At 38.1% G+C, this 72,089-nt stretch overlaps 2 protein-coding genes across 3 annotated transcripts; both read left to right on the top strand.

Moving 5' to 3' along the window:
• Nucleotides 1-25,769: 25,769 nt before the first annotated feature.
• On the top strand, nt 25,770-43,830 carry adgrl4 (adhesion G protein-coupled receptor L4). Its single transcript, XM_072438761.1, has 16 exons — nt 25,770-26,002; nt 27,078-27,224; nt 33,072-33,221; nt 34,460-34,609; nt 34,845-34,915; nt 35,628-35,801; nt 36,599-36,782; nt 36,867-36,980; nt 38,372-38,571; nt 39,612-39,791; nt 41,349-41,552; nt 42,066-42,286; nt 42,577-42,643; nt 42,722-42,813; nt 42,892-43,060; nt 43,435-43,830. The coding sequence occupies exons 1-16, from the start codon at nt 25,957-25,959 to the stop codon at nt 43,495-43,497; spliced, it is 2,232 nt and encodes a 743-aa protein (XP_072294862.1). The 5' UTR covers nt 25,770-25,956; the 3' UTR covers nt 43,498-43,830.
• Nucleotides 43,831-46,509: 2,679 nt separating this feature from the next.
• vtg3 (vitellogenin 3, phosvitinless) lies at nt 46,510-57,251 on the top strand. 2 transcript variants are annotated; one of them, XM_072438294.1, is made up of 28 exons: nt 46,510-46,593; nt 47,483-47,506; nt 47,606-47,757; nt 48,001-48,252; nt 48,332-48,493; nt 48,576-48,724; nt 48,797-48,950; nt 49,022-49,179; nt 49,263-49,428; nt 49,516-49,635; nt 49,715-49,939; nt 50,641-50,858; nt 51,414-51,511; nt 51,613-51,737; nt 51,812-51,913; nt 51,999-52,118; nt 53,394-53,583; nt 53,667-53,754; nt 53,843-54,028; nt 54,147-54,252; nt 54,433-54,601; nt 54,831-54,940; nt 55,029-55,085; nt 55,752-55,946; nt 56,323-56,462; nt 56,627-56,765; nt 56,870-56,965; nt 57,043-57,251. In XM_072438294.1, exons 1-27 carry the CDS (start codon nt 46,554-46,556, stop codon nt 56,948-56,950), a joined length of 3,726 nt encoding a protein of 1,241 aa, XP_072294395.1. In that variant the 5' UTR covers nt 46,510-46,553; the 3' UTR covers nt 56,951-56,965; nt 57,043-57,251. The 2 variants fall into 2 exon arrangements, with proteins under 2 accessions (XP_072294395.1, XP_072294394.1); XM_072438293.1 differs by having other exon boundaries at nt 48,570-48,724.
• Nucleotides 57,252-72,089: the final 14,838 nt, after the last annotated feature.

The raw sequence follows: 72,089 nt of genomic DNA, 5'->3' as shown, positions 1-72,089 counted from the left end.
GATACAGAGGTAGATACTCACTTGCTCACTTGAAAACACTTGCTGAGTGTATTCTGAAGCAGTGCACATAAAGTATCCACCAGGTACAACAGTGATGGAGGTCTGACTACAGCAGTACTGTAATGGCACAGTAGACATGAGTTTGAGCGGAATCATTTGATCTGAGCATGTCGTTATCTTTTACTGCGTTGACAAAGCAAATGGCTTCTCAACTGTTATGGGGGGCATTCAAAGCTGAGCTTTCTCAGCCCATGTAGATACTTTTACTCAAGACGTTTTCTGAGAGAAAACTGAAAAGCAATGGTAAGTTTTCAAGTTGATGTAATCCCTCATTTGTCCAGGAGTGATCCATTGTAGAAAAGCATCAAAGTCATCATATGCACCCTGTTTTTTAAAATAGTGTCCAGATGTCTAGAACTGAAGATTTTTCTTCAAGAGCCATAGTAGAGGTACTTCTGCTAGTGAATAGAACGGGCATCAGTACAGATTCATCCAGGACAGACATCAGTGATACTCTGACAGTGGAGAATGATAGATTTGTTAGGGAAATGTCTACCTCCCGCAGTACTGTTTTTAGCACCGTGCCGTTGGTGATCCCCGTTGTCAATCATGAGTATTGATTGACAGGTATCACTGAATCCCATCGAGCCTGCTGTGGAGATCATTGTTTATGACTGAACATGCAGCTTACGGGGCTATGGGGGCTCATAATGAATGGATTTACTATTTTTACAACCTATTTACTCAAGCTATTCATGTTTTATTTTATTCATATTGCCACTAAGAAGTTTGGAAAATCAAAACGTTAAAAAAAACAAGAAACGACTTTCAACTTCAACTGGTTGTCCTACCTTGGCCACTTTGATCAGTTCTGACGACTTTGTTAAGCAAATGTGAATAACAGATTGCTTGTTTATTCCCTCAGCATCTTGATTATCACAAAGCAAGACAAATAGACTGCAATGGAGTCATAAAATATTCACTGCAGGTTGAGAGCTAATCATTTCACAGACATTGAACACAGGTGTCCGACCTTTGATGGTGGTTGACTGTGCATTCACAGATAAGAAACAAGTCTGCAACAGAAATACAAGTGCTGTCTAGCAGAATGTTAGGAGATAGTATCAGGGCATTTGGAAAGGATTCAGACTTATACTTTGCAGTGGATGTGGTTGTTGTTGACATTTAGTTGCAACAAACAATACTGTGCCAGTTTTATTGGGGTACAAAATCTTAAAAGACTTTAAATCTTTTACTTTCTCCATCAACATTTCTGCAAAAGTCAGTCATTTGAGACAAGAGCAAATGTTTTATAGAAATGCATAATATACGTTTCAGTAGTGTTTTGGTTTAGCAGCTCAGAAAACTAAAAATAATCAGTATTATATTTAACTAAATTCAGCAATAGGTCGATGACTTATGACCTATACGTTTTATTTACACTCTTGCTTGTTTTTTGTCACAGTTCTCTTCTGCGTAGAAATGTCGAGATTATTCGGTTAATCAATAATGACATGAGAATTTTAGAAAGCAACAATAAGTGATTCCTGCTTAATCTGTGCACCCAAATTGTAAAATATACGGTAAGTAAGTACTTTATTTAATCTGGTGATTTATACAACAATACTTTATCATTCAGAAAGTTTGATATGATAAAACTTACAGAGTCATAATGCGTATGAACGAAAGGGAATTAATCACTTAAAACACAAAGGTTTATTTTGTGACATCCCTAATTCTGTGTTTTTCAGTAAATCTTCTTAAAATATAAGAGACTACAAGGACCCTCTTAACTCTGATATTAAATTGTAAGGAAAAGGGCAACTTATTTTGACTTGAGTTCCCAAAATTGGAGGGATTTTGAATAATGCAAGCCAAAGAGAACATTTCTTATTTCCCATCTCTATAACCCATTTACAAACAGTGCATCTGCATCAGTTGAGAACCAGAGCGGGTGAATCCTCTGCCGGTTACTGCATGAGAACTTGGTGCCATCTACTGTTAATGGAGAGATCAGAATGCCGAGAGGAACAGTGAACGGCACAACACAACAAACATAGCACATCTTTTTGTCTTTAATAATATAAGAACGGGAAACATGCAATCAAACACAATATATTCAAACAAATCACGCTTTTTTGGGTGAAATTTGGAGATTTAATACAACCGAAAACATCACTGACTTTAATTTAGTGAGGAAATGTTTTTCACAGTAGATTTTTTATTTATTTGTCTTGTATTTTCTCTACATAGCTGTTGTTGTTTTGTATTTTTTAAAGTTTGAGTAGATTTAAGAACGTGACCACTGTATTTCTGTAACAGTTTTTGCAGCAGAATCACAATAGCATTTCATTTTTAACTAGTCAATCCTTTGTGTTGTTGTTTTTATTTGGGTATTTGGGTTTGTATTTGGGTTTATTCGAGTATTTTTCACAAATGCGTTAATCTGTTGCCAATATAGTATCTAGAGACTTCAGCCAAAACCTTTGTACATTTCCATTTTAATTTATTTGGCTGAACAAGGTCCCATTACAGACATTGTACACTTGATCAGCCCCTGTATCTTAACCCACCTTCGTCGGTAAATGCGTGTTGCCATTTGAGACAAGTTTGATTGTGGGAGTTAGGTGTTCATTTCCATATCAGTGACACAGATTACCATATATTACCATACATTACAGTTGAATTAAACATGGCGTGTAGTAGAACTTGGAAAGACATCTAAAAAAAGCGGTGCTGCTCTGAAGTCCATTCAAGATCTCTGCTCCGTCACAGTGAGCACGGGGCGGTGGAAGCCTCTTGCCAATGCAGAAGAATCATTGATTTTTCATATTCGCCATCTTTCGTTTTTCTTGTCACAGCAGCTTTTCTCATTAGTGAGGGATTTGGATGTAATGGAGTCGCATCATTTTTTGTCTTTTTTTTATGAAGATTATTTCTGATTAATGATGTTGTTAAGAGGCTTTGTGCCGTGTTTTACAGCAGAGATGCAAAGAGGCTCTTTTTGAATCTGCTAAAACCTAACATTTCAAATCCAAGGCTGGATGATGGGTGACTTCAATTTATCATATAGATGGACCGTATTAGAAATGCTTTACTTTACATATAATCTATAATTACAGTAAACATAATACTCAAACGGCAAAGAGTGTAACAAAATAGACAAACAACAACAAAAACATTAATAGAAACTAAGTATCCATTCCATTGCAAGTACTTTTCAACAAAGCATTTAAGATAAGATAAGATAACCCTTTATTTGTCCCACAATGGGGACATTTCAGTGTTGCAACACAAAGTAGGAACAGAAGTAAATAATAATAATAAAAACAGATAACTTATAAAAAACATGCTTATAGAAAAGCTCTTATAAACTCTTAATAAAAAATATAATAACAATAGCAATAGTAACACTCTTATTTACAGCTGTTATAGAAGAAATATGGATACATATTTAAACACTGTTTCCACCTCTTTGGGACCTCACAATTCACACATTTATTCTATGCACAAAAGTATGATAAGTTGAAATAGTAATGATGGCGACCGGCCTATGGACAATTCATATGCAATAAATGAGAAAACAGGTAAACAGCTTATACCAAATAACAAAAGCATGTACGAGAATCACTAGAAGATAAAGGAGGGGTACCTAACTTTATTTGTAATAATACATTTTGTGTTTCATTTTACAGAAAATTGTGAGAATATTGTAATAGCAGGACAAAATGAGACCACTGTGTGCTGTCTGCATCTAATAAAAAGTATTTCACGTCTGTTCAACCCAGAAATAAGAGCTGAAAGCAGCATTTTGATTGGCTGGGTGGTCCACTCCAGCATCACATCTGACGTCTGAAAGAAGCAGTTTTAAAGCCGTGCACACACCCGGAAATGAATATTAATATTGACGATATTCTAAAGGGTTTGTGAAAGCTAAGGACGAGTTATGGAGATTTTAAAACCTACTTCCAGTTTTGCGGGGTGAAAACTGTGTACCACAGCTTTAAATATAGTCCTGCAGCTTATACAGAGGTTTAAAAGGAAGTCAATGAACATAAGGACACCTTCTTTACCAGTGCGGTTCCATTTTAAAGTGAAAAGGTAAAAAGCACTTCCACACAGAATTACTACATAAGAGGAGACAGCCTCAAAGTGTGGACTTGGTGACACATCTAATGACAGTTCTTGCATTATCAGTTTCTTAGGTCATGAGAGCTTTTGCGCTCTGCTATCTTACCGGAGTCCACAGCTGGGTTCCTATCAGCAAGAACAGAGATCCTGCCTTGGGCCTATAAATGCAGCTATAACCCATTATGTGAGGCTGATAGCGGGTAAGCCACTCCAACCCACTAGTCATCATTAGGTCCTGACCAGCAGGCGTATCATCAGAGCACTCAATGAACCAAGGGCAATGTTGTCGCAAAGGCTTGAGTCTTCTTGACCACCTCTTACGCGTAATATAGCTTTTACATGCTGTATAAACGTCCCTTAAAGTGCACTTAAGGGCATAATACCAGCACTGCAAAGCCCAGACTCTCACTATCACTTGAAGAAAAACTAAACAAAACAAAAACGGACAGCTATTGATGGACAGTTTCTCCTCAGGAATGCAAGCGCGGATCAGGGCTGACATCTTGGATTATACGGTTATTAGGTCAGGCCCGAGCAGATAGAGGGGTCCACTGACATGTAGCACAATAAGCATGACCCATCACACACCGAGCTCTTTTACCAGGCAGGACCCTGAGCCCAATGAAAAGCTACTCCTTCTAAGTACTGTAAGTAAAGTGAGCTGCAAGGCCGTCCATTTATTGTACCACAGCTGTAATTTGAGCTAAATGAAGCACTCACATGCGACCTGCAGCTACCAAATGTAAAGTAATAGCACATATCAGTCACACCACGGGCAAAGTATTTTCTATATGGAGCAAAATGTCATTCCATACAACATAAAAATGTGTTTGAACATCTAGTACTATGCCAAATTAATGGGGTGCCATAATTATCAATACAGTATGGCAAAATACTTTTTTAGTTGTTGTATTTACAATGAATACTGTAATAGTTTTGTCTTATCTGGGTTACATTTCAGAAATAGCTTTGTATTTTGTTCATTTATTGGGCAGGTGGCTGTTAAAGTGTAACCAAAAATAGCTCAAATGATGAATATTTATAAAAGCATTTGCTGCCTGTATTCTTGATATGCCTGGAGTGATTAATCGCCTAATTGTGATTGTTGACAAAAATATATATATATATATATATATATATATATATATATATATATATATATATATATTTTTTTTTTAACAAAACAGTGGCATTGTAAAAAACAAATGTCAAAAAAGAACAAACTGTTTCTGATTTTCATCAATACTACACATTATTCAAAAAATATTATGAAACACCATATGTCAAGCTTTATTTTACCGTATTTTTTATTTATTGGTGACAGCAGTAATTCTGGATTATAATATGGTTAATTTCAGTGTTGTTGGCAAAAGATTGAGCAGAAATTGTGCACATTATTACTCTAAGCTCCAATGGTTTTATGAAATCTTAAGGTTTTCTCCATTTTTATGACACATTTTCTTACAATGTAGAGCCACATTCGGGGCTATAAGACATCCAAAACTGCAGAAAAATAGTCTTTGATTCATTTTGACTTGTAAACACACAGCTCTACTGTACATCACTTCTTTGAGCGGTGACACACGCACAGATGTTCAGGAAACTCATCCGGTGGCACAATATGTACCTGCTACTTTAAATTCCACACACTCCTCTCTACTTACGCTGCCTTGCCTGGAGTGGACACTGTTTCTTTATAACATAAGTAATTCATAACACAGGTCTAATTGAAAATTTTAAAATAATTAATTCATAATAATTGATGGCCCAAAGCACAAGCCCCAGAAATATTAGTCAGCGAAATTTGAACATTTTTAGTGCTGAGCAGCCAGACATTATGAACAGAATCACTCAGTTTGAAATACATGTCTAAGTAGCCAACTGGCATTATAACATTAACATTATATGCATAAGACTTATATATACCTTTGTAGTGCTAAAATATGATGTAATTATATCTATATAGCAGTCGAAATTGTGTACTACTGTATAGAAAAAATATATAATTAATAAATGAGCTGTGACTTTTGCATATAATTTAAAACAACACTGCTAACTTATAACATGATATAAGAGCAAGAGATTTTTGAGTGTCACTTAAAGCCACAACGCATAACGCGTAAGCCTGAAAAAAAGTTTTTATAAAAGCATTTTTGTTTTTGTTTTGTTTATTATACTGAGCAGCTCAGAAACGTGTCCTTAGTGTGAGGCTTGCAGCTCCACAAACCTGACTCGTACAAGCAGGTGGAGGCCAAAACATCCAAATAAAAAATAAAAACACATGCTTTAATTCTATTTTCTGGGTAAACGTTCTGCAGTGGAGCATTACGTAGCATTCAAAGATCTTACATTGTGCTAAAGCCCCTGGAGGTTGTTTGAGGTAACTGTCAGTGCTGTACAGTTCTTGTTTCCTTTTTTACAGCTCAGTCCATACCCTAGCACACTGCAGCGAATGTTTTCTCCAAATGTCCTGAAAATGGTAGTTTGGTAAAACGTCCACGTCTCTCATAGTGGGTAGAATCTATGTTTAGCTCGACGTTCATATGGAAGCATTTATACATCACACAGAGTAGAACCTGGAGAAGGCCTGACAGACTCCGAAATGGAACATAAAAAAATCAGACTCAGGCGTTTTGCCAGTTTTTCTCCTTGTATTGAGTTCTGCTGCGGCGAGGATGGGAACTGGAAAGCCTTGGAGAGATTCGCAACACACTTTTTGTTCATACGTTCAGAGTTTGACATTTTGACTTCTATACAGTTCTTTTTCCCCCTCTAATATAGCTCTAGTCTGGCCAATGGTCAAATATACCGGTACATGAGATTAAAAATCAAATTGCCCTGTAATTTAGATATGTTGTAATCAATGGAAGTTAAATATTTTCATTGAAAAAGGTTCTTATGTTTGTTTCTATTTTTTTTTTAATTATAAATGTGCAACAATAGGTTATAGATAAATTATAATAATACAAATCTGTAATGAAATCAATGCTGAATAAAACAAAAGGGGGAAAAAACAGCAATATTGCTCATGTTCAACAAAATAAAACTATCCATCCACTTTACATTTTATTGTGAAAATGTGACAAACTGAATGCGTATCTTTCAAACAATCTCCAAACTTGCTTCTGGATTGTGCAACTTCTTCAAGTCCATGACCCCAGCCAAAAAGTACTTTTCACAAAACTCCACCATAAAGTTTGATGATGTGGGTGCAGTACATTCATCCACCAGGCACTGCAGCTAAAATTACATACAACCCACAATTCCCCCGGTTGTCCCATCAGAATCCCCCACTGTCGCCGCATGCCATTGAAATGACACCTCTCCCCTTGTAAAGTTTGACACAAGATGGCAGCCTAGCATCTCCTCCGCTCTTAGAGGTCACAACAATGTCCACACGGCTAATCTCTGACTCTCTCGGCGGGATATGAAAGCAAATCTAAGGCAAACCGTGGCTTTAGATAACTCGGCTACCCATCAGTGATCGCGAATGCCAAAACGACGCACCGAAGTCCGTTGTGCTCCATCAACCAAATCTTCTTTTTTTCCCAACTTGGTGCGTCCGGACAAGAGGAGCAAGAATAAACCGTCACCCAGCAACATGCTATATATTAATCTTATTTTATTGTTCGGGGAGTAATGCAGGGGGAGGGCGTGATTGATTTGGAAGACTGCAGAGACTTGTGTTGTCGACTTGGTGTGTTTAGAGATGGCTGGATGTGGCACAGGGGAGGAGCCTCTCTCAACCGGGGCGCCTAAGTGTCATCATGGAGCGAGGAGGAAACGACGGGCGAGTGCACGGAGGAAGTGGACAAGGAAACTCGTAGGTAGAGCATCGGACGGGTGTAAAAAAAGATCAACCATTTGGAATGATTAAATCCTTTTTCTACAGAACCACTTTCCCTTTCTTGTTCTTTTCTCGTGCACAATTTATTTAGTTGATTCCATTATGAATTATTGTGTCACTGTATATATGAGAGGAACAAAAATGCTGGTTTTATGTATACATATATATAAAAAATGATCAAGAAAATCAAAGTAGCTGTAGAAGAGGGAGAAACATAATGGATAATATTTTAATAGTTGTTATGAGATATGCGATTCGGCCCCATTCAACAGATTTAATATTTAGTTTTAAATTGTTCATCGCTATGACAACTAATGTCCTAATTTCTTATAATTCTGAAACACATGGATAGTCCATCAGAAAATATGTATATACAAAGTGTTAACAAAAAGAGCTGTTAAAATTAGAATGATAAAACAACCTTGCAGTGCAGTGTAGAGTGTAAAGTGATATTCCTGTTCTTTTGCGGTTAATTTTACAGTTCATCGCTTTTAATATTTGAATACTTCACGTACTTCGAGCTCAATTTCCACATTCACAGGCACATTTCGGATTAGCATAATATCGCCTGAATATCATCGTCGGCATAATACAAAAAGAAAAAAAAAGTCAATATCGCCCACCGCTAGATTGCAGCAGTTTTTTTGTGTGTGTCAACAGTAGTAGATGCTGCTGTGGGCTGAAAATAGAGTAATAAAGTAGTTGTAGGAGGATAGCTTCACTAAAGTTATGAGTACTGTTGCCTCTCTTTAATATTCATGCACTTTACCTAAATTACAGCTTTTATCCCTCGGAATCGTGATGCTAACCCCAGATCTGTGTGTAAATCTAGTGCACCTCGGCGTAAGAGCAGCAGACAGATAAATAGTGCGGGGCCGCCTCTGCCACTGCACCCCAGGAGGCAGTATTATCAGGAAGCTCTGCGGTTTCATTGATTTTCAGACTGTAATCATCTCCATCTGATGTAGTGGGCTGAGCAGGATAAGTGAGCCCATGGTCCACTGTCAGATTCACTCCACAGCCTCCAGTTCACACACACCGAACAAGCGGAAAATAAATATCAGTGTGGCGGCCAATTTGTCACCAGTGTATTTTTGACAACATCATTAGATTTGAAATGCGTAGTGTTTTTTTTTTTTTTTTTTTTTTTTTAACTGTATTGTTTGTGGTACTAACTAAAAACTCCATATACATGTTGGCCTAAAAAAAAAATAGGATTAATGACAACGTGATAAAGATGTTAAAAGTCGCTGTGGAGGATTTTTCTTTTTTAAATATTTTTTAATTTTTTAAAGATTTTTGTGGCTGATTTTTACTGTGTTTTTAAACGTTGTCACCACAATGAATTTATGAGCACTTTTAACAATTTTCAGAAGCCAGAGCGAGTCTCGGTGCGGCTAACAACAACTAGCATGCTAACAGCGCACTTCATGTTCCGCGGAGAATAAAACGCTGTATGGAAAGAACGCACAATGGACTCATTTTCTAGTTTACAATATATATGTATTGTGGCAAAACAGCCTTTTTAACTACAAAGTATTTGGCAAATTTGCAACAATAAAATTCCTGTTGTCATTACTAATCCAACTACATTGAGTACAATCATTCAATCACATTGATCAAATCCTGCCCTAAACATAACCTTTTGATGGCAAGGTGAGCGTTCAACACACTAATGAGAATTACAATAAATGGCATGCGTTATTTAATTATTACTTATATAATATAAAAGCGGTTTATAATATCATTTGATTCTTTTTCTATGACAGATCACTCCTGGATGAATTATTACACAAACTAATAATATAATGAACTAAAAACTCCACAACTACTACCGAAAATGTAAATGAATAACCTCAATTAAATGCTTTAAGTATTTTTATAGGCTCCAGTTTACAAACGATACAGGTCACTAATATGCACAGCTGTAGAAAAAGTGTATTTTCAATCAGTTTATTGCGAGTGCATTTGCAGGTTGACCCCATTTAAATCCTCATCAGCAGAAAAAAACGTACTTAAAATACAAGAGATGTCTAATGGGTCTCACCAGAAATTATCTCGGTACAAAGTCTCTAATGGTTCTGTCAGGAGTGAGTTTCAAACCATTAAGCAATCTGCACTCAATCGGGGCACGCACAAATAATTGAATTCACTCATGCCGCAGCTCAAAGTTCACCAAATGCATGAAGATGAAATGAATGGGTTCGTTTTACAAGGAGAAAAAAAGGGCGAATAGTTATGTTTACAATATACTACAACTGCACGGACAAACAATATTCACACAAATGTACAGCGCAATCATGCATTTTATCCATTTTATTTCACAATTTTGATCAAATTTGAAATACAGAAGTCATTTTGCATTTTTTTTTCTAACAAATTACAGGGAGGAATTGTTCTTTTGTGATTTAAATAAATATTTCATAGTGACAGTTACCAAGCTGATGAATCAATCAAAGGCGTGACTGAGATGTACTTTTTAGACGGTGCGTGTGATTGGGAGACATCAATCCACCGACCAATGGGAGCAGAGAGGAGGGGTCATCCAAGATATAATAAAGTACAGCTTTCTGCATAGCAACCACTATAATCAACCTGACTGTACGCTTGAAATCAGGCTAAATATGCTGGGGTTAGTTCCCTTTGAAACCAATTGCATCATTATTTTCTGCTTTTTTTTATAATGAATGTTCTCAGAAATGGACAGGAACCACTTCGGTGCAACATAAAAAAGAAAAAACATGCCAGTGATGTAATTTTGCTGGTTGTTTAAAATGAGCTTGTAACCAATGTACCATGCCTTTTTTATTGTATTGCTTTTGGGTCTTGATTTTTAACGCTGTTTTGGGTTTGGAATGGTTGTTATAGTATGTTTTAAAGTATTATTGTTGTTTTAGCTGCACTCAAATGGTAACTTTACTGACAGGAGTTATATAGGCTATAAATAAGACAACTTTTAATAGAGAACAATAGAAAAAAAGCTGTGTAAGTGTATTAAAACCTGCAGCTGGAGGGCAAAAGTATACATTTATTTGAAGCTTAAATAGAAAAGGTCCTGGTTTCCCATGTCCACGGTGCGGCTGTGCCTCAAAACCCACTGTACCATTTGTCCCGGACTTCACTTCACCAAAAAAACTAACTTCACAAACTTCCAATTCCTCTCAACAATCAATCGAATTTTCTCACAACAAAACCTGACAAAAACTTCACCAATTCATCTTCATGATTACAATAGGGATTTGAATGGCCTTACCTGCTGTGGCTTTGGAGTTGCTCGGGCCCAGAGCTGGACTCCTGTAAGTGTCTAGTGCATTGGGACAGGCGGGAGAGTGAGGTCTCCGCTTCACTTGTTGTCGTTGGTGATGGGGGGGAGGTTAGGGGGGTCGATGGTGCGAGGAGAGGAGGGGGGGGTTGAGTTTGCTGTGCTGCGAGCGACACTCCGGAGGGCCCGCTGTGAATAGAGGTGGAGATAATAGACACAGTCACACAACAAAAAGACTGATAATCCTGTCCCGGCCCACAGCTCCCGTGTTGCGATCAGACATTTTAAGGCCAGTTAAGTTGCAAGCGAGGGCCGGCTGAATGAACTGCGGTTAGGAAAGCGCTCCCCAGCTCCCATTATGGACGGTAACCGGTGTCAATTCCCCAGCAATTAGACCACTCAGATGTGTCAGAAGACAGGCTTCAAATTAATAAATAAATAACGTCAACCGCAAGTGCCGGGATGAGATGGCCTTAGGAGCCATTTGAGTGTCCCACCGGTGTATTTCACAGCACTGAAGACCGAGTCCTTCAGAAAGTGATGAGGTGTGCCTCCTCCACACCTCTGTACGTGACCTTTGAGCGGGAATGGGCGACAAGCACGCAAGTTACTCTATATGTTTCATTACTGTCAATCCAGCTAAAAAAGTAAAGAAGTGATCAATTATCAAAAATAAATGCAAAAATAAGAATACATTTTATCATGATACATTAATCAAATAAAAAATAAAAAATACACGCAATTACATTATGATTATGATTATGAGTACCATTACTTTAAAACAAAAAAAGAAAGAGGAAAAAACAAGCGTACTAGTTAGTATTATTAATTTATTTTGGGGTTGTACATTTATAGCTGCCAGGAGCTGGGAAAATGCAGCAGTTTTACTTAACATGAGTTTAACGTTGTGAGTGAAACGTGAATGCCGAGGATTATAACCATTCTGTGGTTCTCAGGGAGTGATAAAAGCAGGATTTACAGTGTAAGGTTGACGCTTACGGCTGTGGATGAAAAAGGTGCCCCGAGCTCATCGATGTCAAGTCTTTTATAAAACAATACTTCTAGTTCAATTATTGAAATCTACAGTAATTTTAAAGATGAAGTATTTGTATTTATATTTGCATTTGTGTGTCAGTGCTGATAATGCAACACAAGAAAAGATTAATTAATACTTCTATAATGACATATACTAAAAATAATAAACAGGTTAAAACTGGCTTTTTTAAAGGTGTACTAACTAAAACTCCTGTTGGACATTCCCGCTTTGTCTGGAATTGTCCACAGTATGGCATTAAACATATCTAACAAGCAACCAACCAGTTCTGCGGTTTTCAACAGGAAGTCAATGAACCTGCTTCGAGTATTCAGGCCATTTTAGATCAATATTGCAGTTTACAAAGGACAGAATGTAAAATAATAATCTGTGTTATAGTTCAACAACCAAGCATAATGTCATCTTTAACTTTAATGATGGATCTTTAAACAACTGTGGTTCTGAATCTCTCCAGTTTGCACTTTCCTTTTACTTAGCATACAGCAAGGCCATAATTGCAATCTTTTCAAAACTTTCTAAAAATGAATTCTCATGAGAAGATGCACAGCCACTTTGTGTGTCTGACGCGTAACCCGCAAACGTCATGCAGTCCAAACGCATACCTTCTGATCCAGCGGCGTTTGAAGTGTTGCATGTGTCTTACATATTTCTCTGACCCTTCGAAAGCTATGCATCAAGTATGATCATCGCTGTCAGAACCTACACCTTTACTGCATTGAATGTATGTAGTCCAAGGACAAACCACAGAGACAAGAGACGCTGTGGACTGCAAGTCGTGACTTTACCGACAGCTTTCCCGCAGTCTGAGTGGACACTAGAGATTGCCCCCGTTTACTACTCAACCCAAAATCTTCAGAACGTTTGGAAAATCCTTTTTGTGTGCCCTCATTTCTGGGTGACCGCACAATCCACACTGCAAAATTACAAAAAGGAAAGACACCGTTACTGTAAAAACACAAAGCACTTCTCTGGGAGGTCAAAGTAAAGTACAAGTGAGAGACAAAATACAGTATCTTCCACCATGGCAACCCCAACCAATGTGCCCAAACTCTGTGAAATGAAGTCTACAGTGCAATAATGGTGATATTAAAAACTGTTCTAATTGCCTCTTATTTCCATTTATGACCAAGTCCACAGTCAGGCAATTTACTTAATCCTCATTCAAGTGGAGAGGACAGTGGACCCAGACTGAGCAGAAGGTCAAACTACAGTTTGTTAATTACTTCAAGACTAGATATCTCAGGGAGAGGTTGGGTTACATTTGGGACTTGGCAAGTTAGTTGCCCCCCATTGTCTTAAAACAGACGAGTACTTCAGCTTCTTCTGCCCAATATCCTGGCTCGAGGTCTGAAAACGTGGTTCCTGCTCTTGATAGGTTGACCCGGTGGCACTGAAGTGAATTCATGTCCGATGCAAAGACTATTTTACTATGACAAAATAGTAAACCACTTACTTAAGTTAACATTGACCTGACTAAATTGCTCCTGTAAGAATATTTATAGCAACATAAATTTGAGTTTAACTCATTTTGTATTATATTTGAACTTATTCAGTCCCAAGGGTAAATGATTTCCACGGCAGACATACTACCAACCAGAAGAAGAAATAAAATGATCAAAAGAAAATTCAATTAGATATCAGTATCACAGTAAGAATAAAAATTCTATAAATGTGTTCTTTAAACAGCTAAACCCCTTCTTGTAAGAGCAGCTCCATTACAAGAGGATTTAAAAACTGCTCCTAAGACGGAGTTCTTTGGGTTGGCTTGAACACAAGTAAGCCATATTTAGATCACTTTTTATTTGTAATTATTTGTGTGTACCATTTATTCTGCATGGGAAGCACTTTGGGCAGCTGGCGCTGTTGTAAATGTGTTATAAATAGATTTGACATCAACAATGACGTGTTTCAAAAAGTTGTTCTTTCCCCCCACAAAGGGGGTGCTGTAATATTAACTTTCATCATTTTAGCACAACTCAATGATAAAAGAAACAAACTAACAAAAATACATATATATTAATATTTTACATGATGGCTCTGCAGAAGTTTCATAATGTAATTAATTACATTGTACAATGTAATTAATTCTACTCCACAAGTGAATGTTTACACAAATCTGAATACCATGAAATGAGATGCACATATAGTATAGTCATAACGTCCCATCACAAATGCACAGTGCGTGTCGTATCTGCATGTACAGAAGGTGAAAACAGGTTGATCCGAGTCCAGGGAACTTGTTAGCGCAGAGTCCCAAGTGAGTGAGAGTCCAGGGACTGTGAAGCTGCAACGCCGTGAGCCGCCTCAAACTCTGCGCTTCAAAAGAGTCATCGCAAATGAAAGACAGGCGGCTAATTAAAACAAGACGAACAAGCATGAATAAGCCATACATGTATAACGTAATGTTCAATCTAGGTTTCTAATAAGAATTTACACAGCAAGTTGGGCTAATGATCACACTGACTCACACACAGGTCGGAGGAGCTGATAAGTCAAGAGTATTACGCATCCAGAAAGGAATATTTGTCTATTTCTATTTTCCAAATGGAGAAAGGGACATAAAGTCAGGATTATGTAAGAGCAGTTTGGTCTAAATATGAACATAGAGTACCGTATTTTCCAGACTATAAGTCGCACCTTTTTCAATAGTTTTGGCCGGAGTGCAACTTGTACTTAAATTTATATACTTATATACTTATATTCCGGATTTTATTTCATTTTTCTTCTCTATTATGTATTTTTTGGCTGGTGCGACTCCGGACTTATAGTCCGGAAAATACAGTAAAAATTGTTTTAAAAAAAAGTAAAAGTATTATGATTACAGCGACTAAGCAAGTATTCTTTATTTGTAATCACTGTTGGTTATTTTTCCTTTGGGGAAATAGTGCGCTACTTTCCCTAAATAAACAAATCAAATCAAAATGCATGAATTGCAGTAAAATAAATGTTGGAACGAATATCGTACGTTAAACATAATAAAGATACAAGAGCCTTTTCAGATGATAAACTGTAATGGAAGACAGATGATGCAAACCTTTGCAAAAGCATGTCTAATTCAGCAAATAATATTTGCTGTATTAGACATGCTTTTGCAAAAGTATTGCTCTGACCTACATTTGCAGAAACTAGTACATAACGTATTAGTGATGCCCTTAGTTTTAATGTTATGGCCTCTCTACACTGAAATACACCAAACACACAAACAAACAAACAAACAAACTAAACTGTGGAGTTGCTTATGTGCAGTATCACATATATTAAACTGTTGCTGGTTCCTCGCACCCGTTTTCGGACGAGAGGAGACCGATCCTTCCAGGCTGTTGCCCCCAGACTCTGGAACGATCTTCTGCTCTCCCTACGGTCACTGGACTCAGTTGTTGCTTTTAAGGGTCAGCTTAAAACCTTTTTATTTAGTCAAGCCTTTTAAATGCATTTGTTTTAGCGGCTGATTTTACTGTATATTGTTGTATATGTATTGCTCACTGTAAAAAAATTTTTTGTGTTTTTATAGTTTTATTCTGTGTTTTGTGAAGCACTTTGTGACTTCTGTCTGTGAAAGGTGCTATACAAATAAAATGTACTTACTTACTTATATTGCACAAATATTGCAGATTGTTCTATTTGCTGATGATACAAATTTCCTACTGACTGGTGACAATATAAACATATTAACAAATACAAAGGAAAGGGAAATGGTGCAAGTAAAATGTTGGTTTGATGAAAATAAATTGTCCTTACATGTAAATAAGACTAAACATATGCTATTTACAGACTTTAAGAAACATATAAACATCCAGTTGCCCATTAATGGAATCAATGTTGAACAAGTCATTTTTGGGAGTGACACTGGATGAGAAACTAAACTGGAAATCTCATGTGAACAATATACGAAGGAAAATATGCAAACATATGTCAGTCTCACATAAAGTTAAGTTTTGTCAAACAAAATGCATTAATGTTCCTATACTGTACATTGATCTTGTCTTATTTCATTTACTGCCTGCAAGTTTGGGGAAACACATACAATAACACAATTAAACCTCTGATTACATTAGAAAAAAAACAGTAAGAATTATTCATAAAGTCCATTTAAGAGAGCAGACTAACCAATTATTTATTAGACCAAAATAATTGATATTACAAGATCTTATAAAATGACAAACACTCACGATGGTGTATAAAGTGAGACAGTGGCTGTTGCCATTAACTATTAACGTTTAGATCCGATCATGAAGACAGCAGCAGGGGGCTCCACCTCTCTCTGACCTTCACCCGGACCACACAGACACAAATGGGAGTAAAACTCTGGGAGTCTCTGAATTATAGTTTAAAAACATCAACTATATCTTTAAGAAACAGTTTAAAGCAAATCAAATCATATGAGAAAAAGGAAGGGAAAGACTCATTTAAGTGTGGCATGTTGTAAATGTAAAATTGTGTGTGTAAAACCTCTAAACAAAATGTGTTCAAAACCATCTTCTGTTATTTTGTTGTTGTATGACGTTTTTTTCTTCTCTCTGCTTCTTTTTGATGGTAATGATAATTTATGTTAACGTAAATAACACACAATTGAAATAAATAATATAAATAATACTTCAAAGATTATTGAGCATAAAGAAACCAATGATTAAATACTTCCTGTCACAAGATGTCACAAGTCATCTCAGGATGTCCAAAATGGTATATTTTTCGTGCATAATTTCATTATTAGGCCTGTCACGATAACCTATTTTGAAGTGTGATTTGTTGCTTCAGATAATATCACAATAAACAATGACTTAACACAATAACCCTAAAGCAGATACAATTTCTAAATAACCCTATTCTTAACGTACAGTATGATTTTAAAATTTGCTAATTTTGAAATTAGCTAGTAGAATGCAACACTTGAATAGTAAGTTAGTGTCAAAACTAAGATACAGAAGAAGTATAAATCATCACTACTGAGCCCCATAATAATTGCTCCAACTTTGAAATATTGAACGATAAGTTGATACAGTATCTTCTGTATAACATTTTTAAAATATTTCAAATGCACTGACTTTGTTGTTCTGTTCTATTACATTAAAGCATGTTGGTCGACTCTACAAACAAATGTTGGATAAATTAGATTGGATAAATGAAAATGAAGCACATATAAAGCATAGGCACTATTTTTTTAACTACATTTTTATCTACAGGCTTCATAAGAAGGTAGACATGCCTTCCATCCTTCACATCCTTTGCAGCTAATCAGAATAGTGCCGGCATAGCCAAGTTTTATTTTTAATCAAACTCTAAACCAAACCTGCAGTGGAGTTTAAAAAACTTTGCTGCTCGCCCAAAACTTTATCGATCCAACTATCCCCAGAAGCCCCCTATTTAAAGTGGTAATGTTGCAAACTTTGGGAAGTCATAATTTTTAATATTTCATAAAATGCTAATCACAATATTTGGGAAAACATATTTAAATGCAAACCAAACCAAGAATCACACACAATTTCTGGCATCGGCCGCGACTGGCTTTCTTTAACTCTATTCCCCAGAAACTCCAGCTCTAAAATAGATCGCCGGAGGTCTGTAAAGAGAAAAAAAACACAATAATAAGTCATTCTCCACAGATACACGGGTTGTAGCAGTAATCTTCAGATCTGCTCAGCAAGGAAATGTAGATATTTGTAAGCGCAGTGAAGGGATTAGGCAGGCTTCTCTACCTCCTGCTGTACGTGGCTGGACTCACGCTGGGAACGCCGCGAGCACATTCGAACTGGGCTGAGGACGCATGGGATCTGACCTCCAACCGGCGCATTATTCCGATATGACCCCAACAAAGGAGTCTACACGAGAGCCAGGCAGGGGGCTGGCTCTGCTCTTATTCTCCCATTACAACGTAGAATAGGCACTCAAACAGCATGTCCTCAGATATTACTCACAATAGGAATTAAACCAGATATACTCAAGGGCCTTTTATTAAAGACACAAAGGACACGTGGGTGTTACATTTTATTTACAGCCGCACTATTAGTTTGTGGTACGCACATCACATATATATTATACTTTGGCTCTACCTGAACAATCTGTGTTTTTAAGATTTAAATCTAGTTTGGCCCATGACATTGCACAGATATCGGTCTATTTTTGTATTTCTTGAGTTTTATTGCCTGTCTCTATTCACCTCCTTTGCTATTGTACATTGTGTAGCAACAGTGAGATCTTATGTGCTGTTTTCATGTCCATAAACCATTGGCACATTCATTCTAAGCGTGTCTGCACTCAAATAGTGTTCATATAAAACTGTGCGCTACATTAACATGTCGGGGAAAGCAAACTTGTCTTTATTCCACATGGTAAATCCCTCTACTGCCAAATCCTGATCGCTTTACTCATATACAATAATGCATGCTCTTTGTAGATACATTATTTTAATTACTAAAACATGAGACACTAAAGAGAAGCAAAATCAAGATCAAGCATAAATAATGTTATAAAGTTATATTTAGATTAAAGGCAACTACCAACCAAACTGTCATTGCTACACAGAAGATCATACGTTCCTGTTGTGGTTAGTATCTATCAAATACACAATGGACCGTAGGTGATGTGGGAAACAAAGCGAGCCCTAATGCAACACAACATTTTAGCATCGTTCATTATCAAAAGTGCATCAATGTTCTTATTATAAATGAGTTTGCATTTTTAGGCAGGTGTTTTAATGTGTTTTCCCGCTGCATTAGCCACAAGAAGAAGCTGATTAATTTAGCCCATACGTGGAGTAAACCTGTATATAATTAAACAGACACAGCGGGTGTCGGGTGTCGCACGGCGCCCTTAAAGATATACGTATGAAGTGGATTTACAACAAAGCGATTAGCTCACACCACTGATGTACACAAACAGCTATTAAAGACGCTGTTATCCTCCCAAGTTATTTTCTAATGAAAGCTAAATTGAGTTGCTCCCTATTCTTTCATAACATTTCCTGCTCAGAACAAATGGCCTGCTTTATGAGAAAAGACACACTGTTGTTAATGATTTTATGCGCGGGGAGTCCACCTGACATCCTGTTTTCTATTACTGTTCTTTATTCAATTTGCAGGCAGCGCCGCAGGTGACCCAACCTATAAAAGGGCACCACAAATGAAATTATCAGAGCCCCTTGAAATTTTTATACATTTTGAATCGGCTCTGCACAGGGATATCGGCCCAGGGACTAATGGCTTCACCTTTAGCTTTGCATAAATCAATTGTACTAAAGGTTAGAGCACGTCATGCCAGGACATATCAATGCAGTCTTTAACATTGTAACACGTACTAGAGCAGAGAGTGTAAAGGGAGGCTTTATGAGGCCAGCGGTCAATCATCTGGATTATTTACAAGACAATGTGGTCAGTGTTGTGCTGGTGCAATCATACTCTGCGAAATGACCTTAGACCTTACCAAAATGTTACATAGGGAAATCTGCATTAGTATGAATGCACGGTCATTTATGAAAATGAATATGTTGGAAAATATGAATACGTTCCACTCTTCATGATGAAGATACTTAAGACAATGGTCAGTTGATTTTACAATAAACACTTACATACTGTACAATCTGTGACCTGTGACATCTCTCATCAGTAAATTATGATTATTTTGTAGAATATACAGTTGTTTGCAGTTTAATCATTTCTAAAAATTACAACGGTCTTTTCAAACCAGGAAGTTTCTCTGTATGTATTATTGTCGGAACTATGTGGTGTAAACTATGTCATATGCAGGTTTGAAATAAATAACCAAATGTTGAAATAAAAACCTTTATTTTGACTATTTGTGGGATTGTTGTCTCTTTTGATGTGGGCAAAGTGTGCCACAGAGCTGAGACATGGAGGCCACAGTTATAGCAGAAACTACACACTTTGTTCCAGTCTGTGACTTAACAAGAGCCTGGTGACGGATAAAACCTAGAAAAGGAACAACAGACTAATCAGTAACACTTGTTGCACCTGAAACATGGAAATGCCTTACATCCACGTCTTGTGTGTGAAAATGGGAAAGATTGTCTTGTAAAAGCAGAGTGGAATATGGATAGATTCAACCAACTGTGTTCAATCGGAGTCAGGACAAATACTTTTATGAGGCGGCAGAGCGTGAAGGAAATTCATTTGTAAATTGCTCCAGATCTTTGAGAGGAATTGTTTCTCTTTCAAATTCACGCTCAGATGTAAAGCCTTTGTGTCTGTTTCTGATGCCAAAACAATAAATCTCACTGTAATACTGTATTTCACCATAGTGTGACCAGCACACTATATAGTACTACTGTATTATGTATTATGTATGAGACAACTGCATCAACTTATTTTCAATCTGAACTAGTGCATGTTCCAATGTCTTCATATTTTGAACATTCTTTTCATTTTATACATGTGTTTTTCTTCTAATAAGATGCAAAAGCTACAAGCTCATTTACCGGAAATTTCTTTCAACAGTAGAACTTTCACCTTTGTCAGACGTGTGATTTGATTGGTTTGACGTGTCTGTTTTTAGGCGTGGTCAGATTGATGAATGTGGCAGAATTATCATGACACAGGTCAGGTAAATGTGATTATAGTGTTTTGGCATCTGCCTTATGCAAATAGTAAAACAACGTAGTGAATAACATATCTTCAATTTGATTTCTAATTCTAACAAAATTAAGGAGATAACTGGCCTATAATTCCTCACTATTCTTGTGGTAATGTAACACTTTATGGATACCAACCCCCATAAAACACCAAAAAAGAAGACGAAGTCTCTCATTTTTCTTTTGTCAGGCCAAAATCATGGCATTTTTACCTCACAATCATAAGATACTCGCAAAAGTCCATTTGTTTTGATCCCAAGTGGACAGACTTAAAATCTGCTGTATTGTGCAATAATGTGAATTTGTGACTTGAAAAAAAGTAGAAAGATTGGATTAAAGTTTTAACTAGTTGTCTTACATTGCAGCAGATCCTGTGCTTCGTTTAGAGCCTCTGGTAATCACTAACAAGAACTTTGATCTGGTGACCCATCCAATTACTTTGACAATCAAAGCAAGTGGTTTTCAAGTGTGCCATGCCGGATATCTACAGGAACAGCGACTCTTGTCTTGACACTTCACACATAATAGCTCTTCCGACCTTAAATGTCCCGCGTTTGAACCTATAGGCAGCAGTTCGCAGGGACGACTATACAAACATGAAACATCTACAGTCTTTGGTGTTAGAGTATTTATATCAAAGTCTAGCTCCATGTTTCACTTACACGCCAGGCTAAAGTCGAATCACTGTATTTAGCTGGACTTTGATAACAATCCTCTTCCTACGGTGTGGGTTTTACAGGAAGCAGAGCCGACACTGACCTATGACCCTGAGCCTCTTCTGAACCAGCAACATCAAATCCACTGTGCACTAAAGACCTCAGCAGCTGCCGCAACACTTACAGCAAAGGAAATCGAGACTTACCGTAATAGCAAAAAGAGGATATGCTAAGGTTAAAGAGAGTGGAGTGGTCAGCAGATCACTAATGGGGCAAGACTGACGGACATTTAAGGATATTAATATTACAGAAACGACAGGAGCTTTCACCATGTTCAATCTGAAAACTTTGACCAGATTTTTCGGCAGTAGTTAGTTGTTTATTAGAAGACGTTTAGTACTTGGCTGAGGGTCAAACCGGTAACCTGTCAGTTGTTGAGCAAGTGCTTAACTTACTGTGACATAGACAATTAAAATTATGATAAATTATGATTTTGCTGAGTCTTATGTGTAACTTTTTGGACAAAAATGCACTAAAACAAAAGCACTTTTTGTTTTGTTTTTTCGTTTTAGAGTGTCTTATTGAACAAACTTGTGTCCTTATGTGCACTTATATCTTCACAAACCTGACTCTTATATGGCCTGGAGGAGCCTCTTCCTGCTTGTATCTGAAATATTGTACCTTTGGCTATTATATTCCCCAGTATGGCATAAAACATATCTATTTGCATGCTCCAAACTATGGTTTTAACTTTTCCATCCTGAAAGTTACATACTCTGCCTTTGATTCAAAGACGCCCGTTTTCTAGTTTTAATCTATGACAGTTTATTTTTTTTATGTATTATCATTTAACATTTTGTTCATTTTTAATTCCAACATTTATTGAATCAATTCACGGTAATGTGTATTCCAAACAACAAAACAGATTTTCACCTGTCCCTTCACTACATTGCTCTAAACGTCGTCATGACAAAGCGCCGCCACTGCACCAAGCTCACACGGTTACAACAATTCTGCTGAACCCTCCTTTTATCAGTATTTTCTGAAAAAGAAAGAAGTACAGAGCATGTTTCGGGGACTGGTAGAAAGGGAAATTTTCAAAGGCGTCTCGAATTCAGTTCACCTTCTCAGGGACCACCACAATCTGCTCTATTAATGGACTTTCAGCTAGTCTTAACACCCAGTCTTATTTTTTAAAGTCTCTATATGTAGGATGGCATTTTCTAACAGTTTATCAGCTGTTTAATTTTTTTTTTGAAGTGCTACTTAACCACAAGGTCGGCTTTTCAGTGGTCAGCAGGAGCCCTTTAAAAACACACCAAGAATGCTGATTTGTCGACTTTTTAAGAAGATGTCCTTTATCTTCTTTCAGTCTGAAAGCAGACTAATGGAAATTAAAACATATTTCTCCACCAAAATTCAACCTGAACCCTTTCCTCCTCTTTCCCAGGCGAGCATCAGATCAATCATGAAGCGATATCGACTGCAAACTGTTCGGGGCAATGAAATATCGAGGAGTCTGGAAGCGTGCGCAGCTGCTGGCATCAGTGAACCTGAGCTGAAAATGCTCACTTTGTCTCTTAAACCTTTTGCACTGAAATATTCAAGATGTTTTTTTGTTGTTGTTGTTGTTGTTTTTTTTCCCAGACAGTCGCTAGCATTCAGGCCTCCCGTCGTGACAGAACACAGCTAAGATCAGAGCCGCCATGTGTCAAAATAGATTATCCACTGTACTACACCGCAGATCTCAATATTGCCTGAATGCCACACTTTTGAACTCCCAGTTGACATTTCCATATCCATGAGTGAGAAATAGGAAAGAGGAAACATTTGCACAAAACTGCAGCCACACATTTAAAGAAATCTATTCAACATTCAGTAGGTGCTTTTTTTCCCTCCGTCATTGTGGGCCAAGTAAGCTGCAACTAAGCACTGCGAAGTTCCAAATGAGAGATTCCCCCCCAAAAAAGCAAGTGTAGGGCGGAAGGGTGCAATCAGTCCAGGTTTGTTCCTAGACAACATCACTTCCTTCCTCGCTGGGAGATGGGTGTCATGGCGACGGCATTCAGAGTCTCTACTTTTCACTTTCCCAGGACGGTACGCGGCGCACTTCTTACGGCGTCTATTCAAAGCAGCTGCCATTCTCCGTAAATAAACTAAACGCCTTGCCTGAGCGATTCCAAACGCCGTCGCGCACGCTGAAAACGCGGTCAACAAAGGACAGCTCTTTCCAGTGAAGCTATTCATCACCAAGTGTTGGTGGGCCACAAGCGGGAGGCAGCTGTAAAGAGCGCCGCTGCTGCACCTGATATTGTTGTGGAGTTTTACATTTCAATTTACCTGTTTCCCGACTGCCACGGCCACTTAAACCTGCCCTGAGATACCAATTAGAACTGCTGCTCACGCACGAGGAGCTAAAGGTGGAGTGAGTCGGCACAGGAATGGTTTTCTAACATGTTCTTTCGCTTTCTTTTCTTAAACATACTTCAAATACCAAATGGAAGGTATTTGATGGAGAAATCCTGAATATGGAAGAGGGTTTAGTAGTAGTAGTAGCAGCAGTAGTTGTAGTATACATATGAGTTAGAATTAGTTACAGTAGTAGTAGTAGTAGTAGTAGTAGTAGTAGTAGTAGTAGTAGTAGTAGAAGCAGCAGTAGTTGTAGTATACATATGAGTTAGAATTAGTTATAGTAGTAGTAGTAGTAGTAGTAGTAGTAGTAGTAGTAGTAGGCTTACTATGTACACATACAGTAATTTACAGTTAGATTTACAGTTTCAGTTAGTGCAGAAAGTGAACAGTGCAGTGAGTGATGGATTAACTTATAGTGAAAGTGGCAAGTTTGTAGTAGTAGTAGTAGTAGTAGTAGTAGTAGTAGTAGTAGTAGTAGTAGTAGTAGTAGTAGTAGTAGTAATAGCAGTAGTAGAAGTAGTAGTAATCATAGTAGAAGTATACTGTAGTGGCAGCAGCAGCAGCAGTTGTAGTAGAAATGTAAGTTAGTAATAGTAGTTATAGCAAGTGTAAAAGTAGTAGTAATTGTTGTAGAAGTATACTGTAGCAGTAGCAGCAGCAGCAGCAGCAGCAGCAGCAGCAGCAGCAGCAGAAGTAGAAGTAGAAATATAAGTTAGTATTAGCTACAGTAATAGTAGAAGTAGAAGAAATAGCAGTAGAAATAGTATTAGTAGCAGTAGTAGCAGTAGTAGAAGCAAGTAATAGTAGTATTAGCAGTATTTATAGTAATAGTATGTTTATGTTGTTGTAGCAGTAGTTTTTTTCATCAAGTGACTGGGACCTTTTACTTTAAAACTGAATTCATTTGTTCCCCTCTTTGTCTTCAAAAACACAATCCACATGTTTTTAACGCAAAATCTTTCTCAACTGCAAATAGTTTAACGATTGAAGCTAGCACGTTTGTGTGGATTTGTGCCTTGTGTTTACTCCGTGCTGGCCATTGTCGTCATAAATACATAAAATAGTAGTAGTACAAGTAGCAGTAGCAGATCAAGGGATAAAAGTACCAATTAGTATGAGTTAAACAAATCGCTTTTCAGTTTTTTCCTGTCACCAAGGAACCACATGCTCCACTTTATGTATTTATCTTATTTGTTTAAAGTAAGCCGTTTCGTACAAAACAACAAGCTACTTCTGACATTTGCATTTTCTGCAGGTCGGACGCCAAAAGGGAAGCACAGGGGTCGGCGTTCTCTCTCTAAACGGGGTCATTCGTCTTCAAGCGTTGACACGGATCCAAGAATATAATGCCCCGCTTTTATCAGTTACTTTCAAAGGCACAATCAACGTATAAGTCCGCCCTGCACAAAGGCACCGAGAAGTGTTTATCTTACCACTTCTGCACGCCACATATACTTCAGCCGTGTTGATGGAAGCAGGACCGCCATTGTGTAGAAGCGGGAACAATGGAGCGGTCCACAGTGCGCCAACGGCTTTCTAAATGTCACAAAGATTATCCATAAAGCACTTGCAAAACATTCTTCAGTTTCGTTTTTTCTTCTTTTTTTTTTTCTTTTTTTTTATTCTTGCCAAAAATGTAGAAATGAAGACTGGAATTTCAGAGATTTGTGTACATTCCTTTTTTACGGAAGGGAGTGGGCCCCATCGGTACAGTAAGACGGGCCTTGTTGGGACGCTGTTTACTTTGGGACAATAGCGTTTTGTGATTGATCGAGATCGTTTAATGAATAATGACAAACGAGTGGAGATGTGATGTGTTTGTGCGAGTAAATTATCATTTGGCAACTTTGCGTGGGTGAGAAGTTGTTTTTGAAGTAGATTAAAGATTGGGAACAGACAGGAAGGGTCAGGTTTTAGGGAAACAGGAAAAAGTGACGTGAGGAAACGGCCCGCGTCACCGGCCCGGCCCACCGCATTGTCTGCTAAAAGTGAAATGGTCAAGCCGCCGCGAGCATGGAGTTTCTGCTCAAGTCCCCGATGAAACTTGTACTTTTAACGGGTAGGTGACGGCATGTACTAGCACTGTTTTGGAATGAGATAAAGAAGTGTTGTGGGGTAATTTGACAATGGCAAGTTTTAGGTGCGGAGAAAGATCTTGTAGGTAATGTTAGTGGGCCATATGATAGAAGGTAAATGTGTAAGGAAAGATTATAGTGAATTCTTAGTTTTTATCTGTGTATTTTCTGTGTATTGTCTGTGTATTGTCTGTGTATCGTCTGTGTATTATCTGTGTATTGTCTGTGTATCGTCAGTGTACCGTCTGTGTATTATCTGTGTATTGTCAGTGAAATCTAAATGTCAAATTCAAATTTGATTGTATGCATGGCTTTTTTAAGATAAGATAAGCCTTTATTAGTCCACACAATGGGGAAATTTCAGTGTTACAACGCACAAGTAGGTACAGAAGTGAGAGAACAGATAACTTATAGAAGACTCCTCTTAATAGAGGAGCTCTTACAAAATAAAAAGAAAACTCTTGTAAAAAAAACGCTTACATTCTTAATAAAAGTAAGTTTTGTTTAAGTAACTTTGAAAAGTTTTTGGCAGGTACATAACTTTATATAGCACAAAATAAATCTCTTTTCAAATTCAGCAGTTTTTCCAAGAGAAAAATTACGGTGTAATTTCCCAATACAGTTTTGTGTACTACCACAGATACTGCAGGTGAGCTTTAACATGTTAGCACACCATGACAGGGACAACAAAAAAAGTTCAAAGCATCAAAAGGAGATTTGGCAGGTTTGTTCTGGTCATGGGCCCTCTACTTTGAGAAGTCAACACAGAAACATGTACTTGAATACTTATACTTAACTATGCAACTTCACAAGCGTAAAGTAATAGTTTAAGCTACTGGATCAAGTTTTTACGGCAAAGATCTTAGAGAGAAAAGTTCTGGTGTAATCTGACAAAGAACGCTCTGAGTACTGAGACTGATCCTAGGTAAGTCTGAAGTTGTAGCGTGTCCCGCCATGATGGATTGTACAGATAAAGCAGATGTGTCTTCAAAGCGTTAAAGGATTTTGCTTTGGGTCACGGTACAAAATTTGACATCTTGTACTTGTGTGTCGTCGCAGCATGGCTCTCGAGCGTGATGGACCCATGCAGCTCGGCTGACATCTGTGATTCTTGTCACCCACGCGCGTCCTGCACGGCGCAGAACCGATCCAATAATGGCTGCTTCTGTAACAGCGGATATACTGGGGACGGGAAGTTCTGCATTGGTGAGTCAGAATATAAATTGAGCCATGAAAGATAAAAGTAAGTAAGTAAGTAAGTAAGATAAATGAAAATGACACGATTATTAATCTGCTTCTCATTTGAAAATAAGGACTACTGGTATATAAAGGACTATATCATAAATATCATAAGCTATAAGGTTTGACATTTTTCCAATTTTTGTTTAGTTAGAATATATCTCTAATTGCCACATCATTGCATCAATTCATAAGGTTGTCATGATTCTGGCGGGAAATTAATTTGTTGACTTATTTAGCGTATTTTGGGTACACGGTGGCAGAGTGGTTAGATACATTACATCAGGCATGTCCAAACTACGGCCCGGAGGCCAAATGCGGCCCTCAGACCAATTTTTGTTGGCCCTCCGGCTTCCTGTTAAGTTGGTCCAAACAACAAAAATGTATATATAATGTCATACTTTTTCCTGTGAAATTGGAAAAATTCAAGCATTATGTTATACCAATCTAATATTTGTTCCAAGTCTTACTAAATAAATGCAAAAATTCAAATGATTCATTTTGTTATTTGACAAATTTGACATCGTTGGGTTGTTTGTGGCCCTCTCCTCCATATACCGGTAAGTCTAAAAATGTGGCCCTCGGTGACAAAAGTTTGGACACTCCTGCATTACATGATCTCTCTGGGTGGAGTCCTCCCCGTGTTACTGTGGGTTCTCCTTCCACCGTCCAAGTGAATGAATGTGAGAGTGAATGTTTTCTGTGTGTCTATGTCTCTGTGTTAACCCGAGTGCCGACGAGCTGGCCACTGTCCAGGGTGTGCCCCGCCTCAGGCTCAAAGACACTGGTTTAGGCTCCAATCACCCGCGATCCTGAACGGGAACAAGCGGTTGAAAAAAAAAAAAAAAAAAGAATGAAAAGGTGGTGAGAGCAGCCAATAGCTCTACAGCTACTACTACAACTTAGACAGGTATTGCCACCTGACGATACAATACGAGTTCAGATACTCAGGGCTTGATGCGTGTCCTGATGCAGAGATCCCTTAAAACCAGTGTTAAAGGTTTACTAAAACTACAGTATGTTTTTATTACGGTATGTAGAATATCAAAATGCATTGTAATTTCATCTTCACAAGGCCCTTAATATATCAGAAAACAACTAATCTATGAATACACAGCCTTTTAAGCTCAGCAGATTCTGCCTTAATTCCACTGTCAGCAGGTTAATAATCACGATACACATCTCTGTATCATGATATATTGCCGTATCAGTATTTTGACAACAGTCTATTACTATCATGGCTGAATTTAAGGCCTTCTGATGCAAGTGAAGCTTACAACGTATGTACATTTACAAGTGAGGTTAAAACTCTGTTAATCATGAATACATTTTGAAAAGCAAAATATATTCAAGTGTCTTCCAAAAGATTCCAAAAGTATGTTTGAGAAACTTTCCTCAGGATACATCCCCTGTAACCCACTAAAGAATGTACGTCCATCCTGTTTGGAATTGCTTGATGACTCTGTGGAAAACCCTCACATTGGAGCTCGTTCCTGTTTTAGGAAATAAAATGTAAAATATAAACAATTATGGGGAGCGCTTGAGAGACTTAGAATCTCCTTATGCCAATTTGTTCTTCCCCAAGCCACAAAGTTTTATCCCCATATAATTGCAATAATGTTCAGATTGGTGACATCAAAGTAAATGGTACGTGTGATGTGAAATCTAACGCGCAGATATAAAGGTCCAGTGTATCGGGGAGGAATTTCCGCGCTGGCCTTAGTCATCTTCCTCATCAGAATAAAGGATATCCTCTGGTTCTTCTGCGCAGAGGTACAGACAAACGGAAGAGTAGAGAATCCATCACAGCGACTCTGATCAAAACAAAAGTCTAAAGTCGCGCCAGGTCAAAACGAATGCTTCTCTTTATATTCGGCCGGTGATGGAATGCATTCAACGATAAAACACTATATACACTTTGCACCGAGTTGAATATAAAGGGCTCACTTTAAAGGTCCTCCACAGAAGATAGATTTGTGTCCTTGTAGATGGATCGTTTTGGTGTTTTTGTGATGTATTTTGCAGAAAAAGTCGGTAATGCTATTGTTTAGTCTTTGTTTACTTGCTAAATAAATCATTCTTGATGTCCGTATGTTGATTTTGGAGAATAGATATTACACTCTTGACTTGACAAAACACCTGACAGCCAAGTCTGGTTTGTCCATTACATAAGAGCGACTGTTGTGATGATCTGAGCGGTCCAGCTGCTTCCTGAACTCATGTGGTACAGTTTTGTTGCCAAGTCCAGTAATGTTTAACCTGGTTTGAGAAAAGTTTGAGCCCACTTTACTGCTAATGGGGACTTAGTTTGGTCCAGTTGTCCTCCTGGTTTAGTTCTAACTTTAGTTCAAGTTTTTGTTTTGTTTTCAGTGAACGCACCCTGAATTAATTGTTTAAATTGTGGTTTATTCATTTCATAAAAGAAAGAAATAAGCGGAGAGGAGCCAATTTTTGCTCTCAAGTAAGTGTGCAATCACAAAACTAGCATTAAAACTGTGACTAAAGTGAGACAAAACACAGAACTAACCCTAAAATAATATTACTGTGACTCAAATACAGTATACACCTAAGTAAGAGTAACGCATGTTTGAGTACAGAGTAATGTGGAACGTATTTTAAATCTGATTTAAAATGTATTGTAATCAGACATTCATCCTCAAAGGTCCACAGATTTAGGTATTTCCAAAGACTAGACACATAAATCAGAAGGGCTGGGAATCACAGGGTTCCTCTCGATTCGAAGTGATACAATAATATCACGATATTGCGATACAAGTGATATATATATATAGAACCCAATACATTTTACCACAGTTTTTCTTTGTTAAACCACGATCCAAACTTAAAATGAAATACACCCATTTTAGTGATCAAATATGTCAAATGTTTTGCATAAACCAGTTTGTAGTGTTCAGCAGCCCAATATATCAATACAGTTTCAGCAAATGTTATATCACGATACACAATATTTTGGCACATCCCTATTTCTCAAGCAGAAGTTCTAAAGTAAAAGTATTATTTAGTTGGTGTAATCCCTCATTCGTCCAGGCGTGTTCCATAGTAGAAAAAGCTTCAGTTGTAGTCATCTGGACTCAGTTTGAAAAAGTAGACGTTTCGACTCTCATCCAAGAGTCATTGTCAATAACAGAATTTAGGTCGAGAACTCCGATATTAATACTGTTCTGTGGTAAGACCCGCCCATTGGGAGGAGCCTTCCTGAAGTAGAAAGAGTTGTTTGTTTCAACAGAAACTCCCCCTTGTATCTACCGAGCTAGCCTATTCAGAAACTTAATGGGCTATTAGAATCCTCTTTGTCTTAGTGAGACCCTGGCTCAACCACCCTGAGTACCTGATTAGCATCTGAATGTCCTTTACCTTTCCAGGGGTTCAGAATCCCATTATAAATAACAGGAAGATGAAACCTAAGCCCTCCATTTCTGTTTAAAGAAGGTCTTTCTTTTTTAACAAAAATAGCTTCCTTGACTCCTCTTTCAAACCATCTTTTCTCCCTGCTTAAAACCTTCACCTCACCGTCTTCAAACGAGTGATTAGAGGCTTCAAGATGGAGATGCACGGCGCTCTGAGGTCCTGAACTAGTATTTCTTCTGTGCTGATAAAGCCTCTTGTGTAGAGGCTGTTTCGTCTCACCTATGTAACGTTCTTTACAACTTTCTTCACTGCATTGGATCGAATAAACTACATTGCTCTGTTTTTGAGTCGGCAACTTGTCCTTTGGGTGAACCAGTTTTTGTCTTAAAGTGTTTCCTGGTTTAAAATAAACAGGGACTTCGTGTTGTCTAAAAATTCTCTGCAGTTTTTCCGACAGGCCAGACACATAAGGGATAGAAACACCCTTCCTTCTCTGTTCAGTTTCCCTTTTGTCCTGCTTCTTGGTTCTCTTCACTCTGTTGAGAGCCCAAGCGGGGTAACCACAGGCTGAGAGGGCATTTCGGACATGTTTTTCCTCTTTCTTCTTGCCCTCTGAGCTGGTGGGCACACCTTGAGCTCTGTGTTGTAAGGTTCTGATCACCCCCAGCTTGTGCTGTAGTGGGTGGTTGGAACCAAAGAGCAAATACTGGTCCGTGTGTGTAGGTTTCCTATATACTTCTATTTGGAGTTTCCCGTCCTCTCCTCTGATCGTGGAACAATCAAGAAAGGCCAAGCGATTCTCCTTAGCGTCTTCTCTTGTAAACCTAATATGTGGGTCCACCGCATTGATGTGATCAGAGAAGGTTTCCAGCTCTTGTTTCTTGATTGTTACAAAAGTATCATCGACATAGCGGAGCCACAGTTTTGGAGCTATGCCTGAGAATGAGGACAGTGCCTTCTTCTCAAAGTGCTCCATGTACAGGTTGGCCACTATGGGAGAGACGGGCGAGCCCATGGCACAGCCATGAATCTGTCTGTAAAATTGTCCCCGGAATTTTGTTAAAAAAGAAAGACCTTCTTTAAACAGAAATGGAGGGCTTAGGTTTCATCTTCCTGTTATTTATAATGGGATTCTGAACCCCTGGAAAGGTAAAGGACATTCAGATGCTAATCAGGTACTCAGGGTGGTTGAGCCAGGGTCTCACTAAGACAAAGAGGATTCTAATAGCCCATTAAGTTTCTGAATAGGCTAGCTCGGTAGATACAAGGGGGAGTTTCTGTTGAAACAAACAACTCTTTCTACTTCAGGAAGGCTCCTCCCAATGGGCGGGTCTTACCGCAGAACAGTATTAATATCGGAGTTCTCGACCTAAATTCTGTTATTGACAATGACTCTTGGATGAGAGTCGAAACGTCTATTTTTTCAAACTGAGTCCAGATGACTACAACTGAAGCTTTTTCTACTATTATTTAGTTATTTTTTAAACTATTTTTAAATATAAGACAACAAAAACAAACATAAAACCATCAAACATGTCAAAAAAACAGTGGGACCAGAGAGAACACAACATATATAGAGAATTAAATCAGAAACAAAGAAAAAAGGGGTCCAAAATAAAAGTTCCATTTTGTTAATGTAACGTAACTGAGAACTACCCACCTCTGGAAACACGATATACTTTGAGCAACTCTATACCTCAAGTCAATCTGCACAAATTCATTGATCATTGCTCTCAATTATTTTCTTTATTGTTATTTTTCAAAGCCAATCCTTTCGCTTCTAGTTCATCAAACTCGACTCCTTCTTGAATCAAACACGTGTCCAGGGCTCTTTGAAGCTCGTGTTTTTCTTTCTATACGTCTTATTCCAAGATCTATTACAAGCATCTTCATATGTGTGAATGTGTTGTCTATGTTTTTGCGTATAGTAGTCGTTTTTTTTTGGGTCAAACTGCTTTACTTTAATCTGACAAACATTGACAGAGCATTAAACTTTTACTCTACAATTCTCAAAGACACATTTTCTGGTAGATCTTATTGTGTTGCGATGCGGGCAAATAATTCCCATTGACTTTTATATTGTTAATAGGGTTTTTAAATATTAAAACGCCACAACATCATTTATATCCTTGGCTCTTTGGGAATAGTGGTAGTAATAGAGAAAATGTAGGATGTAGAAGTCATTTTACTGTGTTTGCCTTATATGTAAATGCATGTGCTGTATAATTGGAATAAAACAGATTCAGATAATCAGCTTTTTTCAATTTATTTTTTGCAACTAAAAATCCTTCATTCAACTACACTGTAATTGTCTCTTGTCCTTTACTGTTCATATTCATTGTGTGCTTATTGAATACAGATTTTTGTCCTTGACTTTGCATCCAAATGGCCACACAAACATGATTAACTTGTATATCCTGCGTTTATGTTTGTTTTCTCGCGCAGACGACAACGAGTGCCAGAACGTGACAAACATCTGTGGGGACAGGGGGAACTGCACCAACACGGAGGGCAGTTACTACTGTACATGTGTGTCTGGATACAAGTCCACAGGCCTCGCCCAATTCCTGCCCAACGACGGCACCCACTGCACCGGTAACAGGTCCCACTCTCCACTCACCGTCCGACATACACTGCACCAGCGCCAATCACTGTGAGCCGGGATACAGACACTACAGACCATTCATATTTTATACTCCACAATGTTTGTAATGAGTATAATGCTATGTTTAATGCTCCTGCTAGATTTCTGCTGCGACTATGTCATTTCCTTAGATTAGAAAGTTACGGTGGTAATATTTACTTTTATATGTTATATACAAGAGGCAAACGGTATATAATTTGTTTTACTGATTCTGTTCAACTGTCTGTTTTTAGACTGGCTCTATCCCTTGCAACGGTTCATTACTTTTATTTAACAAAAAAAAAAAACACATTTCTTATCCATAGAATGTAGTCCGATAATTGTAAAACATAGAAAATAGAAAGACTACACAAGACACATTTTAATATAACAGTTCCTGAGCTGTAGGCAATGTATTTTAATCAGTGATCTGAATACTTTTTAAATAAAATATTCTAAACTAAATTACTGATAATAATAATAATAATCAATAATCAAATTATTTTCTTGACACAGTTAGGACCACAGTAAGTGTATATATACAGGCCCGGGCGGGGGGTTGGGGACTTCAACGTTGTTTATTGTGTTTTGTCATGAATAGGGACGAGCAGTTTGGTTGGTAGAAAAAATATACAGGTATTTTTTGGGATGATAATGATATTTTATTTGTATTATTCATCATTCATTAGTTTATTTCAGTTACAGGTATATTTGGAAATGTTTCTAGAAACCGTAACACTTGACATGCAGGAAGTATTGTACTAAGTATAGGCTGAAGTATTGGAGTAGTAGTACTAATTATTTACAATAAAGTACATGTTTGGACACAGGAATAGTACTAAAAACTGTATTTACAGCTAAAGTAGTTATACACGTACATCCAGCAGCAATTGCAGCTGGAGAAAGTCTTGAAGTAGCGATAGTAGTACTTTCTACACTCACTACACTTTTATGTTTTTGTTTTACTCCTTTACATATTGACACAAAACAATATTTTCCAACACTACTTGCCAGCTTTAACTATTTGACATTGGTCTACATTCTATTTTACACATGGCATTAAGTCTATTCTTCCACTTGTCCTTAAATTAGCAAACCAGAATATTCCACCCACTGACCTTGTATTTTTTGTTTTAATTATTATCTAATGCTTTTGTTGTGCGTCGCTTTCATCATGTGATTGTGAACTTGGCTCATTTGCATTTTCCAGACATAGATGAATGCTCGTCAGGACAGATTTGTGGACCCAACTCCCACTGCCATAATACAAATGGATCTTTCTATTGCACCTGTCAGCGTGATTACATCCCCACCTCAGGCCCCAAGCGCTTTCATCCCGACAGCGGCGCAACGTGTGCAGGTCGGTACCACTGCCCTTTTACATTCAAGGACACAACTACTCATAACTCATCCAATTTAGCCTCTTTGTTCATCTAAAACACTGTGAATATTACAAGAATGTGATTGTTCAGACTAGTTTCTCATGATATTTTGACATTTGCGGTAAAAAAAAAAATGAAAAAAAAAAAAAAAAAATGATGGAGATGACCCAGTTAATTAGAGGGATACTTTTGGTAATTGTTGTTTTTTTCCAGAGCATCCCCAAAAATACTGCCACGACAACAGCGGCTGCATAACAAAGACAGTCAACAAAACACTCGAATATGTAAGTATGTGTGTACGACTGCTGGCAAGTGTGAGAGGTAGAATGACACTGCCCTCTAATGGAGAGATAGTGAACTGGACGAGCACGCCAGGCAAAGGCAAATGATATTCTTACTATGTATAATTACAGTATATATGTATAAAAAATACAATACTTATATATGATGAAGATTTTGTGAAATAGCAGTACAATATTGTCCTCTTAGAATCGTGGGGTTCGATCAGACATTTTTGTTGAAATGTAGTTATTCATATATTCTGGAATACCTTTTGTAAACTGTATCAAAATTGTGCTTTTGTTTTTTGGTTTAAATGACCAAAAAAAAAAAAAAAAAATCATTCCATTGTGGTATATGAGTGGTCAGAACTTTAAACCCAACCTAATTATGCCATTAAAATTAACTGTAAACAAGTATAATCCTAGCTAAACTTTAAGTGAACCATATACAAAAATAAAATATGATAAATTCAGTGCATAAGTAGCACATCGAAACTCTTAGCTACTTCCCCACTAATGAAAATAAATCAATATCAAGCCCAAAAAATATTGAAAAATGTGTATTAAACAATAAGTTGAAATTATATTTTCATGTGCATTTTTTAATAGCTAGCTAAAAAATGGAAAAATAAATATAATTTGAACTCTGGCACGTACAACACACGGCTGCATATCTTTTTCGGAAACTGTGGTTAGAGGTCTTTTCTGATTGCAGTTGACCCACCTGAAAGAGCCCCAGAGCATGCTGCAGGAGCTCGTGAATCAGACCTCGGGCGAGCTCACGTCAGTGGAAATCATCGCGTTCGTGGAGGCCCTGAGCTGGTCTACATCTGCCCTGGGAACCAAAAACGACAGCGTCAAACCATCGGCGATCAACTCCACCCTGACTGTAAGATTTGTTTATGGGTGCACTTTCTGACCCTTCTGACTGACTGAAGATATGCCTCGAACCGGTGCTTGGAATAACAAGCTGGCAATCGACATGGTTCACTTTCAGTTTGTGGGGCAAGTGCATTATTTGTCCAAACGAGGTAATGTAAACTACGCTACGCAACAGTGAAGGACAAAATGGTTCAACAAAGACCGAATCTGAGCGCAATTATCACAAGTCACACTCTGAACATGGAAAATAAATACAATTGTTTTCATTTTTTCCCTGATTTTTCCAATTCTAAAGGAAAACAAAACAAACAGAACGGGGAGTTAAAGCTTCAATTACCCAACTGAATAAGCAGTTCTAAAGCTGTACCAGCGGCCAAACAATACATTAATGTGAATATCAGCGACGTGCCAAACGGTTTGTGAGAGCAAGGGACGAGTTGGACAGATTTAAAAACCTACGTCCTGCTTTCAGGGTCACAACTCCAAGTAAACTCACATAGAAGCAGTAAAAGGGTTTTCAAATAAAACAATTCCTCATTTGAGCGGTTGAGTGTTCAGCTTGTAATACACCAACTTTACATATCTTTATTGATAAGTATTGCTTGACGTTCTTCTTTTACTTTTCCCTCATTCACTGCAGATTTTAAACTCGAAATATTCTGGATTCCTATACGTTTTATTTTTTGCAGTTCCTCCAAAGTTGGGTTTATTCTTCAACTGTTTACACATTAGACTACTTGAGCACATACATAACTTGTTTTACTTTGTTATCCCCCGAGCGCTAAAATAATACTTCCCAAACAGAAATTAGTGCACGCTGTGAACAATTTGGTGGAGGATGATGAAGCGGTGGCCTGGAGCAGAATCAAGGAGGAGCAGCGAGAACACACGCTCACCAAACTGCTGCACACGGTGGAGGACAGCGCTCTGAGGCTGGCCAAGGAGAACAAGGGGCCGACGGAGCTGCAGGTCAGAGCCAGCCACGTGGGTAAGAGCCACAGGTGCAACAGGGAGGGGCCGGCCGTGGAGAAAAAGCAGGTTACAAAGTGCGTTTTTTTTGGGTCCTCGGCAGAATTGAAGGCGGTGACGTTCGAAGCCAGGCAGACAAAAGCCAAACTGTCTGCCACGATGGGAGGAGACGAGATGAGTCTGACCCCGAAAGTGAAGCCCAGGAACGAGAGAAGCGGTAAAGTGGGTTTTTTAAATGAGCTGTGATTTAGTTATGTCATTTTCATAGTGATTAATGCGGAGAAATGAGCGTGAAAAGGAAATGCAAGTGGAGGTACAAGTCATATTGGTTCTAAAAATCTGCAACGACAGCTTTTAAGACTCAAAACTTTAAGGTACATTTGTCAAATAAAATTAAAAATATGAAATAAAATAAAATCAATAATCTTTTTTTTTAAATACATAAATAGGACAACAGAATTTTTTTTTTAATTGTCCCGATCAAATTAAAACTATGATCACATGGTAACAAAGACAAAATTACTGTTATTTTCTGTATTGCTATTTTGTGTATTGTGTATAACAACAACAAGTTTGACAGTTTATTCAATTAAACTATCAAATTTAATTTCAGACTTCATCAAAGTGGTCCACATAACATAATTTAATAAAAGACACAACACTAACGACAAGTACAATTCTATAAGATAAGATAAGATAAGATATTCCTTTATTGTCCCACATGGGGAAATTCCATTGGTGCAACGCAGGTAGATACAGAGGTAGATACAGAAGAACAGATCACTTATAGGAAGTCTAGCCTATATCCTCAATTTTTAAATTAATATTTATAAAATTCCTATTTCCATTTTGATAAGGAAAAGACAACATACTTGAAAGCACAATGATAATAACACTCTTAACTGCTCCTTCTTTGTTAATAAAGCATGAAGAAAGAATAATGAACAAATAGTTGAATTACTAAGCCTGAATCTAATATAATTCTTGAGAAACTATTAGTCTAATAGGAATTCAGACTTTATAATAACTACGATACACTTATTAAAGTATGACCCACACTTTTTTGGGTAACACTTTATAATGACTAGACTTGGAAAACATGAACAAAGACTTGGTCAACAAATGTATGAATGAATTAATGATTCAGGCTTAGCAACTATTTAACACAATCAGGCTGAATAAGCCATTCGTTCATTATGAATTAAGGCCTTGTTTTCACATTGTTAAGGCAAATTAAGGTGCAGTTGTTATAAAGTGGAACCATAGATTGTAGTTTTACGTACAGAATAAAAGTAGTTTATTAATTATTACCTCGTGGTCCCAACTCTGAGCTTTTTATTAGTTGAGTTATGGACAGACTATTCAAAAACTATTCAAGAAAAGTCCAATTTGTCCTATTTGTGTCAGTCTTTTCAGTACCTGGCAAACTGATAATCTAATTTTACTATCAATTATCTGTGGTATTGATTTAGCATTTTTTTTTTTCATTAACAACCTCATCCTGTATACACAACTTTAGGTCACAAATATCTAACTTTGAGCAGCTAAGCGATCCCGAGGCGCTTGTAAGTTTGCGAGCCGCTGACCTTTCCTCCGTGGTCTCTGTAGGCCGCGTGTCGGTGGTGTTTGTGAGGTACGACAGCGTCAGCTCCCTCCTGAAGCCGTCCTCTGACCCCGGCCTCACGGACTACTCTCGATACGCCGACACCGGAGAAATCACTGTCAACTCTCACGTGGTGGCAGCGGCTGTCCAACCCGCCCAGGTCTACCAGCTGGACCACGTCACCTTCACTCTGCAGCACAAGCAGGTAAACGCTCCACCGGGGGCCGCACTCGGAGGGCAGCCAAATGCAAGATATTTAAGAGGAAAAAAAGTTGGGTGAGGCGTATCTTGTGAAAACTTTTGAAAAAAATGATGTCTTATGCGTGTGTCATACGTTTCGGGACAGAGTTAGCTACGGATGTGATGAATGAGTTAATTCAGCATTTCCAATTTAGAATGAAATGAAATACTGAGATTGTCAAATTAATGCCCAAAAGTGAAATTAGAATGTGTAGATCAAAAACTTTAAATGATACAGACTACAACAGATGAATATGAAGCGAAACAATATTTGAGAAGAGTATGTATTTATTTATGTATCCATCAAAAGCCTCGCAAGAGTATCATGAGCTGTCACAATATATCAAATCACAATCTCCTTTTTTTTTATTGCAGCGACAGCTAAAGAAACAGAAGGAACAGAATTGACTATGATCTTTTGCTTGAATTTGATGCAGACAACGGGAAGACACAACTTTTACTAAGCACTTTAAAACTTAATACATGGAATATGACAGTAATGATTTGCACCAAAGGCATTTTAATAGAATAAAAGTTGCCCTTCTACAATTTTGTTTGCCTCAGCACAATATTGCAAAATATATTGAACCGTGAAATGAATATTGTGGTATATTTGTAACGTGATATTTGCATATTCCTTTCTGAATCTATACATTAAATACTAAACATCGAAAGTTACTGAGATGAACAGGCAAGGTTTAGTTTTTGCAGTACGACTTTTTCAAGTTTCCTTTTTTAAATTACAGACAAAGCACTGAGAGACTTTCCCATGAGATGCAAATGTGCTCATATCTGTTCTTCCTGAATATCATTTTTGTTCAGCGGTTATTGTCGGCCGCCGCTGCTCTCCCACTGAGACAGGACTAATGTACGTGCACTGCTGTTTTACCGTAAATTGCCTCATGACTTTCCCCCCTCGCCACCCCCCGGCGCTCTCTTATCCCAAAGCAAACTCAGTGGCGTCCGAGGCTTGACTGTGTCCCTGCCGCTCTGTGCTCCTCGCAGCTCATAGATCCCGACGCCGACGTGAGCGAGTGCGTCTTCTGGCAGTACGAGCGGGCGAGTCTGCGGGGCCGCTGGGCCATGGACGGCTGCACCACGCTCCACGTCAGCCCCAACGCCACCACCTGCTCCTGCGACCACCTCACCCACTTCGCTATCCTCATGTCGTCTGGACGCGCCAACGTGAGTGCGCGCCCGGGCGGTGGGGTTTGGGGACTTCAACGTTGTTTATTGTGTTTTGTCATGAATAGGGACGAGCAGTTTGGTTGGTAATAAAAACAATACACACAAGTACGGCATCGACACTTAAAGGATTAATAGAGGATTTCTGGCGCGCAATCTGAGTCACATTTCCACACCTGCAGCCTCGTTCCCAGGATAGCAGCACGTTTCCCTGGCTGCGCATGCTTGGTTGATATGCTGGTGTGTGTTTAGCGAATTCGTTCAGTGTACAGTACAAAAATGACGTTGTTTATAAAAAAAAAAAAAAAAAAAGGACAAACAGTTGCTTGAGTTCTCTAATCAGCAAAAAATCCTCTATTTATTATTCCTTGAAGAAATCACATAACAATTATAAAAATTAAAAAAAATTAAATGTTTATCTTCTGATAATATTGTGACATATTGTGTGCTTTTGTATTGAATAATTCCATAAAAAGATCATTATCTAATTTATTGTAAGTTGCAATCTTGATCTTAATTGTCTTAATAATATGAAAAGGTCCTGACTTCCTGCAGAGCTGATACCAAGCAGTGGATGGTCATTTACAAGTTTTTATTTATTATAAGTGGCTATTTGACAATTTAGAACCCTACATGTATTCACTTTTCAAATAATAAAGTACACGAATGAGGGCGGAGATAGGGGTTAGGTGAAAACAGACTTAGCTGAGCACTCAAGCCTAAAAACAGGATTAACTTGAACATGCAGGAATCAAATCAAAACACAACTTTCAGTAAACTATGATGAGGATAAAAGCATGATACGTCCCCTTTGAAGAAATTACTAATATTTTGTGTTGAAAACCATATTGTCTGAAAGAGATGTTTTTATAATATTTTGGTTGGAGTCTTTTCCTCTGTATCCAAATCAAGTTTGAATTGTTTGAACAACTCCGACAAGCGTTAGCAGTCGAGCAGTGAGAAGTTATTGCTCAACAATTTGGATGTTTCCCAAGAGTCACCTCCCAGTGTCAATGTCAATGAGCACTGCATTTCACCCACATTGAAAACGTTCCAGGTCAAACCAGTAAGTTAGCTGCGGCGATCCTGATTGAACAAAGGAATATGCGAAAACATATTTAGAATTATTTTTTTATATAACTGGTATTTTTTTTAACAGAAAATTCAGATTGCCGAAAATACTGAAACCATTTTTAATATGATTTATCAATGGAAGTTTGGATTACGCAATAAAACCTGTTTGTGTGTGATACATTCTTATTATTATTTTTCTGAGAACAAAAAAATGTGTCAGGAGAAAGAGCAAATGGTGCAATAGATACTCAAGAGAACAAAACGAAACAAGGATTCTAAAACAAATTGATGAGAATGAGGAGATGGCAAACAACGAAATGAACACAAAAGATTACATTGTATGGCTTCACCTCTGTAATACTTTATAGCATTATTACAATATATTCAGTTTATTGAAGTTTGTGTAGATAAAGACACATGCAAATTAAGATGACCTTACCGTTGTGAATGAAAGCCCTCTCTGTTTCCTGTCCTGGCCCTCAGCTAGTGGCCCACTACACCGTCCTGACGCGGATCACGCAGCTCGGAATGGTGATCTCGCTCCTCTGCCTGTCCATGTGCATCTTCACCTTCTGGTTCTTCAGTGAGATCCAGAGCACGCGCACCACCATCCACAAGAACCTGTGCTGCAGCCTCTTCATGGCCGAGTTCATCTTCCTGGTGGGAATAAACCTGAACACCCATAAGGTGAGAGCGAGGCCCTGGGAGGAGAAGGCAGAGGGCAGAGGGCAGAGGGCAGAGGGTCACTTCCATAATGTTTGGAGTGTCAGAATAGATATATATAGATTGAGGGAAAGATATAAACCATTACGGAGCAAAAACATTTCATTTTATACATTTTATAACAGGTCCTTTAGATCAACTCTTTCAAATTGTACATTTTGAATACTGAAGATATATATTTTCTCCTTTTTATTGTTTTGGTCAACATGACAACATCACATGATTTATTTAAAGCTTTTTACCAGTTTTGAGTATTATATTAATTCTAGACACTGTACGCTATTTAATACTAGTTTTATTTGTCATAACACAAAATTATCTACTGCTTGTGCCTAATCTAAGTTTAGATAATTGGTACTCCACGACTTCTGGAGTTAAAAATGAAAATAGTAAAGAAAATGTAGGACACATTAACATCTAACACTCTCATTGTCAAACTAAACAGTTTTTCATCTCATCTTGTGTTTTCCCTGGCAGCTCTTCTGCTCAGTGGTTGCAGGGCTCTTGCACTATTTCTTCCTGGCGGCCTTTGCCTGGATGTGCATCGAGGGCATCCATCTGTACTTAATCGTGGTGGGTGTCATCTACAACAAAGGCTTTCTGCATCGGAACTTTTATGTTTTTGGTTACGGCAGTCCGGCGGTGGTGGTGGCCATATCAGCAACGATGGGAGCCAAGTACTACGGCACAGATAAAATGTAAGCACAAGGTATTTCTCTAAAAATGTGTTATTTTATCATGTGTATAGTTGAGAAAAGGTTGAAATTGTTGAGAAGTGTTGGTGAGTATGAGATGGTGCCTGATATTTGGAGAGTTAATTAATGTAATGTACAGGTGAAAGAAAGCATTCATTGTCAGTCATGGTCATTTCTTGGCATTTAGTCCTGTTAATTACTTTATAATTGCTGTCTAAGCTTTAAGCACACAACTCTGAAAAGCAAAAGGAAACAGTTTCTTATCTGCATTATTAAAACTCATTGTTCTCCAGGTGTTGGCTAAGTACAGACAATCACTTCATTTGGAGTTTTATTGGACCAGCATGTCTGATCATTTTGGTAAGAAATAAAACTGTAGTATTGAAATGGCACCTATAAAACAATGACAAAGCTGTGCATTCATACTTTCCTTTGAAGGTGAACCTGTTGGCTTATGGAGTGATAATGTTCAAAGTGTACCAGCACACTGTGGTGAAAAAGCCAGAAGTCAGTCATTACGAGAACATCAGGTAGAGGATGTTAAAAGTGACATTAAGTGTAGCATGTGCGTATGTGTTATTGCCTCTAAGAACACACGTCTGTCTCAGGTCGTGTGCTCGCGGCGCTCTGGCTCTTCTGTTTGTCCTTGGAGCCACTTGGACATTTGGAGTCCTTCACATTCTCCACGAGACCACATTGACGGCCTATCTGTTCACTTTCACGAACGCTTTCCAGGGGATGTTCATCTTTATCTTTCTCTGTGTGCTGTCCAGAAAGGTACTCTACAGCTGGACTAGTTCCTACTTTTATATGATATAGTTAATTGATGCATAATACTTCACAAGTACACGATAATGCACTGTGTAACCCCATCTTGTAAATAATATGTAATTGCTAAGGGTTAAGTTTTGAGAGAAGAAATATAAACACACATGTATATCTCACAATGACAATATTTAGACAATTTTATGGTAATAAATGTGGTAAACTGTGAGTGTAAAGTGTCTCACAAAACATGAATGGACAGTCAAATTAACCACCTCCTTCATATTGTGATTTTGCCAAACAAACAATAGTTGTGATATTATATTTTACTCAACCTCATGTACAGTAAGTGAATTGAATGATACGATCTATGTATTTGTTCTCAGATCCAGGACGAATACTACCGACTGTTCAAGAACGTGCCGTGCTGTTTTGAATGCCTGAGATGAAACCGAGCCCGAAGCCTGAAGATCATCCAGAGGAGTCAACACTTGAGCTCCACAATATCCTGTGACTCATGTTTTCCTTCAAGACAAAAGTGTGGGAGGAGTCGTGCTGTACAAACAGATCACAAACAACATGTAGCATTTTACAGTCAGGCTTTAACCGCTACATTAACGACATGTATTGTATTATGTCACACAGGAGTGGAATTACAAATACATGTGTAATTTATCTTTTTTTTTTTACACCTTTATTTAACCTCCCACTTTGCAAGGGAGTCCTGGCCAAGACAGCAGCACAGATAATTTATCATCACACATGTACATGACAATCACAGGCAGTAAACATGCCGCCTAAAAACCATAGATCTAATTTCCAACTTTCAACATGGACCTATTGAAATGAGTTATTTTAGTTTCAGATCATTTGTAAATAACACTGTGTTGAGGGAGCTGAATAGTGAAATGCCATTTTACCCGTGTCCGTGCGAAGTCTTGAGATCGCAGAGAATACTGTTTGTTGAATATATGCTTAAAAATATAATAGAGGTAAAAAGACATATTATTTGTACTTTGCTCTTACTTGTTCAAAAATGTAAATTATTTCAATGGAAAAATAAATGTTATAAAATGTCTCATCATTTGGAATTGATGAAATTAATGAACATGAAATACCAGAGCATGGCATAACACAGTTAGTTGTGCTATAGTGTCATCTACTGGCTATTTATATGAAATGTTACAGTCTCATCGTTAATGAGTCTTTCCCCTGATAAAGGTGCAGACAAAGTACTGCAGAATAATATATTACTGGACCTAGACTAAACTGAATGGACACTCAAATAAAAAGGATGTGCTCATGATAAGGTCAAATAATCCAAATGTACTCAGAAAGTATATTTCCCCCAGTAAAAGCTAAAGTAAAAGTTAAAGTCTATGGTTTCTTAATGTCCTTAAAAAAATTTAAGTTGATTAAGTGAAATAAAAACTCCATCAAATTGTACCCACTGCCCAGTCATTATCTTTTATAATAATACATCCATGTCCCGATTCACCCCAACATGTTCCTTTCACATGCAATTTTATCTGTTTATTTGGCATAATTTAATATCATATAAGCATTTTAAATCCCGTGACAGTTTCATGTTCTTAGTTATGTCTTTTAAGAATCAAAGCCTTATGGTCCCAGTCGAATTTTCTACTTAATTTTCTGTTTCACCAAAAGTATCTGCTACATTCTAGCACCTCCTAGTGGTAATTTTCATGTAAGTAAACACATGTTTCTAAAGTGTAGAGGAGAAACTAAGCTTTGTGTAATAGTACATGCATAGGTGTAAATATATTAGGGCACTTTTAAATTAAGATTCTAGCAGATTATCATCTTAAAGGGGCACAATTCGACTTTTTTTATTTTAAACATTTTTATTAATTCTTTAAACTTATTTTTTTCTATACACTGTTATTTTTAAGCAAACAGTGAGAGTGAGTGGGGTTAGAAAGCAATACAATACATTCATATTTTAACAGGCATGTTTTAGAGCTTTTTAAAAATGCATTTATTGAATGAATGCAAGGTAGACCAGTTAAATGCCATATTGTGCAACATTACAGACAAAGCAACAGCATCTCCATGGAGTAACGTTTGATCCTTAATCTAAATGAATGAATCTAATACTAAATCTGTCAGCTTTCTTCACTGAGGTAAAGAAAATACTTTTAGTCTCTCAAATTGTATTAACCTTTATTTAACCAGGAAGGCCAGTTGAAAGTCTTGCTCTCTTTTACCACAGTGCCCTAGAACAGACATGCAAACACAGTTTGTTACACAAAGACTGTGTTACTGAAATACAGTAAAAAACTAAACTAAAATTAATTAAAACAATCATATTGAGCAATTAAAATTGAACTTTAAAATGTTCTGCAAATGTAAGCCGGATAAGCTTCTAGAAAAGTTGCAATTTCTTCCATCTGTGTGGCACATACGTAGTTAAAAGCACTCTTCACTATGAACGTGTGGAACATCGAGTACTAAGTGCTGCTGTGCTTTAAATGTGATGTTAAATACAAGGGCAGTTTCTTTAAATGGCTTTATACTGTATATAATAACGAAACAATCTTTGTGAGAGAGATGACCAACTTTTTGATACAAACCACAGTGATGTCACAACTGTCGTTTGCATTAAATATAAGAGCATGTGGTAAGTGCATTCAGTGGCTTTAAAACATACATTTAAATGGTGTCACCATAATCCAAAACAGATACAAATGTTGCTTGAATAATCTTCTTTCTGTTCTCACATGTGGCATTTATCCACTCTCCCTGGACTTTGTAACACTGGAACCTATCAATTTGAATACCATGGTTAGTGTTAAATCCTCAGGATTAATCAATCTCCCAAAGAACATACAATTGTTTTATCAGGATATAGAAGCAGCCACACCTTTTGTCAGTTTAAGAAAGCACAACAGCACAGGTTAAATAACAATATTCTTCTTGTCCATAAAAATATTACTTGCTGAAATAGAATGGCTATTAAAGGCGTCACAATGTGTTCTTTATCTGATATAATCACATTGTCAATTAAAAGATTACAGGGTAATCCCCTTTGAGGGTCTGAATAGTGGAGGGATTTTCTACAGATAGATAGACAGTTCTTATTGACTTAACATTTATTTCTTAGCCGTTTAATGATCTGCTAATCATTGGGAGATTTTGAACGCTGTGCTTTTTACCATGCTATGTCTAAAGATCTTAATAATTCAGAGGAATCACTTTTAAACCATAGAATAAATTAAAAGCACGATTAGAATTGGATCTAATTCCTTGTTTACTCAGCGGCTGGGATCTAGCTGACACGACATCAAACACTTTATGGAGCAGAACTTTGATTCTGTGGCGTAACTGCTCCTTTTTGTTTGCATGTCACTGTAACCAGGTATACAGTTGTCAGCATGGCTTTGACACACTGTGTTTACTCTAATGAAATAAGGGTTGTGAAAACACATAGAAGCGGGTATAAAAGAGACAGGGCTCAGAGCATCAAACTACTTCTGTCCTCACCATGCGGGTGCTGCTTTTATGCTGCTTGGTGGCTCTGGCCGGTGAGTATTCATCTGATCTGTCTTTCTTTTCCCACTAATAATAGACAGTTTTTGTAATGCTACTTTTAAAAACATTTTGTCCTAATGAGGTTGGTTCCTAAATTTATTTTGTCACTGTAAGCAGTTTGGTCATAGACTTGGCTTAATTCGATATTGTGAAGATAGGTATAGATTTAGATTCAACATAGATCTCGTGTAGATCAAACTTTCTCCTGGTCTAGACCTGGTGTAGTCCTGGTTTAGTCCAAGATTAGACCTGGTTAAGATATGAACTACATTTGGAAAATAAGAATAATATGTGGTCTTGGAAAAGAAGCTCCAACCTCAGCCTCAAGTAAAGTTGTATGTACTTTACTTAAGTTGGTTTTGCAGTGGTTATTTTAAACTTTTATTTCCCTTCATTTGAAAGCAGATAACTGTACTTTTTACTCAATTCAATTTCAAACTGTTCTAAAAATAGTAAGAAAAATGTAAGAAAATAGCACTTTTCATATGGTTTGAGTTATTTCTAAAACATCCATGGTGATACCCTGAATAAATAAATTAAGAAAAAAAATCTAAAAAATATTCTAATTGCTATTGTTGATGCAAATTATTTATAAGAACTCATTCGTCCCTGTGGTTACTGCACTTTTAAGTAAGACCTATAGCCAAATGTAGCTTTTGTATTTATTAACCTTATCTTAACCTCTTTACCTTAACCTAACCTCATTTTTTGATTCAACACATTAGTTCTCCAAATCTGCATGAAATACTTTTACTCCTTATGTTAACCGGGCACCTCAATACTTTCGCTTAAGTCAATTTTTTATGTGCTACTTATACTTACTTACACTACACCGTTTGTGCAATTTGAATGCAACTAAAAGCCCTTTACTTTCTTTTTCAGTGTGCCAAAAGAGTTTGCGCTATGGTAAGTCCTTAATTAGATCTCGCTACAGTGAGGTGTTGACAGAAAAGTTACATGGTTTCCTTTAGCAAACAAGTAATGCTTTGTGGTTGACTTTTACAGACCTCAGCTTGAACCCCAATAAGATCTATGAGTACCAGTATGAAGGATGGGTCAAATTTGGACTGGGCAAACCAAACCATGCCGAGTCCGGAGCAAGACTGAAGTGCAGTGTCCAGATTGTGGGCGCTACATCGAACACCTTCCTTCTGCAGGTACAAAAAATACTATTAACCTAAGTCATTTATCTTCAATAGTGCCAATTTTTACATACTACAAACAGTTTAGCATCTAGTGTCTGCAATAACAGTAGTGTAGTAGTATAAAAAAAAACGCAGTAGTGATCATTATTGTAGTAGAAACGATGGAAATACATCAGTATACAGAAGTAGTGGTAATACAGTTTTATAAGGAAGATATACAAAAGTAACCTTAACCCTGTTCTTTTCTCTCTGTAGTTCTCCAATGTAGTCTTTGAGGAGTTCAATGGCTTCCCGGGCAAGAGTGACTTTGTGGCAGCTAACCAGGTTGCCGAGAAGATCGCTGCCCAGTTGGCGAAGCCCATTGAGTTCACATACTCTGCTGGGAACGTGGGTGAGATCAGAGCTTCCCCCGAGGTGACAGACACTGTGGTCAACATCGTCAGAGGAATCCTGGGCTTCTTCCAAGTCACGGTCAAAACCAATCAGGATATCTACGAACTTGAAGAGGTGAGAACTGTTTGTTGTTTCTTCTCTCACACCCACATATTGTACGTCCTTTCTTACTTCAACCGTACATATTTTGTAGATTGGCATCCATGGCAAGTGTCTTAGTAGCTATGCAACCAAGATAAATGCTCAAGAGAAAGTGATGGATCTCACTCAAGTCGTGGATGTGACCAACTGCAGGGAGAAGGCTGCGTTTTACTTTGGGATGGCCACAGCTGTCGAGGACAAAGTCTCCAAGCAGGTCGGTCTGCAGACCTGAGGCATGCTTATCGTTTTCATTAAATAGTCAAAATTAAGACCATGTATGTGCGCATTAGGTGCAGAGGGGCGAGTCTGTCTTCTCAACTGTCAAATACACCTACAACATCAAAGCAACTGAAGAGGCAGGACTCATCACCAAAGCCCAAGCCCTGGAACTGCAGTACTTCACTCCATTCAATGTGAAGGGAGGCAGCTTCAAGATGGAGGCCATGTAAGATATTTCACTTCAGTTTAGATCATCATATATGTTCAACTACAGCAATTAAAGTGTACTATGTTACAGGAAGGAGCTGGTTCTGACCACTGTGAAGGACAAAACTCAGAATGTTCGCAATGACAGACAGATGGAGAGCAGAGGAAACATCATTTTCAAAGTGGTGAAGAATTGGGTCAATATGCCAGTCACGATGCAGAGGATGGATGACCCTGTGACTAAGGTAACATTTATATTCATTCCTTATTGTTGGTATGGAAAATGGAAAAGCAGCTCATTGAAACCACTTTAAAGGCCACAGAGCTGATCAAACGCCTGGCACAAGCAAACACAAACCAAATTGACAGTACTACAAATGAAGATGCCATCAAACTGTACCAGCTGCTCCGAGTCATTCCTTTGGAAAAACTGGAAAAGATGTGGCGGGACATGGAGGGGAATCTTAATGAGAGGTCAGCTGATCTCTAATTTGCACTACCAGTTTCAAAAAGATAGACTTACTTTGAAGTTTAATATTTCATTTATGTCTCCATAGGAACTGGTTCTTACACACTGTTGTTGAAGTTAATGATGCCAGAATCCTGAATTTCCTGGAACGTCTTTTGCGGGAGCGAAAATTACAAACATTTGAGGCAATTACTGTCATTGTGCGAGCATTCAACCACCTCGAGGCAACTCCAGAGCTGCTCAGGATGGCAGGAGTGAGTCAAAGAGACCCATTCTTTGATAATCATACTTTCAAATGAAATGATTAAAACATTCTAACAAGTCTCTTCTTCATCATCAAGAAATTCCTCACCATGACCTACAATGACGCCATGATCAGAAGAACTGTGGTGCTGTCCTATGGCTCCCTGGTGTACAAGCACTGCGCCTACAACACCCCCTGCCCAGAGGAGGCCGTCAAGGTAACTTTACATTGTTTCACGTTACATTTCAGTAAACTAAATATGAAATTCTAACTTTACTTTTATCTTTTTGGTTTAGCCGCTGCTGGACATGGCGGAGGAGAGTCGCAGGAACAACAACGAGATGGAGACGGTTCTGGTCCTGAAGGCTCTGGGTAACGCTGGTCATCCTCGCAGTCTCAAAACCATTGAGAAGTTCTTGCCCGGTGTGGATCCCAACACAAACCAGGCCGAAACCAAAGCACGGGTCGTGAGCGCAGCAGTGCAGGCCATGAGACTCATCGCTACCAGGGATCCTCATGGGGTAAGGATAAGATCAAATGAGACTTTGCTTTCATTGAATACCCCCCGTAAAGTAGTTTTGCTATGAAGGTAATAACATGGGAGTCTTACTGGTTTAATAACGGCAACACAATTACTTCTGAACCTGAAATGATATAAGCCGACATCATAGACGGGCCTTTTGGGTTTATTACAAGATGGTTTCAGCTGTAGGATCTGACAACTCATCAATGTTTTTTCCTCCTTTCTTCTAGGTTCTTTCTGACAGACAAATTGGCTTTAGCAACAAAACACAAAATCATTAAATATCTAATTGTGACTCATCGACAATTTAACAAAAAACATAGTTATATTTTGATAATCATAACCATTATCTGGACTCTACAGACTCTAAAACACAAAATTACAACAGATCTTTTCATAACAAAGTATCAAAAAAGATTAATTCATAAATATTCTGTCTAGAAGCCTTCAGTCACCATATTCCACATTTGATTTGGTTAAAAATGTGTTTAAAAAGTCTCAATTAACAATACAAATTATTGTTGGACTATGTAGTTGAGTACTAAAATGTTTGTTAGTTGTTATTTTATTAATTAAATGACATCAACATTTGTTTCAAAAGCTAAAACAATCAAAAGAGAGTCAAGTGGATACCCCATCATTATCTACACTCATTCACCTTTACACTAATTAACCCTCCGTTTGTCATGCATCTTCCAGGTCCAGCTGAGGACGCTGAAGCTGTTCTTGAACCGTGAGCTCAAACCTGAGATCAGGATGCTGGCCCTCATGATGATGTTTGACACTAAGCCCACCATAGCCCTGGTGTCCACAGTGACCGCTCACCTGCTGGAGGAGAGAGACATGCAGGTGGTCAACTTCGCATACACATACTTCAAGAGCCTGTCCAGAGCAATGACTCCAGACAACCACTTCCTGTGAGTATAAATAAACACTAATGTAGAAATCTCTCTTTGTTGGAATTTTTGATAATAGCATTATGGAATGAATGGATGTTTTAAAGTTCAAGTCAAAGATGCAAAATTGAGATGAAACAATGAACAGTGTTGGGAAGAATACTAGCATACTGTATTCAAATGTATTTTGCAACTTATTCCATTTCATGTAAAAATGTGACTGAGTTAAAACAAGGTTTGTTGCACCATTTGTTCTGCATTTATTTATCAATGATTAGAGATGGAAAATAACACAAGCACTCACTGCAAGAGTGGAACTTTCAATTTTTCTCTCTAATACCGTGACGTTTGAAGCCCAAATTGCATAATCATAATCCTACATATTTTTGGTGCATGTATTTAGTTACTTCCCAACACTGCCAATGAAGGATGGTGAATACATTGGTGGAAGAATGCTGTAAGCCGTAAGGAGAAGCAGTGAGATGATTTATGTCTGTGCTGAAAGAGAACAGACAAAAACAGAGATCAAGACATTTCAGAAATATGTTAAAAGTGGCACTGTTTATGTTTCTACAGATCTACCGCTTCCAGTGTTGCCGTCAAGATCTTGGCCCCCAAATTCCGGTCTCTGGACTACTACCAGAGCAGAGCCGCCCGTATGGACTGGTTCAGTGGTATGTTTACAAAGACTCAGTCACTGCTTATAATGAGATTTAAGCCACAATAGTACCAGATAAAGTGCACATTTTGACCTTTTAACACCTCTTCATTACAGACGACTACCTCATTGGTACCGCTGCCGAGGCCTTCATTCTCAAAAGAGCTTCACAGGTGATCCCAGCTGAAATGATGGTAAAATGGAACTTCCACTTCTTCGGGAGGATTCTGCAGCTGCTGGAGGTACGCCAAGTCTAGTGACAAGCACGTAACCTCAACATCACACAGCATCAAAATATTTCCCTTCATTTCTCAAGTTCGGCGTTCGCCCGGAGGGACTCAGAACTCTGTTTGGTGCCAACATCCCAGAATTTAGAGGAGATATGAGCGTGACTGACTTCCAGGCTATTTTTGATATTGTGAGTATTTCAAATGTCAAAAAAAAAAGAAGAAGGTACAAGCTGTTCGTGTTTGTTTATCTCACAAAGTATAATGATCCTGCAGCTTAAAAAGTGGGAAACGCTGCCAGAGGACAAGCCACTGTTGAGCATCTACACACGTGCATCAGGACAGGAGTTTTTCTTCAATGACTTCAACAAGGACTTCGTGGAGAGGGTGATGAGGGTAAGGTTACAAAAACAAATTATTCTAAGGTTACGAAAACAGATTATTCTTTGTTCTATATTCTAACAACTGTGAAAGAAATAAAAACACTGTCTTACGTCAGTGCTTGATACTAACCACACACAAGGAGATGCATAATGTTTAAAGGATTATTAGAATTTAAACATTTATATAGTAGAGATAAGAGTGGACCGAGAGTGATTTTTAGAAGTTGTAGTCAAGAGCGATGGTATTTGTGGTGGTATCAGCAGTAACAGTAATAGGAGTTTTGTTATGGTGCCAGTAGGAGAAGAAAGTATTTTAAACCTTACTTTACTGCAGGGTTGATCAATCAAAACTAGATACTCATTCTAACATGTACTAGGGGGGGAAAAAAACTCATATAATAAAGGCCAAGTTGGACCTTTCTTGAATCATTTTGTAACGGTCTTGAATGATCTGTGTTAGTTTGATAAAAAAAAGTGGGACTTTTAGAAAAAATAAATAAAACCAATCACACTTTATAATAATTGCACTTTTAATAACCTTGATAAAACAAGAAGAAAAACTTAATTCATAAAGTGTATTAAGAATTATGTAGGCTTACTTAATTACTTAATACCCCAGCATCTAAGTACTAAGCCTGAATCATTCTTAAACTAATATTTGCCTTAAAATATTTGTTCATTATGAATTAAGTATTATTTGTTTGATAATTTAAGGTTAATTAATTAACTGGTTTGCGCCGGCCCCTTTCTGGTATTTTGCCATGTGGAGAGTTCACAAAAGCGAGCAGTAGATTTTTAAACATTTGTGACAAAATGGTTACGTGACGCTGCTGAATCCTACGTTTGTCACCTTTTAAGAAAATACATTTGCAGATGTAAGTAAGAAAAGAGCTTGTATCTCTGGGGAATCTGAAACGGAAACTGTCAAGCAATGACGTCTTGTCCGCAGGAGAATAAAAACGAATCAAATATGCGTGAATAACTATAAATACAACTTTGAGTGAGTAAATGAGAAGGGGAAACAATTCTAATATGGTTGAAAGGTCCTAAAAGTCGTTTTGTTTAGATTTGGTAGTGAACGATGATCGTATATGTCTTCGTTTTGACATATAAATACATTGTTTTTCCAACAGTTTTTGTACAAATAGTTGTTTCATTGTCTTGCCAATTTCACGCCATCACTTTTAGTCAATGAGTCAATCAGCAAAAAGGCAGCTTCAGCCCTAATCCAAATAATGTGCAGTAGAGCTATATAATCATGTTCAAATCTACCCTTCTCTCTCTCCAGGTCTTCAGCCCATCTGCGGGGAAAGACAGCTTCATGTGGAGAATGATTGAGCAGATGAAGCAAGGTTTCTCAGTCCGTGGAGTCCTGCCGTTCCTGACAGTTGAAGCTCGCTACATCCAAGCCACAACCCTTGGTCTCCCACTCGAGATTAGCAAATACTATCATGTTGCAAGCGGCCTGTCAGTCAATGGTAAGATCTAACGGAGCAAAACAAGATCCACGTATCGGTTGTATCATAATTATATATATACGCATTTCTTTTAATTAACAAAGTTCATGCTACAATCAACAAACAAGCTGCTGAGACTGTTGGAGACTTGCTTTCCGCCGAGACTGAGCTGAGGACAGACGGCTTCATTGGGTAAACAGAGCAAAGTCCGGAGAAAAATGAATCAGCCAGAAGAAAAGTAAAGCTAACACTGGTGTGCATTATCTGTCCTTTTTTTTAGATACACCAAGAACTTCTGGCTTTTCTATGGCATCAACACCGACTTATTCCAGTCCGCTGTTGAGATTAAGACCACAAATCCTGCTCGTATCCCATGGAATTTTGTTGCAAAGCTCAATGTCCCTGAGAGGAAATTCGAAGTGGAGTTCCCTCGCAGCAAAAGCGAGTTGGAATTCTTCTCTTTCAGGTCATGCACTTTTCAAGCATAACATAATTTCACAGTATTAAGGATTTTCCACAATAGCTATTCATGTTCTCAAGTATATTATTAGTAAATGGTCTGTATTTGATTGTTCTTCACACAGTTCTAATGCATATGCGATCTCAAGGAACATCATTCACCCTGAAGCGGCTAAAAAGATCCAGCTTATTCCCAATGAACAGAGTGTGAGCCAAACGACTAACTCTAAAGTAAGTACACTATACACTAAGGCTGTCAAAATGTGTATATCCAGAAACTAAGCAGTACTAAAACTACTAGCAACATTAGATACTCTGCTGAAGTAACGGGACTGAGAAGCACTGAGCACTACTATGCAGATTCTGAAGGTGGTAAATGGTGAATAAATGGTTACAATTTCTATCTTACAGTTGTCTCAGCCTAACAAGTGGCATCCAGTCAAAACCATGTGCTCCAAGAGCACCATCTTTGGAGTTTCCCTGTGCTCAGAGTACGAGCTGAGGAGAGTGTACTACCAGAAGGAGTACCCACTATACTACTTCCTCGGGTTCACACACTTTGCCCTCAAAGTAGCACCAGGTACTGCCATTTTTGTAAATATGAGAGTTAAATGTGAATCAGAAAAATGATAAAATCGGCAATTAGGCCAAAAGTTTTTCCAAACTGAAAAACTGCTGGAATAAAAGTAAACTATGTACCACTGCGTTTGTTACTAGACAGTGACTGTTGCTAATGCATTATCATTTTAAAACTGTAATTTATTATTCTAAATATGTATTTTGTATTGTTGCTATTCATTTTGTTTCAGTCCAGGAAGCTACAGCTGTTGATAAGATCCGCCTGGAGATTAACGCAGCCCCGACCGCGGCTTCAGAGGACGTGCGCCAGCTCCTCAATAATCTGAGAAGGATGTCCAAGGTCTGAACAGGCTTTGCCCTCTGCGTCTGCTGCTCCTGCTCAAATCTGCAGCCACTTCCATTCTTCTCATTCTCCATTGTGTTCACAGGAGGTCCGCTCATCCAGCAGCGGCACATCTCAAGAGCAGCAGGACAGACCATCAAGAGTAAGTTAGAAAAAAGTTAAAGTTGTTCAATGTAAAGCTACACATTCTGTAAGTATTATCACATTTACGATGTGGATGTAAACACACAACAATATTTAGAAAAAAATACAGGTAATGTAAATTGAAATTCAAGTATGATTGGTTGGATGTAAATTATAGGTAGTTCTTAATTGTATAATTATTTCAAAGCGCAGACATTGTCAATCAATTATTGAGAACATTACCCATTTAGTCTGACATATTGGTAACACATATGAAGTGTAACAAATCATTGATTCTTGCTCTGTTCACACTTGATTGAGATGTCTTGCCATCATTGTGATCTACTTGTCATGAAATATAATAAAAATAACATAAAAAACATTCTGAAAAGTAGAAATAATTTAAATAAAGTAGAAATGATTTAAATAAAGAGCTTTTCCATTATGTTTGGTTGAGATGTTTTGCCCACAATCCAGTCAAATATAATTCATTCCAAGGTCTTGTAGTGTTCATAAAACCTGTGTTATTCATTCTGTTTTTTATGTTGAAAAAAAAATAGAGTTATCAATGTTTAGATTCTGTTTTGATTTACTTTTTACACACTATCACAGTTTCTCCTGCATTGGGCCTGTACATAAATTATTGATGTTGAATGTAATTAAATTTTCTCCATGGAACCCCCAGGGCATGCAGGAGACACCGGTGCCTGTGCTGAACTTCAAAGTGCTGGCCCTGGGTCAGAAGACTGAGGGTTTCGATGTGTCCTTCTACTACATGCCTGAGGGAGAGAGCCGGAGCACACAGTTCATCGTGACCCAAGTCGGACAATCCTCCAACTGGAAGATGTGTGTGGACGCCGCTGTGGCTGAAGAGGCCAAGGTGACGGATATAAAGCATGTCTTGAAAATACACAATACATACACACAAAATTACAAATTACACCTATAATTTCATATTAACGGTACAGAAAATCATTTTTTAGAGGCCAAAAAATACTCAAACGCTAAATCCAAACCATAGCCGTGTTTTATGTTGGCTTGAACCACAGAAATATATATTAGACTTGGACAAAGCCAGAGAGAGGTTTCCCCATGAATGATGTACATCGATTTTGCTTACATAAGTTCTTTTCAACAATTCACTTATAAAATGTAACCGTAATATTGTGTTTAGATCAAATCAATAGTGCAAACATCAAGGCAGTATGCTTACAGGAGTTGCTTGGGTAATGATTGCCCTCACTTTGTTTGTTTAGGCTCAGGTCGCATGGGGAGCAGAGTGTAAGCCCTACGCCCTGTCTGTGAGGTCTGCATATGTGTCTGGCAACAGGCCAGAGCTCAAGGCCGTCATGCACTGGGACCAGGTGCCAGAGGACATGATGGAGATTAGAAGAACGTGAGTTGAAAGGAGGGAAATGTTGCATTTCAGATATCCTGTAGTTTAAGATGAATAAAAACTGAATAAGTATTTTTGCACAACTGCAGGCAGGAAACAGTATATAACAGAGGGGAGTGGTGTCATACATATGCATTGTTAACTGAGCTTTTTCCCATTCTCAGAACGGCCAAATACATCCCAGGTATGGCTTTCCTTCTGGGCTTCACCCAGGAGGAGGAAAAGAATTCCATGCAGGAGATTTCTGCATCGGTTATTGCTGCTTCAGCAGACAGCGTCGATGTGACGATTAAATTCCCAGAGGTACGGCTGTGAAATATTCTCCTCCTTCATATTTATCAGTCTCTCTTTGCATATATCTCCTCCTGACTACTGTATTCAGACAAATGTCTCTCCTGCTGTTGCAGCTTACCCTGCGTCGTGAGGCTCTGCCTTCTCCGATGGAATTTTCCAGAAACAGAACAATAAACAGCGTTACACAGATGTAGACACGGAGTGTCATGGTAAGAGATCACGTTCACTTTTATGCAAACTAGCACAAAACAAGTTTGAGATCTTTAAAATGTGTTTTTTGTTGTAGGAAGACATCCAAGACCAGATGGAAGATAAAACTGCAATAAAGTATTCCCACAGAACACGAGTAGTCATTCAGACGATGTCACCAGTTTGAAAATGACCAAAAACGTTCAGTTTGATTTGAATACACATATTTGCTCTCCACTGTATTCTGGCTTGTTTGCTCGGAGATAGTATTGTACATCACATAAATAAAGTGCAAAGCAATAGTAACTTGTGGTTGTGCCTGGTGTGTTTTTTACATTCATCCATCATTTTCTTTTTCCATTATGAAATATGGTTCACAACAATCAAGTAATAGTCTGGTAAACCTTTATCTGACACATTATAGCTTCTAATTGTAACTGTAAAACTGATTAAACCATAGGAAACCTTACGATCTACTTTTCATTACTCCATATTAGAACTAAAAAGCAACACCTTTTGATAGATGATGGAAGTAAGGGGCGGTTGTATTCTGTTTTTATAGCCATTGCAGAACATAACTTAATTTGTCAGACGTATTAAAGATCCAGTTCAGATCAGACTCCTGCCAGCTTTGTCTTTTATGCAGGGAAAAAAACTATCAGCTGCTCCCTGTTCTGCAGTGATTCAGTGTTATTGGTCATTCTGAAAGCAGTGAAATGGATCATAAAGTCCTGTTTGTGGAGGCACAGAGATGCTAACAGGGTTTGGCTGACCTGCAGTGTTTGTTTGGTCAGGCATCCAATACAAAATGTTTGCAGAAGTCGGCACACACAGTCACCATGCACCGCCCAATAGTTCACGCTGACAAAGTGCTGGTGCCCTTTGGAAACACCAGTCACTGAAGACAAACACGTAAATAAGAGTATGTATTTACAACAAACAACACACACATTAGGGACGTCGGGTGGAAAAGAGGTTAGCGTTCCTGCCAATAAACGGGAGTCAAGAAAAAGGTTGACTTGCAACATTTAGTTTTATTATAATTTGTATTTTTTAATGGTAATGCAGTAAACCTGGACACTTTGGACAAATCTGGATGTTTACTTTGGACTATATATGCATTCTTTTTGTCTTTTGTTGCCCTTGTTATCATCAAATCTTTTTTTTTTTACCTCCTGTGCTCCCTCTGGTCCCTTTTTTTTTAAATACAATTTGAAGGGGAAAAAAAAGAAGAACAAAATATTGCCAAAATAAGCATGGCGGTATTCCCCGTGTTACCGTGGGTTCTCTCCGGGTTCTCCGGCTTCCTCCCACCGTCCAAAGACATGCATGTGTCAGGCAAAATTGGTGACTCTAAATTGGCCCTAGTGAATGAATGAATGTGAGAGTGAACTGTCTGTAATGTCTATGTCTCTGTGTTGGCCCTGCGACGAGTTGGCCACTGTCCAGGGTGTACCCCTGAGATTGGCTCCAGTCACCCGCGACCCCGACAGGGAACAAGCGGTAGAAAATGGATGGATATACACAATTTTATTTCATTCTTTTTAAAGGAAGTTTTGGCCTTATTAGACTGGAGTAGGGGCTGAAAATGGGGATGAGACTGGGGAGAGACGTGCAACAAATTGCCGGAGCCGGATTCAAACTCACAACTGCCCACAGCGGCACACTACATGCAATTTCACACGAGGAGGGTGAGGAACAATCAACACAAATGTGCCGAAAGGTGATTATAAAGGATAAATATGAAAATGCTACTTTTTTGAGGAAATAGCTGGAGATTCATTTCGCTTCAGTCACACCAGTTTGATGAATCCTGTTTAGTAAGTATTCAGAAAACACCTCACTCTGAATTTCCCAGCTTTGTTGTGTCATACATCAATCCCCGATATCTCCTGTGCTTTTTTTAAAAACTCACTATAATTACAACAGCGCGGTTTCATTAACATGTCAAAGGAAAGCTAGCATTAAATAATCTGCAGCCAGTGTATGGGGTCCAGGGGCAATTTCTGACATGGGAAGTGACAGCATTTTTGTGTGTATTTGTATGTATTTTTTTTTACATGAGATTCTAAAATAGAAGATACTTAAGAGCATATGTGACTCGCCACCGGAATTGTCGGACCATGTCGGCCTCGGTGAAACTGAGAAAAACAGCATTTTACTTTTTTTCCCCCAAATTTGTGATTTTCGTTTTTTTGCAGAATGTGCTAGTTGAAGATATGGACCAGCCATTCGATGTATCAGATAACAGTATTTGCAGCATTAAAAGCATAAATAAAGCCGTTTAAAATGTGGTGTTTTCGGGCGCTCTCTGGACGTGCAGAGGGGTGTGACCGCATTTCCATATGAACAGCTGCGCTATTGTAGTCAGCCAATGGGCTGAGCCGCCAGCCGCATGGCTACTTGATAAGCAGCAACACAGGGAGCAACACGCGCTGTGTAACATCAGTTGAAAAATGGATCCTTCTGCTATGCTCCGTAACTTTGACTGCAAATGTTACTCAAGAAGAAAAGAAAATTCTCTACTCTCAAGCAAATCGTGTAGCTGGAAACTCACTCCAGAACTCATGTCTGGAGTGAGTTTCTTCTGTCATAACTTCTGAGCTGACGACGTCCACGAAAAAGCCCCAGAAGAAGCGCAAGTTTGCCCGGACAAGCTTTTTCATAGGAGGCACGGAAGTCTGCAGAAGTACTTTCCTGTTCCTCATGGCGTAAGTAATGATTAATATTAAATACGCCTGTTTTAGTGTGCTGTTGTGGTTGTGTTTGTGTTGTGAGTGCCTGTTTTGTTGAGCCATCACAAGCTAGCTAGCCACGTAGCGCCGCTAGCCCCGGCCGTGTCCCGCTCCTCCGCGTTTTAAGTCTTAAATACGACGTAAACGTCAGAATGTGAATAATGCAGAATAAATGGCATCACAAACACGCTTGAAAGTTATGTTTTGGTGTGCTGTTGTGGTCGTGTTTGTGTTGTGAGTGCCTGTTTTGGTCTAAACCTGGTGAGCCATGATATCACAAGCTAGCTAGCCACGTGAAGCGTGTTATTCCCATATTACTGTCAACCCTAATCCTTTTTTTCCCCCTTTTCAGAATTGGCAAAGACACCCTGACTGACATAATTAAACACTATGATGAAAATGGAGCAACACCACGGTTGAGGAAGAAGCGCGCACAGCCACGTTCACGCAGGTTCATCAGCCATGAAGTCATCCACACCGTTGTAGAGTTTATCAAAAACTATGCAGAAGTCCATTCCATAATGCTACCTGGTCGACATCCTGGCCATAAGGACTGGCATGTGAAGTTGCTCCCAACCCATGTGACTAAGGCCTCAGTTTGGCGTCTCTACGTGAAGTCTGCTAAGGAGCTTGGTAAGTGTAAAACATTATTTTGGTGATTTTCATGTTTTAATGATTAGAGTATAATTAACCATAAGCAACATCTGTTTTTTAGGTGAGCCTGCAGTTTGTAAATCAAGCTTCAGATCACTGTGGAAACAGCTTCTCCCACACATCAGAAGCTGCAGGCCACGCACAGATCTCTGTTGGCAGTGTCAGAGCAACAACGAGCAGCTGATACGAAGTGCAAATGTCCCAGATGAAAGAAAATCTGAAGTTGTCCAGAAGCAAGTGCATCATCTTGCCCTTGTGCAAAGTGAGAGGACTTTTTACAACACTTTGATTGCTGCCTGCAGACTGAGCACAGAATCTAATGTGCTGTCTTTCGGACCCTCACCGCCAGCAAGCAAAGACATCAGGATGCATTACAGCTTCGACTTTGCACAGCAGGTACTACTAATAGTGCAAATGCAGAATAGCAATTATAGAGACATATACGTCTTAATCAAATGTCATATGTATTAATCTAATCTCCTTTCTCTCTCTCTGTCAACTACAGATACACTTTCCCTCAAACCCTCTGCAGCCGGGGCCAATGTATTTCCTGACTCCACGAAAATGTGGCCTTTTTGGTGTCTCCTGTGAAGGGATGCAGAAGCAGGTCAATTTCCTGATTGACGAAGGCATGTCGTCAAGTAAGGGAAGCAATGAAGTCATAAGCTACATGCATCATTTCTTCAACAACGTCGGGGTTGGAGAAAAATACGTGGATCTTCATTGTGACAACTGCAGTGGCCAAAACAAAAACAATTTCATGTTGTGGTATGCTGCCTGGCGTGTTGGACACAAGCTTCACCACACAATGGACATCCACTTCCTCATTGCTGGCCACACGAAATTCTCCCCTGATTGTGGCTTTGGACTTATCAAGCAAGCATACATGAAGACCAGGGTTGACACTTTGGAAGACATCGCTGAGGTTAGTTTATGTTATTTGACTACTGTAATGTGTAAACATTAGCCTGGCAAAACTTCAGTGCAGATATTTTTCTTCTGTTCTAATTTTTTTTTACATTGTCGCCCTTGTCATCAGGTAGTGGAAAACGGCTCTCCTGAGAGTCACCTCAATATCCCACAGCTTGTTGGAACGGCGGATGGCAAAGTGTTCGTCAAGAACTTCGACTGGCAGAAGCATCTGAGTCCCTTCTTCAGACGGCTTCCAAAGATCAAGAGCTATCAGCACTTCAGGTATTTATATTCAAACAAAAAAAATTAGTTAATGAGTGTTTCATGTGAAATAGTTAGCCATTTCTTAAATGTCCTGTTATTTGCTTACAGCTTTGATGCCAAGAGACCAGGTGTGGTGCTTGCGAAAAGTCACTGTGGAGCAGAACCAGTGGAATTTCAGCTACTACGCACTACAGCTGTTCTGCCTCCGGTTGACAATCTCCATGTCCTGGTCCCACCTGGATTGAACATTGACAGGCAGACCTACCTGCATGAAAAAATCAGGCCTTTCTGTGCTGACGAGGCAAAAGACATCACATGCCCAGCGCCGAGAGTCACAGCATAGAAGACGAATGTGCAAAAGAGGCTGCGGACGTAATTGGACTCTGATGGTGTACCTATGATGTCTATTATCTCATATGTTGCAGTTCGTATACCTGGCCCTGGCATCTGTTTATAAGAGTTCTTCTATTGAGGGTGTTTTTTTAAACTTCCTATAAATTATCTGTCCTTTCCCCCTGTATCTACTGCGTTGTAACATTAAAGGCTATCTTATCTTATCTTTTGTTGTTTGTGTTGAATCATTCAGTGCACCATTGTTGGTGCACTGAATCACCTGTGAATTATGTTTACCGACAAATGCAATGAACCCTATTCTCATTCTGATTCTTTGATTCTATTCAGGGCCTTTTGTAATCCAAGTATTTCCATTTTAATATAGTAACTTCTAATTCTGATTCAAGTCCAGTTACCATCAATAACAACACTCCTCTTGAGTCTTCAGTGACAGCTGTAGGGGGAGGTGGTGTCAGTGTGACAGGGGGGAGGGCTTATCTCAATGAGATGCAAATGAGCCCCCCTGTGACTCTGGGCTCACTCCCAGAAACTTTGGAAGCCGTTTTCTCAGTGAATGGGTTTAAGAGTTGTATACATTCAAATGACCACAACTTACTCAAATATTATCAGATCTACATGAGTGAGACATCATTGGAAAGCTTTGAATTCACACTTTCAGAATCTGTGAATAACTCAAAATGTCTCCGGGTAGACATGTAACTGGATTGGCCACGTTCAGTCACATATTTAACAGCCAAAACAGTACAAATAATGCACAATATTTGTCCTTTAATGGTATTTGTTGTTAGTCAGTAGAGGTTCATGTAAGCGTCACACAAATCAAAGATCATTGTAAAATGATCCACAAATGTGCAGAAAGATAACTTGATATATTTGTTTGAAAAAAGAACAATATACAGTTAAACTTGTAACATTTTAATTTTTAATCTGTTCTTCTTCGAAGTACCGGTATTGAGTTAGTTTTTATTATTATTCTTAACTTAAAAGAGAAACACGTGAAAATAAAGTAGATTAAACACGAAACTAAATAAAACTTTAAAATTAAGTCACTAAAATGTAGAACTTAATTTGTTATAACATGTAAATTATCTTGTTTAAATGTCATGCTTAAAACAACAAATTAACAAAAAAGCCTGAAAACGATGTTTATGCCATTCTTCACAATATATTGCCAACCTCTAATAATACATGCCGCCTGAATTGAACTACAAACAAAAATCTCATTCACATTTACTGACGTGTGCATATTTCAGCCCTGTCATATCCAGTTTTCCTGGATGTAATTTGTCAGGAAAGGGACGAGACACAATTACCACAAGACGAGACAAGATGCGAGATTGGGTTCACGAGAACGAGACAAGACACAATTTTAACATCATTTATAATACATAAAGTGTGCGATTTAAATTTACATCATTGTCACACAATTTCTGATTTATTTAGATTTTTTTTTTGCCATGACCTCTGAAATATATGTAACTTGTCAGCAGTAGCGAGTGGTGAATTTTATGGATGGGCAAGCAGACTTGGGGTGTTCATCAATATTTAATGGATAACATTTGCACACAAAAGTGAAAAAAAAACTAACTAAGAGTAAGTTTCAAACACCGGTCTCCCATGTGAAGGGTGAACACATATCCTATTGAGCTAAACTCCAATACCTGTAAGAACTGCTGAATGGAGTAAATAGTCTCACTTCACCGATCAATTCAATACACAATTTAGCGCTCTATGTTATTAAAGTAATGCCTGTATATCCAACTTACGTCTAATCATTTGTAACGTGAACAGAGCCTTAGCTACAAACAAAGACTTGTCTCTAAAAGATAGAAATTAAGTCTGTTGAAACTTGGTGCTTCTCCTCGCTCATGCTCAGTTAGGGCAAAACCAGTAAACATTCCTGACTCTCACACAGGTTTATTCAGCGTGGTTTGAGCATAAATCCATGGGTTTGTGAGGCTTTGTGGTCCTCAGAGCGCAAGTACAGGCTTCTAAAAGGTCATGTTAGAGAGCGGGACATGAACGGGCCTCTGAACAGAGCTACAGAAGAGGGAGAAGAAGAATCAAGCTTCTCGCACAGTACTGCTCAGTCACCTGTAGAGGCCACTAAAAGGCACCATGACTTCAACCAAGCTTCAGCAGCAGAAGTGAGGGGACAATGCTCTTATTTGTATATATTTTCGAAACAAATGAAATATAGTTGTGACACACGGTCATTTTTATATTTTATTGGTCAATTACTGCTAGCCTTGCCCTGACCGCGCGCCACCACTTGCCAGCAATTAATCCATACTTTGTTACAAATGCAAACACGAAAATCTCACCAGATCATTGTGCACTTCACAATGTACACAGTCTTTTTACTTGCATTTTCAAGAAATTTCAAACTTTATTTTTGTCCTGAAAGAAAACGGGGGGAAAAATACATTAAAGAGAGATTTAGAAAAATACAGGAAAAACAGCTCCATAAACCATGACCTAACAATTATCTTGCGATATGTGGCATAAGATCTCATCTCTATTATTTGTCCATTTGAAACAGAATAGGAAGAGGAAAATTGACATATACAATTCCATATAATCACATTTGTCATCAGCAAAGTGCAGTGATTCCAGAGTCCGTCCAGCTATCTCTTTTCGCTTTTCTCTCTTTCAGTGATCGGACCAGATTATTTCAAAGTGCAAGAAGAAGACATCACCATCAAAAGCCAACCACTGTGACTGAATTGTAATGGGACTATTATGTTGCATTTACATCAGTGAAATCCTCTGAGCTCTCGAGTGCAAGTGTGAGGAGAGGAGCATTTTCACACGTGTCATCTGACAGCCGTAAGGCACACCCTGACCTTGTGTTGACGTGACCTGTGAGGAAAAATACACCAACAGGAAAGAATCTGTGACCGGCCGTTTGGAGACAGTGGGAGTGAGTGTTTGCCTTTTTAGTCCAGCTGGTGATGGTGCTGAGCCTCATTTGGCAGAATACACTGAATCAGACCATTAACTATCAGTAGAAGCGTATGTATGTGTCAATGCCTATAATCATACAGTAAAATGTAAGGATGTAATTGACTAAAGAAATTATTGGTCCACTAAAGACATGCCAGGTCGATTAAAGGGGAAATGGTGTGAAACTTGCAAAAGCGCTCAAACCTTTTCAGTATCAGTGTATTTAACCCAAACTGCACACACAAGGACACAACTGCACAGGGGTTCATACAAAAACAAACTACTTATACAGAAAGGTACTGTATTATGTAAAAAGGCAGCTTCAACTTATGATTCACAATAAAATAATTATTGAACGGAAACTAATTTATGTCACCATCGACAAAGTAAAAAAGTATGATTTATTTACCCAGTGGATAATAAGCTGTTTGTTATTGGTATCTTATGTAAAGCCTGTGCTGAAATGTGAGCACTAGAGGGCAGTGTTTATCGGCAGTTCCAATGAGGGTTGTGTAGGTTTCTAAAGAGAATATAAAAGCAGTTGATGACATTTTGAGGAAAACAAAAGCGAGTAATGAGAGGGTTTTTGGAATACTTTGCTGAACATGGGTATTTTCATGGTGGATCATTTTCTCTCTTCTCTCCATGATAATGCCATTTGCCAATCAATCAATCAATCAATCAATCAATCAATCAATCAAAAGGTGTTTGTATAGCACAATTCATATTAGAAGCTGTAACAATGGATTCATTCATATGACAATATAATTCAAAATCACAATATAAGTAGTACTTTTAAGATTTATTTAAAAGAAGAAAAGATACAATGTATTCAGTCATACACAAAACTAAACTGTTTTGTGCCTGAAATCAAACATTAGACTTTTTTTGTTTTAGTAAAGTTACATGTTTTGTATACTAAAATTGCCTAGAAACACACTGGGGTTGGCTCTCCACAGATCTGACCTGTAACATGGCCTGGTGACATCACCTGCTTGTCTCACTAGGAATGTTACACAGTGAACCTTTAATACTTAACATGTTCTTAGTGAAATAATGAAATGGTTGTTGCTTTACTGTTAATCTGTATTTCAAACCTATGCGGGGAAATTTGTGTACCCACTCGATACGGCATATAAAGTTCAATATCAACCTTTTTTAGACAAAAAAATTCAACACAAACTAACAGTTTCTTTTGTGTTACTATGTGAAAGTGTGCAGAAAAAAATCCAATCTAGTCCAGTCTAGGGATGTCACGATTATTAGGTTAATCAATGATTGCGATTATTTAGCTCACAATAAAATCGTAAGAACTAAATTATCATTGGGACAATTTCAAAGGCAAAATGTAAATCACTTTTTAATCTGGCTGTTTTTGTCACATGTAACTTTATTTTGTCTAAAGCCGGTCACAAACATGAGGAATAGTAACATGAGAGACCACGGGAATGAAAGAAAATGTAATATTTCACTGTTTTTCACTGTTTCACTGTCACAATCTCCATAATTGTTAAGAATAATGTTAAATCGCCATGTTTTTCCCCACAATAATTGTAGCACAAACATTTTATATCGGGACATCCCTAGTTCTTTCTATGTGATGTTTTTCAGAATCTATACTTGTTATCTAGTCTTAATATCACTTGATTGGTCTTGATACTGTTGATAACCCTAGTACCACTTCTTGAGCTGTTGTAACAATCCCCACTATAGTGAGATATACAGATGAGGTTTTGTCAATGAAACATGCATTACATCATTTGCACTTGCCTTGGGAAGAACACCTGTCGATAGGCTGCAAACCCATCTCTCTTTGTTTCAGATTTGGTAAAAGCCACGGGGAGCGAGGGCGTCACGCAGCAGATGTGAGGGGGTGAGACTCATTACCCGCCTGACATTATCTGTGACATTATCAAGTGGGCACACCTTGTCACGGACACTTCACCACTCCCACCGAGGGCCCCGCTGCGTACCCCGCGCTCACTGCACTCAGCCTATCTCAGCCAATCATCTCCACACACCAGCTCACCAGACCCGTCATCGGGCAGCTCTACGCTGCACGCGCCCGAGCAGAGGAGCTGAGAAGTGCTATTTTCAACTGTGCCCATGTTGGGAACGATTTCAGGGGAAATCACTCGGGTGCGATGGTATTGTTTGAGTAAAAGTAGATACTCAAGTGAAAGTAAATGTAGCGCATACAGTACTTCAGTAAAGGTTTTAAGTACTAAAAATGTAAAAAAAATTAAGTATTTCAGAGATTTTGAGAACTGTTAAAGCGCTAAATGTGGTGATTTTCATAAATAATTGGGCTAATTTGTGGTCAACAGTAGCAATTTGGATAATTTTCCTATTTTTTTAGTTAATTGTATGTCTATATTTTTAGTTGCACAAAACCAACACTACAGATACATGCTCTCAAATGTAGTAAAGTAAAAAGTATCCACTGTAAAAATCACTCAGGTAAAATACAGATGCCTAAAATGTTTACTTTAGGTACAGTATTTTCACTTTTGTACCTCATTACTTAGATAGAATAACATAGATGGAGAGTATAACAAGTGTACAACAGTTAAAACAAAAAATTGAGAATAGGTATTCATATAAATAATAATGAAAAGTTAGAAGCTAGGTTAAAGTAATTTAACTGTTAAAGCTGCCTGGTTTACCACACGCCTGTCTCCATGGAGATGACAATGCTTTACCAGGAATGCTCCACAGTAGGGCTGCACGATATATCGCAACCAAAACAAAATCACGATTTGAATGGTCAAAATTCTTGGATTAGACTCTTGGATGAGTCTTCTCTCAAATGTTATTGCTCCTGGATGTTTAAAATGTGCAATTTGAACAAAATCGAACTATTTAAGTCAAAATTGCAAATCTACGATAATCGCAATAAAAATGTTCAGACAAATCATAATAATTTTACATTGTCAAAATCTCAGATAGAGTGTAACTTCATTGGAGATTCACTTATTTTGAAAGACAAAATAGAAACCCACTAATGTTGAACCTCATCACAAACTTCTTATTCTCATGCCTTAAAGTAGTTTGAGCTGGCAACAAATAAGCCTTTGGAGCTGAATACCACTTTCTGAGACTATTGTGGAATAGCGCCAGTAATTACAGAGATATGAACCATAAATATCCTCCATCTGACAGTTAAGCAGCAAATTCTACCATGGAGTGCAGACCTCAATTTTGGCAAAATCGTTCAGCCCTATTATTCAATTAACCTTTATTTAACCAGGTGAGAAACCCATTGAGACCTCTTTTCAAGGGTGACCTATTGCACAGTATGGCATTAAACATGTCCCCAGACGATGCCACCAGGCTAAGTTTACAGCTGCGGAGAAGCGACCCCACTCACAGGATGCATGTTTGTCAGGCATTTCTGAGCAATAAAAACAGCTATAATTCAAACATGGTAGATGCATGCTGTACGTTTTATCTCCATGGAGACTAGCAGGTAGTGTACCCTCAATCACAAAAGTTACATAGTGCACATTTAAGTCGAGCCAGGACCATTTAACATAATAATTTGCGGCATTGTTGACAACTCATTCTGATTTTTTTTTTTATTGAGAGGGCACTTTCTAAAATATTCATAGTAATTCTTTATGTAGCTGTTGTTGTTTTCCCAACTAGAGTAGTGAAACAATTGTCTTATCTAGTTATTTTACGCATATGTTTGAAGTTGTGATTTAGGTATTGCTTTTGCCGGCATGAGATGCTCGCAGATGAAGACTAATCTTCATGGCTGCATCACAGTTTTGTAAAAAGCATTAACCATCTTGAACAGAAGTCACAATATGGCAATAAATTCTATATTTCTGAGGCAGATGATCCGTCTGCTGTTTGAGGTGCAGCACCTGGTCTCTCAGTAAACTGTTTGCATGCTGAGATGAGATCCAGCCCGAGCCCTGTTTCAAAACCTCGATTGAAATAAAACCGATGCATTATTGACTAAAAGTTTTGAAATGCAGCTGATACATTTCAACCCTGCCATGCCTTTTCACGGGTGCTCTTTCCTTTTCCAACTGCCACATCAGTTGAATTCTGGATTATAGGTCTGTATGTGAATATTTCACAGCCGCGTTTCTAAACAGTAAGTTAAGAAGTCGTATTACTTGTGCTTCATTATAGCGCAAAGGGAAATAGTGCTGATATTGTGCTGAACATAGAAGTTTGGGGCACAAGTAGAGCTGCTTACGTCAGGCGTTTGCTGTTTTCTGTTTGTGGGAAGGTAAAGCAATAACTACAGGCCATAAAGTGTTGTGGAAAATGTTTACACCAATTTCTGTCGCAGGGACAAAGTAGCTTTGGGTGGCGAGGAAAACAAAACGCAAAGGACCTAAATAAAGTATAGGATGGAATATAATATGCAGTACAATGCTTTAAGCTAAATATGAATGAAATAATGATCTTGCAAGTGTTGGTTTCATTGGTTAGGAATCCAAGAAGTTAAATTACTTCAGTTCACCAACAATCATCTTGAAGTCAAATGAATATTTCTATTATATACCAAGATATTTTGAATACATTATCAACCATATAAAGGTTGGAATATGGTGAATTAAGGCTTCTAGACAGAGAATATTTGCTATTAGTGTTTTGGTGATAAAAGTTCATTCTATCTTTGATTTAGTCTTTGTTTTAATTGTTTATTATGTGTTTAGAGCCTGTAGAGTCCAGATAACGATTATCAAATTACAACAATGATTATTTTGGTAATTATTGATTACTTGTTGCAGCCCTACTATTATATTTCTTTGTTTTAATAATATTGATGCAAATACATACAAGATATACAACTGACATCTCTGAAAATGTTATATCCATCAAATTAGATTCAATGAAAACTTATTTTAATCTGAAATCATTCCAAAGCCCTCCCAACAATCCTTGTTCAAGATGGTTCTAACATTGGTGTAAATGTGTCTATTCTAAAAGTGAAGAGATGCTCGATCACACAATGGCAGCCCAAATGTCAACCTTTAGTGCAGTTTAAGCCACCAGACCCACACTAATGAACTCTTCTACAAGGAGTTCCATATGGAGTTAACCAGCTGAGATCAGAAGTTCATCATTCCAGCCATCGCCTTTACACTGCTCTTTCAAGAGTTATTAAAGGTCCATCTTTAAATGTAAAAAGTAGTGTTTCAGGTTGTAAGGTGGTTCTATATTAGTATTGGTCATTTGGTAGTAGATTATTTATTGTAGTAATAGTGTGCTGATTCTTTAGCGATGCATCCAATTGTTTTAATTCGGTAATAATTAACAATATATGCACATTTGACAGGTTTTATTATGTCTTCTTTCCTTGGTGGTGGTTTTGCATGTTTGATTTTGTGTCATCTAGAACTTTAAACTTCTACTTGTCTAATGATATTTTACTAACATGATGTTTAATCCATACAAGATTTTGCGTACTTCCACTTTTGCCAATAACATTCACTCATTTCAACTGATATTGTCCTGATTTTACTTGCTACAGGCAGTGCAGAGGCAGGCAGATTTCAAACCGAAATACATCCTCTTTCCATAATCAATCCAATGCAAATGTAAAATTACCAGGCAATTCCAAAACTACTGAAGGGTGCATATTAATTTGCAGCTTTCAATGTATACATCACTAACTCAATACAGATATGTCTGAGCTTTGTAATGCCTTTTTTCAAAATAGCTTTCATGCTGTGCAACATTATTTTATTTCAATACAACCCCGATTGGATAAACTCTACGCAATGATTGATTAAGCGATCTTTTTGTGGTTTTCTCCCTCTTAAATGATCAAACATAATCGTTATTCCCTTTACTATTTAAAGATTTGTATTAAGGTAACAGTAGGGGGCACTGTTGCTTTAACAAGTGACGTACTGCCAGGGACGTCACTTATTCATCCAGCTATTTTTACATCTTGTGAAATTTGGATGCTACAGTTCAGATCAGATTTGGTGTGGCGTTCAGACAGTACATAAAGGGGAATTTCACCTTAACAAGTTCTCAAATGTATACAATGAAATTTAGCATAACAAGTCTATATAGTTAATAAAAGTTCCCCTGAATAACGTTCCCTTGCTCCAAACGCAAATATAATATAATTTAATATCAAATTGAGCAAGAGTGAAATGGTCAGGAGAAAGAGCAGTGGTGAAGAAGCATTTCCCCATTGAATTGGCAGCCAAGTTATTCTTCTTATGGGCCCAGAAAAGAAAAGCCAATGATCCTTGTGCCTGTGAAGAGTGTTGCCACGGTAACCACTCAAGGTTTATCAAGGTTCCTCCGGCCAAGCGATCTCAAGATGCCAGCGATGTTAAATGTCCGTGATTGGGAATAAAGCACGCCAATTGTAAACTGTGCATGCAGTGAAGCGAGGTTAGTTTTATATGTCTTTGTCGTCTTAAGAATATCCCAGCCCGTAAGGTAAAATGTGTGATATCTGGATAAGGACTGATTCTGCTGGTTCCAGGTGATGGGTGATTAGCAATTAAATTCAATGTCAAAGATTGCCTTTTCTGATAAAAAAAAACATCACGTACCAGGCCAGGGAAATCACAGGGTGTTTCACAATTTGATACGATAGATAGACGACTCTGTTTAATTAATAACACTATTTGGTTATGAAAACAGAATACATGCAATCTAAAGGTTTCCACGATTCCATATAATGCATGTTCCATGTGGGAGTTTGTGATAGCTACCAAACATAGCAAACTATGAAAAACCAGGGCTGTTTTGGCGCCTGACCTCCACTCGACCACACAGGAGTAGTGTTGGGTAGTGTTACTTTGAAAAGTAACTCAATATGTTACCTCGTTACTGTCTTGGAAAACGAGCATGTTACGTTACTGCACTAGGGTGTTACTGTGTAAAAGTTACCAACAACTGACATTATTGTATAACCTATGGTACATTGTTTGCCGACAATCCCTTGCCTTGTTTATTTACAAACAGCAAAACGGAGGTAAAACCTGATTTGGTTTGGAACATTCCCCTCCGAACACAAGATTGCCATTACTGTTTTTAAAACTACTGATACAAAAACAAAACCTAACAGGGGGGCGAGCCTGGCGGCTTGGCTTTCCAACAAACACAGAAACACAATACTTAAAATATCAAATAAACAAGCAAAGTGAATGTGTTTGACTGATCTTTTATGTTGACAGATTAACACAATACAATGCCATACAATAAGCACATGCATGTCTGCCCTCAAGCAATGAAAACGTGTGGATTAGCAAGGGCACAACAGAACAGAACGCGCTTGTTTTAGCGT

The sequence above is a fragment of the Eucyclogobius newberryi genome, unplaced genomic scaffold (assembly GCF_026437365.1).
Source record: "Eucyclogobius newberryi isolate DKJ021-1_F unplaced genomic scaffold, fEucNew1.0.hap1 SCAF_9, whole genome shotgun sequence".
NCBI lineage: Eukaryota > Metazoa > Chordata > Actinopteri > Gobiiformes > Gobiidae > Eucyclogobius > Eucyclogobius newberryi.
The sequence above is the reverse complement of the archived record's forward strand: the minus strand, read 5'-3'. Positions and strand labels throughout refer to the sequence as shown.

Excerpts from the sequence above, each read along its gene's own strand:
- adgrl4 (XM_072438761.1), top strand. The coding sequence starts at position 25,957 with ATGGAGTTTCTGCTCAAGTCCCCGATGAAACTTGTACTTTTAACGG. Across the intron at positions 41,553-42,065 it reads TAAACCTGAACACCCATAAG|CTCTTCTGCTCAGTGGTTGC; the intron begins GTGAGAGCGAGG and ends TTTCCCTGGCAG. Across the intron at positions 43,061-43,434 it reads TCTGTGTGCTGTCCAGAAAG|ATCCAGGACGAATACTACCG; the intron begins GTACTCTACAGC and ends ATTTGTTCTCAG.
- vtg3 (XM_072438293.1), top strand. The coding sequence starts at position 46,554 with ATGCGGGTGCTGCTTTTATGCTGCTTGGTGGCTCTGGCCG. Across the intron at positions 49,429-49,515 it reads AGCTGCTCAGGATGGCAGGA|AAATTCCTCACCATGACCTA; the intron begins GTGAGTCAAAGA and ends TTCATCATCAAG. Across the intron at positions 56,463-56,626 it reads ATGATGGAGATTAGAAGAAC|AACGGCCAAATACATCCCAG; the intron begins GTGAGTTGAAAG and ends TCCCATTCTCAG.